General features: G+C 47.5%; 7 protein-coding genes across 13 annotated transcripts in view; 5 read left to right on the forward strand and 2 right to left on the reverse strand.

Annotated features, from left to right (window-relative positions):
* Positions 1-1,161: 1,161 nt before the first annotated feature.
* Ramp2 (receptor activity modifying protein 2) lies at positions 1,162-3,010 on the forward strand. The gene is made up of 4 exons (XM_005070264.4): positions 1,162-1,376; positions 1,841-1,906; positions 2,347-2,452; positions 2,588-3,010. Exons 1-4 carry the CDS (start codon positions 1,262-1,264, stop codon positions 2,841-2,843), a joined length of 543 nt encoding a protein of 180 aa, XP_005070321.1. The 5' UTR covers positions 1,162-1,261; the 3' UTR covers positions 2,844-3,010.
* Positions 3,011-7,587: 4,577 nt separating this feature from the next.
* Vps25 (vacuolar protein sorting 25 homolog) lies at positions 7,588-12,739 on the forward strand. Its single transcript, XM_005070145.4, has 6 exons — positions 7,588-7,747; positions 7,950-8,095; positions 8,850-8,903; positions 9,265-9,353; positions 10,125-10,200; positions 12,103-12,739. Exons 1-6 carry the CDS (start codon positions 7,638-7,640, stop codon positions 12,213-12,215), a joined length of 588 nt encoding a protein of 195 aa, XP_005070202.2. The 5' UTR covers positions 7,588-7,637; the 3' UTR covers positions 12,216-12,739.
* Positions 12,740-13,757: 1,018 nt separating this feature from the next.
* Wnk4 (WNK lysine deficient protein kinase 4) lies at positions 13,758-30,180 on the forward strand. The gene is given in 20 exon segments (XM_005070144.4): positions 13,758-14,469; positions 15,861-16,033; positions 16,861-17,081; positions 17,343-17,500; positions 17,930-18,018; positions 18,099-18,315; positions 20,764-21,028; positions 21,252-21,373; positions 21,614-21,672; positions 21,771-21,885; positions 22,153-22,269; positions 27,124-27,261; positions 27,775-27,817; positions 27,916-27,992; positions 27,994-28,500; positions 28,587-28,647; positions 28,745-29,144; positions 29,235-29,434; positions 29,594-29,691; positions 29,799-30,180. Coding segments are annotated over 20 exon segments (3,669 nt in total). The 5' UTR covers positions 13,758-13,863; the 3' UTR covers positions 29,802-30,180.
* Positions 30,181-30,719: 539 nt separating this feature from the next.
* LOC101828795 (cytochrome c oxidase assembly factor 3 homolog, mitochondrial) lies at positions 30,720-31,719 on the reverse strand. Its single transcript, XM_005070143.4, has 2 exons — positions 31,467-31,719; positions 30,720-31,204 (listed from the first exon to the last, which is right to left on the reverse strand). The coding sequence occupies exons 1-2, from the start codon at positions 31,678-31,680 to the stop codon at positions 31,092-31,094; spliced, it is 327 nt and encodes a 108-aa protein (XP_005070200.1). The 5' UTR covers positions 31,681-31,719; the 3' UTR covers positions 30,720-31,091.
* A 55-nt stretch (positions 31,720-31,774) lies between these two features.
* Positions 31,775-42,185, forward strand: Cntd1 (cyclin N-terminal domain containing 1). 4 transcript variants are annotated; one of them, XM_040749744.1, is made up of 7 exons: positions 31,775-32,233; positions 36,228-36,303; positions 36,545-36,716; positions 37,591-37,753; positions 38,474-38,618; positions 39,218-39,314; positions 42,101-42,185. In XM_040749744.1, exons 1-7 carry the CDS (start codon positions 32,065-32,067, stop codon positions 42,146-42,148), a joined length of 870 nt encoding a protein of 289 aa, XP_040605678.1. In that variant the 5' UTR covers positions 31,775-32,064; the 3' UTR covers positions 42,149-42,185. The 4 variants fall into 4 exon arrangements, with proteins under 4 accessions (XP_040605678.1, XP_040605679.1, XP_005070199.1 ...); XM_040749745.1 differs by having other exon boundaries at positions 42,070-42,158; XM_005070142.4 differs by lacking the exon at positions 42,101-42,185 and adding an exon at positions 39,806-41,077 and having other exon boundaries at positions 31,782-32,233.
* Becn1 (beclin 1) lies at positions 40,622-53,198 on the reverse strand. 3 transcript variants are annotated; one of them, XM_005070141.4, is made up of 12 exons: positions 53,038-53,198; positions 52,637-52,765; positions 51,413-51,480; positions 48,050-48,108; positions 47,340-47,430; positions 47,108-47,244; positions 46,792-46,986; positions 46,028-46,174; positions 43,599-43,748; positions 42,802-42,862; positions 42,157-42,299; positions 40,622-41,340 (listed from the first exon to the last, which is right to left on the reverse strand). In XM_005070141.4, the coding sequence occupies exons 2-12, from the start codon at positions 52,761-52,763 to the stop codon at positions 41,172-41,174; spliced, it is 1,347 nt and encodes a 448-aa protein (XP_005070198.1). In that variant the 5' UTR covers positions 52,764-52,765; positions 53,038-53,198; the 3' UTR covers positions 40,622-41,171. The 3 variants fall into 3 exon arrangements, with proteins under 3 accessions (XP_005070198.1, XP_040605676.1, XP_040605677.1); XM_040749742.1 differs by lacking the exons at positions 51,413-51,480; positions 52,637-52,765; positions 53,038-53,198 and having other exon boundaries at positions 47,966-48,077; XM_040749743.1 differs by lacking the exons at positions 47,108-47,244; positions 47,340-47,430; positions 48,050-48,108; ... (1 more) ...; positions 52,637-52,765; positions 53,038-53,198 and having other exon boundaries at positions 46,788-46,876.
* Positions 53,199-65,298: 12,100 nt separating this feature from the next.
* Psme3 (proteasome activator subunit 3) overlaps positions 65,299-67,528 on the forward strand; it is a 6,953-nt gene continuing 4,723 nt past the window's right edge. Inside the window, exons 1-4 of one of the 2 annotated variants that reach the window (XM_005070139.4) lie at positions 65,299-65,676; positions 66,380-66,412; positions 66,533-66,595; positions 66,796-66,900. In XM_005070139.4, coding sequence (XP_005070196.1) covers positions 65,635-65,676; positions 66,380-66,412; positions 66,533-66,595; positions 66,796-66,900 — 243 coding nt within the window. In that variant the 5' untranslated portion in view covers positions 65,299-65,634. Of the gene's footprint in view, positions 65,677-66,210; positions 66,301-66,379; positions 66,413-66,532; positions 66,596-66,795; positions 66,901-67,528 lie in introns of those variants that run through there. The other variant, XM_040749747.1, reaches the window with a different exon arrangement.

A 67,528-nucleotide genomic window follows, 5' to 3' on the forward strand; every position in this document is an offset into this window, starting at 1 on the left:
AGTAATCAGGAAAGTTTTGTGCTGACAACTGTGTGCCTGGAGTTGAACACCATAGCCAAACCAGCTCCTGGGCAGCTTCAGGCTAATGAATCCCTGGCCTGGCCCAATATACAGCAACAGTTGAGCTATGATAGCAGGCAGGGCCAGTGGGGGCCGAAGCTGAGCTTTGCAGCTTCCCAATAATGTGACCTTAGTCAAGTCACTCAGAAAGGGAAAAAAGAAAACCAGTTTCTGTGGAGGAAATGTGATTTCTTTCCACAGATGAAGTTAAGTCCTCACGGAAGATTAGGAGGAGAGTAAGGACCTAATATTGCATGAGAACCCCTGATGACAAATGTGGACTTCAAGGTGTACATCCGAGGAGGGGGAAGCAGAATTAGGATCAGAACTTCTCAGTCTCTCTTTGAGCTTTAGCTGCCTTCTCCCCTGTAAAACTGGTGCTGATGATAATATGCATACCTTGGGGCTGAGTTCCACCTGCAGCCTCAGCAACAACTCACCTCAAACAGTAAGAGGCACGGTGGAAGTTCTAGTCCCTCCCTTCTTTGTAGCATCCTGGGTGGCCATTTTCCTGGAAATGTAGTTATGTTACTTTTTGCACTGCCTATCAGGTTTGTGGATGAAGGACCCAGAATTTGCCTTGAAGGGAGGTTATTTAGACTTTACTGCCTCTCCACCCTGCTTCCCTGGCCTCCATTTCTCACTACAGCCCCACTTCTCTTCCCCAGGACTTGGCAGACGAGGTGACATCAGTGGGTGTTTCCTGGGAAAAGAAACTCGTAGCGGGGCTGGCGCAGCTCCTGGCGCCGCTTTCCCCAAACCCCCTGCCTCAGACACCAAAGCGTCGGGAGACCTTTGGAGCTCTCAGCCGCTTCCCTCCTCCCCAGATCTGGTCCAGCAGCTGGTCCCCACCCCTCGCCGTGATTAGGAGGGGGCCACTGGAATTCCTCAGCTGATGCAGGGAGACCGGAGTTAGTATGGGGCGGGACGCGGATCCCGGTTCTGGGGTTACAGGGGGAGCTGTCCAGCCCCGCAGACCCAGCTGGAAGAGAGAGAGTGGGCCAAGGCGCGCCAGGCGGAGCGAGGCGCGGGCGGGTGCGGCAGTGACTCTCCCTGCAGCCCGCCCCCCACGTGGCTGCCGCTTTCCCAGCCCCTCCGAGGAAGCGGCGCAGCTTCCTGCGGCTCGGGCCGGGAATATAGGCGCCCCCGCCCGGGCCAGCTCAACTCTGCCGCCCCTCCTCGCCTTCTCGCCCAAGGCGTGATGGCCCGGTTCCTGGTGGAGCGCGCCCCGAGTGGATCGAGGCTCGCTATGACCCGCGCCGGCCGGCCGGCAGTGCTCCGCCTCCCTCCGCTGCTGCTGCTGCTGCTGCTGGGCGGTGAGCGCAGCGTCGGGGGCCCCGGTGGGAGACGAGGGAGGTCCGGGAGGGGAACCGGCCCGGGCTACCGAGGCCAGCACGGGACCACCATGCGAGTACCAACCGACGTGCCGAGAGCTCTGATCTGCAGATGGGCCCTGAGCACATCTCCCGGTGGTACAGCACGGCGCTTTCCACTTAAGAAAAGCTGGAGTGCCTGCCAGAACCTGGAGGAGAGGTCTTGGGAGGTCCAGGACTGACAAGAAGGGAGGGGGTTTTGGGCCCGGGTGTAAGTGGGGCGCAGCTTGTACCAGCCGCTCCCTTCCCGCACTAGGACAATCCAGTAGGGAGGGGGAGATGATTTTTCTTTATGTTCCAAAGTAGTGCTGACTTTTCCAGGGTATTGGTCTCTACCCCTAAACAGGCACTACTTTTCAGACCTCTCCCCATATCATCTCGCCCTTCTCTCTCACGTCTTTATACAGCTGTCTCAACCTTTCCGGAGTCCCTGAATCAATCTCTTCCCACTGAGGACAGCTTGCTGTCAAGAGGTGGGTGTCCGAGTCTGTGGGGAGAACGACTTAGTGGAAGGATAAAGCTAGGACAGGGGAGGGCAACCTTTCACAAGGCAAGCCTGGGGCCTGCTGAGCCCCCACTAACCTCCCTGGTATCTCTTAGGGTTCCTGTGATCCTTCCCCCTGCTATCCCACAAGCTTTAAGGTGTCCTGCCCCAATTGAGTAAAAAGACCCAGACAAGGTGTGTGTGTGTGAACGTGCTTGTGAGGCCGGGAGGAAATACTGTGCACATGGAAGCCATTACAGGGTTCTAGAGCCCGGACCTCCCCTCAGTCACAAGTGTCCTGCTGGGAAATTTTTGGAGGGATTCCCTTGTCTAATGACAAAGGGCTCTCTCTACTTTGGAAATACCTGGGTCAGAAGACTTGGAGGGAAGACCAGGGGTGTGGTCATTGTGAAGCATCTGTCCCTACAGAGACTGTGGAGGAGAGCTATGAGATTAATGCCCTATTTTGCTGGTTTTACTACAAGAATCAAATGAACTCTGTCAAGGACTGGTGCAACTGGACTTTGATTAGCAGGTAGGGGCAGTGTTGAAGGGTTGCTCAGGCCAGGAGCTGGGCCACTTCCTTGTGGGCGGACCTTGAGTGAATGTGGGACACCCCTCTCCCTGTGCCCAACCCTTCCCTCACTCAAAATCCCCTACTGCCCCCCAGGCATTACAGCGACCTGCAGTATTGCCTGGAGTACAATGCTGACAGTTTTGGCCTGGGTTTCCCAAATCCTTTTGCGGAAAGGATCATCCTTGAGACTCACCTGATACACTTTACCAACTGCTCCCTGGTGCAGCCCACCTTCTCCGATCCCCCGGAGGACGTGTTGTTAGCCATGATCATCGCACCCATCTGCCTCATTCCTTTCCTGGTGACTCTGGTGGTATGGAGGAGTAAAGACAACGATGCCCAGGCCTAGGGGGTCTGTTCCTCAGCAGCCATTCTTCTGCTGGAGCCGGGAATCTCTGCCTCCCCTTCTTACCCCTTTTCTCATACTCATCTTTCCCACAGACCTTTGGATTGGTGGAAATGGAAGCCACGTGAAGTAGTCTTTAAAATAAAAAAAACCAGTGTTTTTGTACAATATTCCCTTCTCAGTGGGGTCTGTGTCAATGGTAGTTCTATGGGGCCTCATTACTGGGGACAGCTGAAGAATGTAGATGGCCCCTGCTGTTCTGGTCATTTCACCTGCCCTCTGCCTCCACAAGGTCATGTTCCTATATTCTTTCCTCCCAGGGAGGAGCCTTTCCTGCCCCTATCCAAACCCAGCTCCAGGAAACAAGCAGGAAGAGACTCCCTTCCGGTTTGGACAGCAGCTGGGGCCTTTAGCTGGGGAGGTGTGGGGAGGAGGGGCAAGAAATCTCTACCTCGACTCCTGGAAGGAAGAAAGGCTACCCAGGAGCCCAGTTTTGCCCTTTTATGTGCCTCAGTTTACTCTAGAGACAGAAAGAAGGAATGTTGATTAGCAACAGGAATTTATCCTTCAGGACCTCAGGATTGAGGCCCAAGGCAGTGGGGGCTTCCTCTATAAGACTCTAAGGTCCCCGTTCCTGGCCTTCATCCCACATCTTCTTAGATTCAGCATTGTCACACACTGCCCCCTGGTGTCCATTAAAGACCAACAACCAGACAGTGTATGAGATCTAGAGGAAGCTCCCGTCTCAGGAACACTGGACCCTGGGGTTCAGAAACATGTTATCTCCTTAACAGCCAAATTCTTAGCTGGGTCCTTCTCTAAGCTTCTTGAGAAATGTGGATGATACTCCACATTTGACACATCTGCTTCTCTGCAACTCACCTTTTCTGTGTTTCCCAGACAGTGAGGACCAGTTCTCACCAGGGGAACTCTCATCTCAGATCCTTCCTGAGCTACACCTGCCAGGTTCTCCCAAACACATGCAAAGCAACTTTATTTTCCATGGAAACATCTGATTATCCTTTGCAGCACCCTCAGTCTCTTTAGAGGCTTCTATTTTCCCTGTTGAAATATCTGCATTACTAAGTAGTACACGCCTATTTCCGGGCACATGCTTATCTGTTTTATAGGTACTTGCCTGTGTTTCTTGGAACATACCTGTATGTTGTTAAAGATATACTTCTCTTAGGCCACATCTGTCACCTAAGGATTTTTGTTTTGTTTTTCGAGACAGGGTTTCTCTGTGTAGCCCTGGCTGTCCTGGAACTTGTTCTGTAGACCAGGCTGGCCTTGAACTCAGAGATACACCTGAGTCTGCCTCCCAAGTGCTGGGATTAAAGGCATGTGCCACCACTGCCCAGCTGTTTTTTTCAAGAAAGGGATTCTTTAAGGCTGTCCTGGAACTGGCTTTGTAGACCAGGCTGGCCTCAAACTCACAGAGATCCACCTGTGTCTGCCTCCTGAGTGCTGGGATTGCACCACCACATCCAGACAAGAGCTAATAGTCCATTATTCTATGAATTCATTAATGAATTACCTCTTGATGAAGTTAGACTCCTTTTGATCTAAGCATCTCTCAATAACAAACACAGCTGGGGCACAAGCCTTCAACACACGAACCTTCAGGGAAACATTTCTTATCCCAACCATAACACAAACTCACAAACAAGGTGACTGCTGAGTTGGTACATGATAAGGCCTTAGGTAGAATGTATTCCTTAGCCGGGCATTGATGTACGCCATTAATCCCAGCACTCAGGAGGCAGAGGCAGGCGGATCTCTGTGAGTTCCAGGCCAGCCTGGTCTACAGAGCAAGTTCCAGGACAGCCTACAAAACAATACAGAGAAACCCTGTCTCGGGGGGGAAAAAAAGGAAAAAGAATGTATTCCTTAGAGCAGAGAGTGAAAATGAGCATGAATTAGGCAGTTATTGTAAGAATCAAGGAGTGAAGCCTGGCATTGTGGCCCACACCTTTGAACACACCACTCAGGAGGCAGAGACAGGTGAATCTCTGAGTTTGAGGCCACCGTGGACTATGTAGCAAGTTCCAGGCCAGTCAGACTTACATAGTGAGAACTTGTCTCAAAAACAAACAAGCAAACAAACAAAAAGGCATTCATGAGTGAGAAAATAAAGATTTGGGGCTGGAGAGATGGCTCAGTGGTTAAAAGCACTGACTGCTCTTCCAGAGGACCCAAGTTCACAAATATATGTAACTCCAAGATCTGATACCCTCACATAGACATACATACAGGCAAAACACCAATGCACATAAAATATAAAAAAATAAGTTAAAAAAAAGACTTAGCTAAAATGAAGAGTTGGAAGTAGAGACTAATTACAAAGCAGGAGCTATGATTAAAATAATGAAGAGAATCTATGGGATCAGGCATGAGGGGGTGAAAGAGGGGTATCAGAGGTGAGTCAGACTTTGACCTTCACGACTGACCTAAAGAAAAGGATTCAGGGGGCTGAAAAGATACATCAGAGGCTAAGAGTGCTCACTGCTCTTGCAGATGACCAGAGTTCGATTCCCAGCACCCATGTCAGGAAACTCACAAACACCTGTAACTCCAGCTCCCAGGGTTCCCTCTTTTTGTCTCCTGCATAAGTGCATACATACATTTAAATATCTTTATTTAAGATATTTAAGACATCTTAAATTTCTTCTTAAAAAAAAAAAAGAGAGGATATTGCCTTGCCAGGTGTGGCAGTGAACATCTCTAATCTCAGCAATCGGGAGGTGGAGGCAGGAGGATCAGAAGTAAAATGTCGTCTTTGGCTACATTCCAGGCCAGCTTGGGATGCATGAGACTCTGTGTCAAATTAAAAAGACAGAAAGAAAGAAAGAAAGAAAGAAAGAAAGAAAGAAAGAAAGAAATGTGTAACATGAGGTAACAATGGGACAAGTTACGATATCCCATAGAGAATCAACAATGGGGAAGGGAGAGGGGAGAAACATCATTTGGGGATTATTTCCACCCTCAACCACAATATGTGTCTATAGGAAGTATAAAAGTTTATTGAGAAAAATGTTTAAAAGTATATTGAAAAGAAGATAGTTGAGGTTTGGCTTTAGGGAAATGACCACCTTTAAGTAATGAGAGACAGCCCGGTGGTGGCAGCACACTCCTTTAATCCCAGCAGTTGAGAGGAAGAGGCAGGTGGATCTCTGAGTTCACTGCCAGCATGGTCTACAAAGTGAATTCCAGGACAGTCAGCCCTATAAAAAGAAACCCTGTCTCAAAAAACAAAAAAATAACACATGCAGAGAGAGTGCAAGAGCCAGGTGTGGTGGAACATACCTGAACATACCTGTAAACACAACTCTGGGAAAGCTGAGGCAGGGGGGTGGAGAGTTTAAGGCCAATCTGGCCACCTAGTAGGACCTCATGGAAAAACAAATTAGACTATAGATATGGCCCACATATATAATCTCAGTACTCCGTAGGATTATAGCTTGAGCGCTCGGATTAAAGGGTGCTCAGCTAACATTACCCCACACACACACACACACACAGGGTTTCTCTGTGTCCTGAGACAGGGACAGCTCTGACTGTCCTAGAACTTGCTCTGTAGACCAGGCTAGCCTGGAACTCACAGAAATCTGCCTGCTTCTGCCTTCGAATGCTGGGATTCAAGACTTCTGCCACCAACACCAGCTAACATTACTTTTAAACAGAAATAAACTGAGCTATGGAGAAAGGGAGAGAGGTAAGAAGATAGAGGTGTACTGTAGGAATTCAGAAGAGAGGCAAGAGCATGGTAAAGTGTTGGTCTTAGAAAGGAAGAATGATACTTTTGAGTCCAAAAGGAAGAGAAAGGAAAAGTGGAGAGGAACTTTCGAAGCATGAATTAAACACTGTGACAAAGAAAGAGTAAGGGATTCTAATAATCACTCTGCAGGGAGCAGAAGGATAGACACAGGTGGACTAGCTTGATGAATGAGGATGACAAGGAATCAATGAAAATAGCCTAGCTTCCCCTCATTCTTTAAATGTGCCTTTCTGAGCAGTCAAACGTCAGCCTTCCTTTCAATACACCTTTGGTTTGGCACTCTCATCCCTCAGACGCGTTCATATTGCATTTCAGATCAGAAGACTCCCAACTTTCTATCTCTAGATTCAACAAGGCTCCCGAGAGCCCAGTAGTAAGATTACTAAGGGAGCCTGGGACTCAGTAAATACCTTCTGGTCATTTTTCTCCTTCAGCAATTTTCCATAGCTCAGGAGTGGGGATAGTTTGGGGAGAATGGAACAAGAATTCTGGTTTGGGAACTTACCAGTAGTTTAGGCAGGCAAAAGGACAGACCTGAGTAGTGTACGTTGGGTTATGAGTCAGATAAAGCCAACAGGGATTCCAAGTCGGGACTCTAGAAAGGCAAGAAGTGAGAACTAAACGTTGGTTTTGAATCCCCGAAGAGAGCAAAGTCGTTTATAGTTTTGTAACCCACAGAATATGCCCCCAAGGTTCTACAGGAAACGAAGGAGTGAAGTCAGCCTGAGTGGGAATACAAGAGACTGTGGAGCTTCGAGCTTAAATGGGATGGTAATTGATACGAATGTAAAGAAGCCTCCAGATGTGGGTTCTACTTGGCGTTCTGCTAACTGCGCAGTTCGCAGAAGTTACTTCTTTTTCCTGGACTTAAACCAAAAGACTTCCAGGGACCCTCTGTTCTGCATGATGAAATTTCTCAGAGCAGAGTCAGATGGGCTGGTGGCAAGGACCGCTCCCAACCCGCTGCGGGCCTGGGGCTCTAGAGTCCGGAACCTTTCTGCTGTGCTGTCTGCCCGGACATGCTGAGGCGGAAACAGGAAGCCCCTTGTCGGTTCCGGGTTTTCTGTGCTACTACGATGGCGATGAGTTTCGAGTGGCCGTGGCAGTACCGCTTTCCGCCCTTCTTTACGTGAGGCTCCGACCCCGAGAAACCCCGTGTACCTCCCTCCCCTCCCCGGGGTCCGGGGCTCAGCCATGATGATTCACCTGGGGTTCCGGGGAAGACAGCCGCCGGCCGCCTTCCGTCCAGCCAGCCCCTCACTTCCCCCTAATGGTGCTGCTTTTGCCTTCTCACGCTCTAATTTCTGCATGGCACTCCCTTCGCCCGGCAGGTTACAGCCGAACGTGGACACTCGGCAGAAGCAGCTGGCCGCCTGGTGCTCTCTGGTTCTGTCCTTCTGCCGCCTGCACAAACAGTCCAGCATGACGGTGATGGAAGCCCAGGAGAGCCCGCTCTTCAACAACGCCAAGCTACAGCGTATCCTCCCTCAGGCTCTCCCATAGCCCACGCGCGCGCTCCCACACTTCTCTGCATGTCCAGACTGCGTCTTCCCGCCTCCTTTTACCCACAGTAGGCAGGTTTCTACTCAGACTGGACTTGGGAAAAGGCTAAGATACATGGCAGACAGTCATTTTACACGCCCCCTCCCAGGCAGTGCCGGCCCCCTTACCCTAGCATTAATAAGTGCCGGTGGTCTTACAATCTGGGCTTTTAAGTCAAGTCCCAAGCTTTACAACCTGGACCCTTTTAAACTATTTGAATCTCCTCTCTGTGAGGCTCAAACCCCTAAACCACCTTTAATAATTTTCTATACTTAAAACAATCTCTCCCAGGAAGTGAGGGTCATTTATTTTTGCTGGCTGATTCATAGGTAAAATATGTGGAGAAAAGGACAGAGAATGAGGGCAATGGCAACACCCTTTATTTTCTAAAACTCTTGCCTTTTGGGGGGGGGAACTGAATTTCTATAACCCAGCCCATCCTTAGTTGGTGATTCTCCTGTGTCCATCTCTTAAGAGCTGGTATTACAGGCCTGTGCCACCACACTCTGATAGTTCTTAGAAGTTTCTTTTTACCTTCCTTTCCAGAATATTCAGAATATACATCTTCAAAAATTGCTTATATGTGTGGCAGGGAAAGGGACTAGATGACACTCATCATGGGCCTCTGCTGTGAAAAATTTTTATTTAATGGAATTCACACATAGGCCATCCCCTTAACCTTAAACCAGGAAAACTTCCTGTGGAGTCGATCCAGATTGTATTAGAAGAGCTAAGGAAGAAAGGTGGGTTCAGTTCCTCAGATGCTACTTCTTCTTCTTACTCAGGTTTTCCTGAGGGCAGAGCAGGATGTCTCTTTTCCTTTTAATGCCTTTTTCTTCCTCTCCTTCAGCCTGAAACCCCAAGTATTCTGAAATGGCCCACTTCTTTTCCCCCATTAGTATACAAAATTACAATCTCTCTGCTATCTAAACCCTAAGAGAGATGGATTAAGGAGAATAGGATGCTTTATACATCAGAATAGTAAAACAAATATTGACTCTCTTACTCTGAAAGCAAGTCTCTTCCACTCTGCCCCGTATTGGTGCTTGCCTCTCTGTCCCTTTTTTTAGAGCATGATGCTTTCATTAAGTATCTGTTTTACAGGGAACCTCGAGTGGTTGGATAAGAATAAGTCTAGCTTCCTGATCATGTGGCGGAGGCCAGAAGAATGGGGGAAACTCATTTATCAATGGGTGAGGCCACCCTGCTAAGCACTAAGCAATGACCCATGGCAAAGAAGAATTGTTGCCTGTGCCCTGCCGATAGCTGGCATTTTTAGATCCAAACTTGGCAGAGTGGGGAGTGGGCAAAAAACGGAAGCACGGACCTTCCTGGCAACCATTCTTCATTGACTCAATGTCTCTCCTGCACAGAATCTCCCTTTCTTTGCCTGTAGGAGGCCAGAGGCTACGTGAGGCCATGTTTGGAGAATGTAGTACTGGGAACCATGATTGCTATTGTTGGCTGGAGCCTCTGGCCACGGGAGATAAATGGGGAAAGGAAGGGAGGGAAAAAACCCTGGGTTCCCTCTCCCACTGAGCCTGCATGGCGTTGTTCACATGAATGAGACCTTCTGAACCAGTGTGGGTGTGAGGACAGAGGACTCTGTTCCTCAAATTCCTGGTTACCACTAGCCCCAAACATTCCCAAGGGAGAAGGGGGGCGGGGAAAGCGTCAACAACCTAAATATAACAAACACACACCACCCATCCTTGAACAGAAAACAACCAGGGTGAGAGGTCACTTTTGAGACACGTGGACGGCTGTGGCTTGGTGGTTCCAAATGTGTGTACACACATACAAATATAGCACCTGTAGGGTTTATGAGTTTAGGACACTGCAGAGGGTGACAGCCCTGATTTGGGAACACATACCATTCTTGGAGAAAAAGGTAGAGGTGAAGTTTACCTTCTCCCAGGACATTGGTCTGGTCCTTACTCAGCCCTCCTTGTTTGTGCCCGAAGGTTTCCAGGAGCGGCCAGAACAACTCTGTGTTCACCCTGTATGAACTGACGAGTGGGGAAGACACGGAGGATGAAGGTAATTCCTTTTTCTTCTCCCAGTTCTCCAATCAGAATCCTCTTGTCTCCAGTATTGATTTAATACATCTTTGGACTACTTCTGTGTCTCTGAATTCCATAATGCAAAGTTCTGAGGGGTTTTTGTTTTGTTTTAAAGATTTATTTTTAGCTGGGTGGTGATGGCTCATGCCTTTAACCCCAGCACTTGGGAAGCAGAGGCAGGTGTATATCTCTGAGTTCTAGGACAACCTGGTCTATAAAGTGAGTTCCAGGAAAGGCTCCAAAGCTACAAAGAAATCCTGTCTTGAAAAACAAAAACAGTTACTACAGAAAAAAAAAGCAAAGAAAAAAGATTTATTTTTATGTTATGCACGTGAGTGTTTGCCTGAATGTATATATATATATGTACCACACATACATGGCTGGTGCCCATGGAGGTAAGAAGAATACATTGTATGGATCCCCTAGAACTGTTGTGAGTTGTCATGTAGGTGCTGGGAACCAAACCCATTACCTCCACAAGAGCAGTAAGTATTCATAACCACTAAGCCATTTCTCCAACACAGTTCAAAACATTTATTTATTTATTTTGGAGACAGGGTTTCTCTGTATTGTTTTGGAGGTTGTCCTGGAACTTGCTCTGTAGACCAGGCTGGCCTTGAACTCACAGAGATCCGCCTGCTTATGCCTCTCAAGTGCTGGGGTTAAAGGCATGCGCCACCAACACACGGCAGTTCAAAACTTCTTAACTCTCATATAAACATTCTATACCACTTGGACTCACAAAACAAAGTAACTCTTTGTTGGTGTGGATGTTTGTGTATTTTGAAAAGATTTTTCAGGGTTATGTTAAGAATGGTTGCTGTAGAAGCCAGTTGAGGAACCAGTGTGGGGGATTAAACTTGGAATCTCATTCCTTGCTGACTCAAGCTCTCTTTCACCCTTTCTTCTTATAGAAGAAGGCTCAAGATTTGTGGGTGTCAGCTGAAGGGATTGTGCCAACACCCCCAGCCCCACCCCCTGCCCATTTAAAAACGTTGGGTTTGTGCCAGACAAGGATTTGTATGGCCTTTGATTTTTACATAGGGTAAACACTTTTTTTTTCCTGTGACTCTATTCTGATCCCCAGGATCACCAAAAGTTTTGGTCTTTGCCAGGGTAAGGGGGTGGGGGTTCTGCCAGGCTATGACTGCTCCCTCAGACTTGACACCACTTGGCCGTCTCCCCCTTCCCTGCAGGCCTCTGCTTGCTGTTCCCACCATCACCCCATGAGTTCAGCACTGCAGCCTGGCCCAGCCCACCACTCAGCCTGTACAAAGCTGGAGGCTTCCCCAGAATGCTCACTCCTTGACTTGAGCTGGGCTCCCTCAGTGGGTGAGGTGAGCAAGCCTGTCAGGGCTTGTCTGCTGCCTCTTGAGTCTCTACAGTATCTTCCCATATTTCTGGAAACTCCACTGTCCCTTGGCTCACGTTCAACTGGAAAGGGCAGATGTTGGCTATGAACTTTAGTAGTCTCCTGGCTAGAGGGTGCCAACTGTACTTTCATGTATTAAGGCAGATCCTCCTGGTTTGTACAGACGTTTGGATGGGTTCACTGTCCAGTACAGGGGCCCTGGCCTAGGTCAGACTATCAGGGTTACTTTGTGGTCCTTAAGGCAAAGATGTCCATGTTAAGTTAGATATTTGATGACAGCAACGGGAAAGGGGGCTGTGGTATAGAACTGAGAAGGATGAAATAAGCCTCTCCGTTTCATGCTGACCCAGGCTGCTTTCCACTCCCACGGAGTGCCCAGGAAGTGAGTGACAGCTGCAGCAGTCCTCATGGCATACAAATAGAATATTCTGGCTTCGGAAGTTCTCAGCTTTTGGCTCAATGACGGAAAGAGCTGAGTGTCCTGACTGACCATCTCTTCCTATCTAGAGTTCCATGGGCTGGATGAGGCGACCCTACTACGTGCTCTGCAGGCCCTACAGCAGGAGCACAAGGCTGAGATTATCACTGTCGGTGATGGCCGAGGAGTCAAGTTCTTCTAGCAGAGACCTGTCTCCCTCTGCTTCTTACCTCCCACCTTTCCAGGGCTTTCAGAAGGAGACAGACCAAGTGTTCCACAGACTGGATCAGTCACTCACCAGACTCAAAGGGCTCAAGTCCTGAAAGCTTGGACTTAGGGATGTTTCCCACTTAATCCATTCTACCTGTCCCTGGGATCCTGTGAGTCCATGGTGCCAGGAAGAAAGGATGCGTTTCTTGCCCTACCTCCTTCCCCATCCCAGACTGTCCCTGGGCCAGGGTCTATAAACCTGACACTTCACATGTGTTCTCACACCTAAGTACACACCCACATGCGCCTGCACAAGCTTCTGTCTCCTCCCCCCCTCCCACTCCGTTAGCTGCTGCCGCCTCCCCTCTCAGGCTGGTGCTGCATCCCTCCTAGGGGATGGGGAAACCCTGGCTGCAGGCAGCCTTCCAGGCAGTATGGCGATAGGAAGCCCCAGAAGGGGCCTGGCCGTGAAAAGCAGGCCCACTCTGACTTAGGATATTAAAATCTCTACTCCCACTGTGAGCCTGTTACTAGTGCTGGAATAGGGCTGTGGAAGGCGGGGCAGCGTTCCACCTGACTGAGTCCCAGCCAAGGAAAGAGAAGAGTTGGTTGGCCTTTGAACAAGAGAAGGGCCTCTGGGCCTGGGGGTCTCCAGTGGGCCTGTAGTTTCCCTTGTGCTGGCTGGGTCGTGTGGAGGAGTGCTGTTGGAACCCAGCTTGGGGACAGACTGCGATTGCTCTTTAAACTGGAGCCACTTAATTGCTCCCCCATGGAAGTCCTGAACTATTCTGAAGCCCCTCCCTCCACCCATCTGGGTGGGGTAGTTGTGGCCAAGGGGAGCTGGGGGGGTAAACCGGATGTGGACTTTGGTTTATTGAAGACTTTGGCAAACAGAAGGGGAGGAAGGAGAGCCCACAGCGAAAACAGCCCTTCTGGCCAGGGCAAGACTCAGGCCACGATGGGGTGGGGCTGACGGGTGACCAGCTCTCGTGGCAGTGGGGGGTTGTCCTGGAATGCACACACCCATCCTTGTACAGACCAGGGGTCTAGCTGAGTCAGGGAAATCTTACCTTTCCAACACCGATGTTAGGCATGGGGCTACTCCTGATTAGGACCGGGTAGTGCTGCCTTATCGGGGATGTGCAGGCTGGTGGTGCCCCTCCCCAGCCACCCTCCTCCCCACTGAGCCATGGGAGCCATGGTCACTTTTCATCCCGTTCCAGTGTCCTCCAACTCCCCCACCCCAAACATGTTTGCGCTCTCCTAGTGCGGGAGCACACCAGCCGCTACCTCCCACTCACGCTGCTCTTGCCCGGGAGAAGGCTTGAAGGCGGGGACTCTGGAGAGCAGGGCAACCGGTCGGGGGCTAAGCGGCAGGCAGCTGAGGTGAGGGCAGCACCTCAGGTCCACGCGGTGCAACAGGCCAGGCTAACAGGGGGATGGTTCTGGGGGGGTGAGGATCGGACTCGGCTGGGGGCGGGTCGTGGGGCGGAGCTGGGGGCGGGTCGCCAGAACGGCCAGCCAGGGGCTGGGGCCCCTGCAGCTCAGCCGGAGCGTTGCGCACCCAGCCGGTCTGCTTGCTGTCAGGCCGCCGCCTTCAGTCGCCTGGCTTTCCGCCCTGCGGCGACCGGCCCTTACCCATGCTAGCACCTCGTACTACGGAGACCGGTGTCCCCATGTCCCAAACTGAGGCAGACTTGGCCCTGCGGCCACCGCCATCTCTCACCTCCTCGGGGCCGACCCGCTTGGGGCCACCTCCTCGCCGTGTGCGCCGCTTCTCTGGGAAGGCTGAGCCCCGGCCACGCTCTTCGCGACCGAGCCGCCGCAGCTCAGTCGATTTGGGACTGCTGAGCTCCTGGTCTCAACCAACCTCACTCCTTCCGGAACCCCCCGATCCTCCGGACTCCGCTGACCCCACGAGGAGCCCACCTCCCAGCTCCAAAGAAACCCCCGAGGGCACATGGACCGGGGCAGCCCCGGTGAAGGCTGCAGACTCGGCAAGTCCTGAGCTTACGAGACCTTCAGGAGGTCCCGGATCCCGGGAGCCACCGAAGCTTGATGCTGCAGCCCGGGAGCGGAGGCGGGAGCAGGAAGAGAAGGAGGACACAGAGACCCAGGCTGTGGCAACTTCTCCGGACGGCCGATACCTCAAGTTTGACATTGAGATTGGAAGAGGCTCCTTCAAGACCGTGTATCGAGGGCTAGACACCGACACCACGGTAGAGGTGGCCTGGTGTGAGCTACAGGTGTGGCTGGGCGCCCCCTTGTAGTACCTCGGGATGGGTACTAGTACCCCTAGTAGGTTGGGAAAACGGGAGGATAACATCAAGGGAAGGATTTTTTTTCCACGTCAGATGTCCAGGCACCCTTGCTTTCCTTGCCGGCATGATCTCATTGATTCTGGGTGCGTTCAGGAGAAACTGAGGCAGATGATTTATGGTAACTCCCAATGAGCCAATGCGCATGGATAGCTTCACTTTCAAGCCTCCATATAAATTTGAGGGTTGGGAAATTGAGTGGGTTGGGGGTAGCCCCTCCAGTCTCCTGCCCTGGGCACCATTGCCCCTTCCTCTCATTTCCCTCTAAGTCCTGAGACTTTCGGCTTTGAATCTGGTCCTCTTGCTTCTTCCTCCTTCTTTACAAACTTAGAGACTGGGATGTGGGAGACCCAGAGCTGAGGCCAAGGCCTTATCCACCTCCAAAAAGATTTATGTTAGTTGTGGCATTAGGGGGCTCCCCAGGTCCCTTCTGAAGCAGCTAGCCTTACAGACGTATCAACAGCTTCAAAGAGCAGGGACAGGAAGCTCTAGTTCAAGCAGCCCCCTGCATACCTGGGTTCTCCTCTTCCATTGCCAAAGGAGCTAAGCTATTGCTAGTCTTGGACTTCAGAAAGCTACAGATTGGCATTTTCTTCCTCGCGTTGCTCCCGCTCTTAAGTGTGAGTGGTCCCGGAAACTAAGATCCAGATTAGGGGGGTAAAACCAGAAGGAAGGGTCCTTCCACTTTGGCCCTGGCACAGGAGGACTCTCCCCTAGTGCCTACTAGTGCCTCGCCCCAGGCTCCAAACCAGGCCAGGAGAATCAGCCAGACTCAGGGGAGGGGGAGGGAGAGGGAGAAAGGAGGGGCGGGGCAGCCCCAGCCATGGGGGGCGGTCTCCTGGCCCCGATCCTGGACCTTTTCTTTCTTAGTATCTTCCTCTACCTCGGTCTAGATCCTGCAGTTCGTAGTTTTTAGGGCCAACCTCTTGCCGGCCCCAATTCCCGGCCCGTGGTCCGTTTGCTGCCTGCCGGCTGCCAGCCCTAGGGCACAGCCCCCCCCCCCCCCACTTCCACGGTCTGCTCTAGAGGCCACAAAGGCGCTATTGAGTGCACAGCTCCCAGACCTGGCTGCATAAAGACGCTTGTGTCCAGCGGGGTCCGGAGTGCTGCCCCAGGCCCAGGATGGGCGTGTTCTTGGAGCAATAAGAAGGGACCAACCAAAACTTGGGGGTCTGTAGCCCTTCTGGCTAACAATCTCATCACCACACCCCGGCCATATGCTCCTGTCTTCCTTTCCCCCCAGCTCTACCCCAGAGGTCCCGTGCTCTTCTTCCTGGGGGGTCTGGGTCTGACGTGACCCCCGTCGTCCCATCCCACAGACTCGGAAACTGTCTCGAGCAGAACGGCAGCGATTCTCCGAGGAAGTTGAAATGCTCAAGGGGCTGCAGCACCCCAACATCGTCCGCTTCTATGACTCGTGGAAGTCGGTGCTGAGGGGCCAGGTTTGCATCGTGCTGGTCACTGAACTCATGACCTCGGGCACGCTCAAGACGTGAGCTCTGGCCTGGGTGGGAGGGGAAGGATGGGCTGTCATTCCGGGAACTTCGAATCACTTCAGACTTCCACAGCTAAAGCCAGGCTATCTCCCTGACCTGTGTGAATGACAATGTCCATCCAGCACACCAGTCAAACATTTCCTTGTCTTTGTTGTGCCCTCACTCTCAACAGCGGAGTCTCTGAAGCCTTTAACATCTTCCTGCTCACCTTCCCCCTACCTTGCTGCCACACCACTGATGCCCCCCCCCAGTCTGCCTTTCCCAGTCTGCCCACCCCTCAGATTATCCCATCTTCTGCCACCTAAAGGAAATCTGACCCCTTGACTCTCTCCTTAAACCTCTTCAGGATTCCCACTGCCCCGGGGGTAAAGTCTGTAAGATACACACTCTCCTCTCTGGCTTAAATTACAGACAAACCCAGTTCTCAGTGACTCCTCCCACCCTACCCTGCCACTCCTGTGGTCCTTCACTCTGGAAAATCTCCATCCCTTCACGTCTTCACCCTTGAACTTATCCTCCCCATTCAAGACAAAAGTTAGTTCCTCAGTGAAGTCCTCCCCCACGCATGGGACAGTTAGTCATTCCTTCCGGCGCTCCCACAGCACCTTTGGCGGCGGCCCTATCTAGAATTTAACACTAGAATCATTTTGTAACCTATTTACTGTACTCATTGACTCGATTTCTTTTTGGCCCAGACCGACCTTCATTAAAAGAATGCCGGCAGGGGACACAGAGGTGGTGGCGAGGGTGGGATGAGAGGGAATTTTCCAGTCTTGGAATAGTTATCCCCACCGCGCGACCATGGTTATGCGCCCTCTCCCAGGTACCTGAGGCGGTTCCGCGAAATGAAACCCCGAGTCCTTCAGCGCTGGAGTCGCCAAATCTTGCGGGGACTTCATTTCCTACATTCCCGAGTGCCCCCCATCCTACACCGAGATCTCAAGTGTGACAACGTCTTCATTACCGGCCCTTCAGGCTCTGTCAAAATCGGAGATCTCGGACTGGCCACACTCAAGCGCGCCTCCTTTGCCAAGAGCGTCATTGGTGCGTCTCTCCAGCGGGGCCCTTGCCATTGCTCCCTCCCTTAAGTCGGTAAAGGGAGTGGGACCCCCTAGGCTCCAGCAGGGCTTTGGAGAGCTACTGAAGTAGGGCGACCCCATTCTTCCTGCCCCCAACACACACTTTGGGCAAGAGTTGGTCACCGAAACTCCAGGGGTTGCCCTGGGGCTACTTAGCCTATGATACACCCAAGTGGAGGGAGGAGATCAAGAGGAAGAAGTCTGATTCTTTCTGTGGGTCCAATAGGGACCCCGGAATTCATGGCCCCCGAGATGTATGAGGAAAAGTACGATGAGGCGGTGGACGTGTACGCCTTTGGCATGTGCATGCTGGAGATGGCTACATCTGAGTATCCCTACTCTGAGTGTCAGAATGCAGCACAAATCTACCGCAAGGTCACTTCGGTGAGAAGGGTGGGGTTCGGGAAAGAAGGGATCCCCAGAGCCCGCCCACTCCCCTGCCAGTTCCCTTTATCTGAATAAAAAACCAGGCCCGACAGAAAGATGCCCCAGTGAAGCGGAAGTAATATTGTATGTGCATAAGCCCCTCACACAAGCTAGTAAGAGTATGTGTAATCCTAAGAGTTTACAGACAATGGCACATCTAGTCTCAGTAGATCTTTCTAGTTTGCTCTGCGCTTTACAAACGAGAAAACAACCAGCTGGAAAGTCTTGGGCAAGGTCACACCAACAATGTATGGAGGGAATGGGATTTGAAATCGAGTCTTTCAGTACCAGCACCTTCCCCAAACCCGAGCCTTGGAGACCGCCTGCTTGCATTGCAGACTTCCTGAGAGCTGGCTCCAGGCAGGCCTCATGCAATTCTTTTCGCAGGGCACAAAGCCCAACAGCTTCTACAAAGTGAAGATGCCTGAGGTGAAGGAGATTATTGAAGGCTGCATCCGCACGGATAAGAACGAGAGGTGGGGGTCCCGGGGCTTAGAGGGCCTGGAGACGAAGCATGGGTGGCGGCGGGCTCGGCTCACTGCCCCACGGTCCCCAGGTTCACCATTCAGGATCTCCTGGCCCACGCGTTCTTCCGCGAGGAACGAGGTGTGCACGTGGAGCTGGCGGAAGAGGACGACGGCGAGAAGCCGGGTCTCAAGCTCTGGCTGCGCATGGAGGACGCGCGGCGCGGGGGGCGCCCACGGGACAACCAAGCCATCGAGTTCCTCTTCCAGCTCGGCCAGGATGCTGCTGAGGAGGTGGCCCAGGAGATGGTGAGCAGAAGATAGATCCTGCTTTGGTTGAGCGCCTAAGGGGCTCATCCAAGCTGCCATCAGTCAATCAGTCAATAGGAGGGCCAGGGTGGGGCACTAGAATGGCGAGAGGAGGTCCCCACCCAGAGCCGCATCTCCTATAGGGGTCTTGCTTCCTCTCTCTCCCTAATTCACCTGCACATACTGGGGTTCTTTTTTACAACAAACCCTGGATCCCTAACCTTCCTTTGCTTCTTGCAGACTCATTAATCATGGAATGCCCTTCTGGGTAGTTTATCTATTTATTTTCCCCTCTCCACTTTCTTTGTGCCCCCCCCCCCATGCTCAGCACCATCAGTTCCAGGAAGGTCACTCCTCTGGAGTTAAAGTTGAATGCTTCTTTCCAAATCAGTGGGGCCTCTACAGAGCCTCAAACCATGAACTCTGTTTTATATCTGAATGCATTTCCCATCTCGCTCCTCTGCTAGACTAGAAACTATCCGGGACCAGACAATGCTTTATTGGGTTTTTTTTTTTTTCCACTCCCTTCCACTCCCTTACCGTTCTCCAGGTGGTCGGTACTCCTTAATATCACATGCTACTTAAAGAAAACATTCTCACGTGAGGCTGTTTGGAAGGCAATTTTATCCAACTTATCAATGAAGGAATGCAAGCTCAGAGAGATTGTCTTGTGTAGAGTCCCAAGTAAACAAAAGACAAAGCAGAACTTAATCTCAAACCATTGAGATTTGGCCAGGTGGCCCTGCCACACTTTTTACTCAGCCAGCAAAGACCATAGCTAATTGATTGACGAGGAGAGAGGAGATGATGAGCAGACATTGGTGGACGAGAAAGCAGTGGGGATAGATGATACCAGGGAAGAACCTTAAGGGCTTGTTGAGGAGAGCCTGAATGGGAGGAGGGGTGAGGGTATGGAATTATAGAGAAGCTTGTTGAGGAGAGCCTGAATGGGAAGAGGGGTGAGGGTATGGAATTATAGAGAAGCTTGTTGAGGAGAGCCTGAATGGGAAGAGGGGTGAGGGTATGGAATTATAGAGAAGCTTGTTGAGGAGAGCCTGAATGGGAAGAGGGGTGAGGGTATGGAATTATAGAGAAGCTTGTTGAGGAGAGCCTGAATGGGAAGAGGGGTGAGGGTATGGAATTATAGAGAAGCTTGTTGAGGAGAGCCTGAATGGGAGGAGGGGTGAGGGTATGGAATTCTCAATAGAGAAGTGGCAGTTACAAGGTCAAGGGTCATCTGTGATGGGTGAAGAACCTGAGACTGTCCTGACTTAGTGGGGCACATTACTAATCCCAGCACTCAGGAGACAGAGGTAGGTGAATCGCTGTGAGTCCAGCCTGGCTTATACTATGAGCTCCAGGGATACACAGTGAGACCCTATCTTAAAAAATAATAATAACAACAACTTGAGGTTGAAATGTGGCAGAAATGCAATCGCCAAAGCCCTGCCCAGCTTGACTCTAGATTAAATCTTTCAAAAAAGTTCCATTTTGCTTATTTTGTGTGTGACACAGCATGCAAGGAGAGGCCAGAGGACAACTTGTGGGAGTCAGTTCTCTCCTTCCATCATCAAGACCTGAATTCCAACCTCCAACATCCATGTCAAAGCATGCACAAGCATACGAGCATGCATACATGCATATACCCCCACAGAAAAGCACATACCACACACACACACACACACACACACACACACACACACACACATTCCTTGCAGGTAATAGATCAAGATTTGACCTTGAGGGCAGGCAAGGTGGTTCTGTGTATAAAGGTACCCACTGCCAAGCCTGAGATCCAACTCACTCAGACTGTCAGGTCTTCATGATTGTACTATCGTGTCCAAAACAACAACAGCAAAATTTATTCCACAGTGTTTTTGAGGGGACTTAATGGTGATGAGTTTTCAGTTAACAGGCGTAGTGGTTAGTCAATGAATGGCTCTGTCGTCATTCTTAGAGGCCTCAAAAAGGTATCCTAATAGATCCTCTCCCCACTCCTTCTCTCTCCCTGAATGTACAGATGTGTGCGCATATGTGTGAAGGCCAGAAGTAAATTTAAAGGTGTCCTGATGGATCCATTCCCTGTCTGTCTGTCTGTCTCTGCATGTATAGATGTGTTATGTGCATACCTGTGGAAGCCAGAAGTTAACTTTGGGTGTCATGCCTCAGGAACCAGCACCCTTGTTTTTTTAAGACAGGGTCTCTTGCTGGGACCTGGGGCCTGATAACTGCTAGCCTGGGTGGCCAGCAAGCTTCAGGGCTCTGCTTGTCTCTGCCTCCCCAGCACTGGATTGCAGCATGCATGCCTGACTCATTATGTGAGCACTGGGGATCAGACTTATGGCTCATGCTTGTACAGCAGGCATTTTGCTAACTTAGATAGCTCCCCAGTTCCTGGTGGGTCTTTGGGGGAATCTGAAACTGTCTCCTTTTCTATCCTGAGTCCAGGTTGCCTTGGGCTTAGTCTGTGAAGCTGACTACCAGCCAGTGGCCCGTGCAGTTCGGGAACGGGTTGCTGCCATCCAGCGGAAGCGGGAGAAGCTTCGAAAAGCTAGGGAGTTGAAGGTTCTCCCACCAGAGTCAGGACCTTCTCCAGCAACTGTGTCTGTGGCTCCTGGCGCCCCCAATACCTTCCCCCCAGAGCCCGAGGAACCAGAGGCTGACCAACACCAATCCTTCCTCTTCCGCCATGCAAGCTACTCATCTACCACCTGTAAGTTACCCTGACTTTGAGTTCTAGGTCCCAGAAGTCCAGCCCAGATGTACTGTCACTTACCCAGACTTCCAACTCTAGCTGTGAACCTTCTTTTAGGGACAGCCACTCCCACAGTTCCCTCCTGGCTCAAGGCTGCTCTTTGCACAGACAGGTCCCCTCCTCTACCACCACAGTCTATTATTATTGTTATTATTTTTTGATCCACTCCCTCCCCTACCAGCGGATTGCGAGACTGATGGCTACCTCAGCTCCTCCGGCTTCCTGGATGCCTCAGACCCTGCCTTTCAGCCCCCTGGGGGGGTGCCATCCAGCCCCGCTGAGTCCCATCTCTGCTTGCCCTCGGTGAGAGGGGGTCCCTCGGGAACCTTCCAGTCATTCAAAGCCCATGATCTATCCCTTTCTCTTGAATCCCAACCCCCTAGCCCGTTTTCTCGTTCCCGAAACACACCATTCTTGTCCTTATTTTCTCCAATTCTCTTTCCCTAGTACTCTCCCCGTATCCCTGACACCATTTCCCTGGGTCACCACAATTGTCATCAACAGTTATCATCTCCTGACTTCATGAATTGTATCCTCTTTCAGGGTTTTGCTTTGTCCATTCCACGGTGTGGCCCTGGCAGTGACTTTTCTCCAGGGGACAGGTATGTTCTGGTGTAAGTTGGGGTGCCAGGGTGAGACACAGAAAGTTCTGGATTCCCATTGTCCACTTAAACCCTTCTATCTTCTTTCCCCTGTCCAGCTATGCCTCCGATGCAGCATCAGGCCTCAGTGACATGGGAGAAGGGGGACAAATGAGGAAAACTCCAGTGAAGAATCTTCGACGGAGACCCCGATCCCGGCTTCGGGTCACTAGTGTAAGGAGAGCACAGAGGCTGGAGAATAACCTACAGGACCAGTGGGGGAACTGCCAGGGAGGTGGGGAGGTGGGTCAGAAAGGGGGAGTTGTAGTGTCTGACCGGTGCCCATGAGGGATCTAGTCTAGTTTCAGTGCCAGACTTTGGGGGTAGAATCTGTCCTCAGTGTCCCTTCTGGCTAATGTGCTTTGGCTAAAGTAGGGAGGAAACACATGATTAAAGCTGAAGCCATTGATTTCTTCCGTTCTGCTGACTTGGAATCTGAAGGTCTCAGACCAGAGCGACAGAGTTGTGGAGTGCCAGCTACAGACCCACAACAGCAAGATGGTGACCTTCCGATTTGATCTGGATGGGGACAGCCCAGAGGAGATTGCAGCTGCCATGGTGAGGGGGAGAGGGCAGATTTGGGTATAAGCATTTCCTTCCTGGTATCCACTGGTGCCGACATACCCTGTCCCCATGGCAAGGGTTTATAAACTCTGGTTGGCAGAGTGACACTGAAGATGCTTCAGACTTTGTGTGGGGGACATTTCTCTTTACCCAGTCAGGTTGGAGGTCAGTAAGGACTGGATGGACACGAGTGGTGTGTGCGCGTTCTTCCTGCTGGAGGTGTCCCACCGTGACTGCAGTAAAGGATGGACTGGAGCAGCAGAGGGAGGAGCGGAATTTACCCAAGCACTAGCCAATAAGTAGGAATGACAGGGAAGGGTGGAAAGGGCAGGCCCAGCCTGAGGCACAGCATGATCAACAGCATTAATGTGAGTGCTGGGAGGACTCAGTGACGAAACCACTGTCACGGGGGAAGAGGGAGATCCTGGGAAGTGGAATTCGGCACAGATCACAAGTGCTAAGGAAGGCCATCTGCGGCAGTGCATGCCCGTAATCTTGAGCACTTAGCAAGTGGAGGCAGGAAGATGAGGGCTTCAGGGTCATCCTTGGCTGCACAGCAGTTCAAGGCCAACCCAGGCTACGTGAAACCTTATAAAGCAAACAAAGCAAGTTAGGCAGAGAGAAACATGATGAGAATATTTTTGTTTGTTTAAGATTTATTTGTTTATGTATATGAGTGCTTTATTTGCATGTATGCCTGCATGAAGAAGAGGGCATCAGACAGAAGATCCCATTATAGATGGTTGTGAGCCACCATGTGGTTGCTGGGAATTGAACTCCGGACCTCTGGAAGAGCAGGCAGTGAGTGCTCTTCACCAAAGAGCCATCTCTCTAGCCCTGAGAATGGGTTTTAAGTAGACCATTCTGCTGTGGGATGTGGGAGGGTTTCACAAGTACGGAATCTGGTTGGGAGGTGGACACCAGAAGCCAAATGGGAATGAAGGAGAAATGGAATATGGAGAAGAAAGGGTGGATCAAAGGGTTGCTTCAGGAAAGTTGCTGTGTAACCCAGTAAGTTCTTGACGTAGTACAGTGTGGGTAGTGGATGCCCAATAAATATTTGCTGAGTTGATATGCTAGGGAGTTAGGGAGAAGGAATATCAAGGGCAACCTGTTTCAGGGGATCAAAGAGGAGTAGACTACTCAGTGAGAGAAGTTGGAAGTGAAAGCAGGGTTTCTTAAAGGTCATGAAGAGCTTGAGCAACAGCTGAGTCAAGGTCCTCCATGGCAACAGGATATGGCCAGACAGAGCTACAGAGAGATGGGTTTAGGAGCTGAGGGTGAAAATAGACCTGCAAGGTGAAGGACACGGAGGCTTTGAGAGTGCCTCTTAAAAACATCCTGTTCTAGAATGAGCAGTGGGGAGACTAGTTACTGAAGGGTAGCAAGTTGGAGCCAAAGAAGCAGAAGGAAGTTAGCGAAAACAGTGAGTTTCAAGCAGATGGCATAGGGGGAGTCCTGAAGCAAGACCACACTGGTTTCTTTTAAAAAGTCAGCACAATGGGGTGGCAGATGTCAGTGATGGTGCAGAAAACATCTGGTTTTAGGAATTCTTCACAAAGTACCTCCTCCTTGATGCCATTGACCTAGTATCCAGAACAAAGAAAGGTGTCACATGACACCTAAGGCTTGTCATCTTCTGTCAAGCCACGTGACCCTTCCAGAGTCTATCAAGCCACACTGGTTTCTGAAAAGTTCCTGGAAGAGGCTGGGTGCCTTCCTGACTCTGCTACTATCAACTCAGGGGTCTGTAGGTCTGAAAACTTTCCCCCATGGTTCCCATCCATACTCACTCAGAGTTCACACAATCCAAGCGACCCACCCCTGGATCTAAGATCCATTTTCTTTTCTCTCCTCACGATTTCGCATCTCTGCAGCAGAGTTTGAGACTTAGTGCCTTTCATCGTCATCAGCTGTTTGTGATTCTAAAGTTAGGAAGCATGGCCTTTAGAGGCATATTCCATCCAGCTGCACCAGAGTCCTGCCTTCAGGATGTGCTGTGCCTTTCGGTCTTAAGGCTGTTTTCTTGGCCTCAGCGGCTCCCCCCGTCACTTCTTCTTCTTCTTTTTTTTTTTTAAAGATTTATTTATTTATTACATATACACCAGATTGAATTGTAGATGGTTGTCAGCCACCATGTGGTTGCTGGGAATTGAACTCAAGACCTCTGGAAGAGCAGTCAGTGCTCTTAACCTCTGAGCCATCTCTCCAGCCCCCCCCCCCCCACTTCTTATGGGCAGGGTGCAACAGAAGAATGGCTAACCTAGCAGTGGTTCTCAGCCTTCCCTTAATACAGTTCCTCATGTTGTGGTGACCCCCAGCCATAAAATTGTTTCATTGCTACTTCATAACTGTCATTTTGCTGCTGTTATGAATCATAATGTAAAAAATATCTGCTATGTGACCCCAAAGGGTTGAGACCCACAGGTTAAGAACTACCTAGTCACTACGCTTTTATGTAACACCTGAGTTCAAGTTTCATGTGTTGAAATTTGGTGAGCTTGGCCTGGTTTCTCTTCTTTTCCCACCTCATCGTCTTCTTCCCTTCTTTCTTGTGGTGCAGGAGATCAAATCCAGGGTCTTGTGGCAAGTGCTGTGTCACTGAGCTACACCCCTAGCTTCTTGGGTGGGTTTCTTCAACCCCGAACCTCAACTGTTCATCAACTACTATCCGTCTTTCAAAGATGAAATCTAATATGGTGATGCATGGAGGTGGCCGTAGGCCTCAGTGCAGGGTTGCTTCTCTTACTCCACGTTTGTGAGGTTCAGCATCCCCGGTTCTCCCATCCCCAGAGGTGAATGACCTGTTCCTTCATTGGAGTAGCATTGGGGGATGATCAATTACAGATTTTTTTTTTTTTGTTTTTATGAGACAGGGTTTCTCTGTTTTGGAGGCTGTCTGTCCAGCCTGGCCTCGAACTCACAGAGATCCGCCTGCCTCTGCCTCCCGAGTGCTGGGATTAAAGGCGTGCGCCACCAACGCCCGGCTAGATTTTTGTATTACATTTATTTATTTGTATGTAGAGGTCAGAAGACAAGCTGTGAGAGTATGGTCATGTGACTCGGCTCATATAATCCAGTTTGATGACAAGCAACTTTACCCATCTTGATGTTCCAATTACAGATTATTATTTTTTAAGATTTATTTATTTATTACAAGTACATACCAGAAGAGGGCACCAGATTGAATTATAGATGGTTGTGAGCCACCATATAGTTGCTAGGAATTGAACTCAGGACCTCTGGTAGAACAGTCAGCGCTCTTAACCTCTGAGCCATCTCTCCAGCCCCCCAATTACAGATTATTAGCACTTTTAAAATTGTGGGTTTTTTTGTTGGTGGTGGTGGTGTTTTTTGGTGATTTTGAGACAGGGTCACGTTGTATAGTCCTGGCTGTCCTGGAACTCACTTTGTAGGCCAGTCTGGCCTCAGACTCACAGGGTTCAGCTTGACTCTGCCTCCCGAGTGCTGGGATTAAAGGTGTGTAACACCATGCCTGACTAAATTGTAGTTTAAGAAAGAAAAAAAAGTCCAAACACATTGTAAGTGGGGCATAGTGGCATAGTCCCAGCCCTCAGGAAGCTGAGATGGGAGGACTGCCACAAGTTTGAAGCCACTCTGGAAGGACAAAGTAGTGCCACACCCCATCACCCCCATCTCCAAACAACAAAACACCAAACAAACTAACCAAATGCAATGTAAGGCAAAGCCACAACATAAATTTCACTACTATAACCATTTTGAAGCATGTGCTCAGTAGGACAGTACCCACATTGTTGTGAACCAGATCTCTAGACCTTGCAAGTCTGAAATGCTTGCTGAAGATCCTCCCGCCTCCAGGGGGAAAAAGAGATTTTTACCCAAACTCACTACTGAAGTGCTCTACCCATCCCAGGATGACTTGCAACCTGCTCTGTACTGATGTGGGGTGGAAGAGTAAGATGCCGTTTCATGTTTCCCTGTAGTAAACAGTATTCAACACAATGCATGGTAGACAGCAGGTACTCAATGACGGTGCAGTGGAAAGTAACATTTACCATTGATGCCCTGTTTTGCTTAACCTTGCCATGCGTGACTGCGACCCCATGTGATGCACTTTATAATCTTTATATGAGTGCAGAAATTGTATGCAACTGTGCAAAGAACTCAGGCTCTGGCTTTCGGTGGACCTGGTTTCTAACAGTGTGGCTTTGGCCAACTGAACTTTTTAAAAAGTGTCTTTTTTGCCGGGCGTTGGTGGCGCACGCCTTTAATCCCAGCACTCGGGAGGCAGAGGCAGGCGGATCTCTGTGAGTTCGAGGCCAGCCTGGTCTACAAAGCGAGTTCCAGGACAGCTTCCAAGACAATACAGAGAAACCCTGTCTCGAAAAACCAAACAAACAAACAAACAAAAAATGTCTTTTTTATTTAGGATGCATTGGTATTTGCCCGCATGTATATCTGCGTGAGTGTGTCAGAACTTCTGGAACTGGAGTAACAGGTGCTAGGAATTGAACCCAGGTCCTCTGGAAGAGTAATTAGTGCTCTTAACCACTGAGCCTTCCTTCTGGGCCCAGGTCAGCTGAACTCAGTATGAGCCTTAGTTATCTACACTGCAAAGGGAAAATATTAATAGACCATAGCAGGTTGTTGGTGCTAAGTATGACATACGTGAAAACATTGGTGTCTACAGCACACACATCCTAGGCATGCTAACTCCTGGACTACAATTCTCCTTGACCACGAGTGCCTGGCACACAACACATACTTAGTAAATGATGCAGTGGTGTCAACAGTTGGGCTTAAACATTGGCAGCAGGGTAGCAATGGTGGGATAACAGCCTCCTCCCCTCCCATAACCCCTGCCAGGTGTATAACGAGTTCATTCTGCCCTCGGAGCGAGAAGGATTCCTGAGCAGGATCCGGGAGATTATCCAGCGAGTGGAGACCCTGCTGAAGAGAGATCCTGGTCCCCCTGAGGCTGCTGAAGATGCCCTGAGCCCTCAGGTCAGGTCTCTCAACACCCCCAGCAGAAAGAGTCTCTATCCTCAGCAGTCTGCTTGGATTAACTTCTCTTCACCTTGAGGACCTTACAACTGGCCCTTAGCTCTACTTGAGAGTATGATGAAAGCCACAGACTCTTGTTCTAGAAAACAGTGAATGAATCCTTTTGGCTTGTTATTTTGAAATAAGTGCAGACTCGCACAGAGAAATTGCAAGAACTGTAGAGCACGTTCCTAGACACCCTTTGCCCAGATTTGCTGGTTGTTAGTGCTTTTGGATGAGCTTTCCCATTCCTCTGTATTATATGTTATGTTCCTTTGAGCCACTTGAGAATAGGTTGGCAGATCTCATGCCTCTTTATCTCCAAATACTTCAGCACATATACTTTTGAATCCCAAGAAGCTCATGCCTGGATTCCTAGAGGCACCTGGGTCCTAGCTTAAGAATCCCAGCCTGCAACTTCCCACCTGAGGCTGGGCTTTCCCCAGTGCGACTAAAGGCCCGTTTCTCCCTCAGGAAGAGCCAGCAGCGCTGCCTGCCCTCCCAGGCCTATCCAGTGGTAGGTTCTGCATTCTGTTCCTGTTCGTCCCAACCCTGGGTTGATCTTGTGGAGGGCATAGCACATGGGGGTCTGGAATCTCAACCCTCCTTCCTCAGCAGAGCCCCAGAGAAGCATCACCCCGGAACAGAGGAGCTGGGCAGCCTTCTCCACCTCTCCATCTTCTCCTGGAACCCCCCCTGTCTCCTGGAACCCCATTTTCCCCTGGGGCCCCTCCTGTCTTCCCATGCTCCATCTTTCCTATCCCTTCATCTTCATGCCATCCCTGCCCGTTCTCCCAGATCTCTTCAAACTCCGGTCCCCAGCCCCCCAGCCCCCCAGCTCCACCCTTCTCCAGTGAGTCTCAGCTCCCCGTCCCATCCTCTCTTCTTCCTATGAGTTCTGTCCCCGCCACCAGCTCTCCCTGCCCGTTCTCTCCTAGTCCTTCCCACGCCACTCTTAACCCGGCTTCTTTTCCTGTCTGCGCCTCTCCTCCTCCCCTGCCCCCTACCTCAGCAGCCCCTCTCCTCTCTCTGGCTAGTGCCTTCTCTCTGGCTGTGATGACTGTGGCCCAGTCCCTGCTGTCCCCCTCCCCTGGGCTTCTTTCTCAGTCTCCTCCAGGTCCTCTGCCTAGCACGCCTCTTCCCCTTGCTTCTTGCGGCCAGGAGAGCCTTTCACCCCAAATGGCTGAGACAGAGTGTGAGGTGAGTAGGGCATGGATAGGGACGAGGGGGGGGGGGGGGGCTTCTGTTCTGGATCCTTTCCTTCCTCATGGTACCACACTTTGTAGGTTTCCCAAAATTCTGTTCAGCCGCTACTGGGTGACGCTAGACTGGCACCCATCTCTGAAGGTGAGGCCTCTAATCCCTGACCTTCCCCTGCCTGTTACCCCCAACACATTTCTTTATATTCTGCTAGATTTCTTCCATCCTCCTTATCCTCCTGTAGAGGGAAAGCCCCAGCTTGTTGGACGTTTCCAAGTGACTTCATCCAAGGAACCAGCAGAGCCACCCCTGCAACCAGCACCCCCAACTCTCTCCAGTTCCCTAAAGCTTCCAACCCCTGCCCTGACCTCAGAGAGCTCAGACACAGAGGACAGTGCTGCAGGGGGACCAGAGACCAGGGAGGCTCTGGCAGAGAGTGACCGAGCAACAGAGGGCCTAGGGGTTGCGACTGCAGAGGAGGGGAACGATGGAGCCCGCACTGGGGGAGGCTCCCCACTCTTGAGCCATCCCAGCCCAGTATGGATGAACTACTCCTACAGCAGCCTGTGTCTGAGCAGTGACGAGTCCCAGAGCAGTGGGGAGGATGAGGAGTTCTGGGCTGAGCTGCAGAATCTTCGGCAGAAGTGAGTCTGGGGAAGACAGCAGTGCCGGAGGTAGACCTGGGAGCTGAAAGCGTGTGACAGGCCTTTTTCCTGCCCTCGGGGCACCCTCAGGCACTTATCGGAAGTGGAGGCACTACAGACCCTTCAGAAGAAAGAAATCGAGGACTTGTACAGCCGGCTTGGGAAGCAGCCCCCGCCTGGTATCGTAGCTCCAGCTGCTATGCTGTCCTGCCGCCAGCGCCGCCTCTCCAAGGGCAGCTTCCCCACTTCCCGCCGCAACAGCCTGCAGCGCTCTGATCTCCCTGGCCCTGGTGAGATGGCAGCCACCCAGCTTTCATCTTCCCCTTGAGACTCCTTCCCTATTGGCAAGATCTTTCAGGCCCTGGTGGTCTACCCAGCCTGGGGGACCAGCCCCCTCCCGGCTGCCCCCTCCTTCACTTAGTGCTCTCCCTCCCTCATCCTGCTCCCAGGCATCATGCGAAGGAACTCTCTGAGTGGCAGCAGCACCGGCTCCCAGGAGCAGCGGGCAAGCAAGGGGGTGACATTCGCCGGGGATGTTGGCAGGATGGTGAGGGCGGGCCCAAGGGAGGGAGAGCCCAAGGGAATGGTGACTGGCAGCAGCTTTGCCTCCTTCCCCTTTGGACATATCTCCAGCATTTTTCTTTTCCCCTCCAGTGAATTCAGAACAGAAGTCCTATGTCTCCCCAACACCAGGGCCCACCATGGCACTTGGGCTCTCAGAACCTGATGCTTTTGTGACCAACTGAACTCAGCACAGAACACCCCAGCACTGAGGGGGTAGAAGGCCTGTGGGCATGGAGAGTGCAGTTGTGGTGTCCTGAAGAGTCAAACATGTGGGAGCTCTTTGCTGTGTGGAAATGTCATTTCTGTACCCTACCCCGCCTTCGTCCTTCGCTGCTCCCCAGGCAAGGGCCAACCACTAAGCAAATCCCACTCAAGGCCAGATGCTTCTAGCAGGCCAGCTTCCAGTTGGGAGTGTAGGAGGTGTGCTCACACCACTAAAGTTAACAGCAACCAATAAAAACACTGGAAAGGATTGTGGGTCTGTATCTGCCATGCCTTAGGAACTGAGGACAGACTTGTGGGGTGAGGAGGGTGAGGATCTAGAAGCCATTCTCCTCTCACGATGGGAGGCAGGATGGAAGCTGCCTGGTTTTCTGGCTTTTTGCCACCAGGTCATGAGGAAACTACATGGCCAATGATCTACCTGGCCACGCTATGATCCCCTCCGGACCTCACTCTAGGCCTGTACAGGCAGGTACCTGTGAGTGTTAAAATACTGGGAGGTGCTTGTCTTATTGTTCATCTACCCATCCAGGGATGGGAAAAGACTGTGACATCAGAGTCTGTTCTTGAAGGCAGAAAGCAAGAGTGACCTTCCTTCCCCTAAGACCTGGTTCAGTCTCAACAGTCCAGTAATCTCTCCCTTAAATCAGGTGGAAAGATCTCACGGAAAAAGTAATTCTAGTTAAACATTTACAGCTCCCTGGGGCAATGCCACCACCACAGCTACTGCCAGGGAGCTTTCCAGCGTGAAGTGCCATGTGTCCCTGGGCCCCCACACACTAGCTTGGCTTCAGGAGAGATGACTCATTTTATTACTCTTGACTTGACCATATCTTTCCCACTTTAGGTTCCAACTCTGCAGATACGCCACACCCTCCCCCTTAACAGTCAGTCGGGCCCCTGGGAGGTGAAGGGGTAAACCACAGAGTTTGGGGAAAGGCAAGGTCGCATACCTCTCGAACAAGGAAATAAGGCTGAGTAACTGTACAAACTGCATGTGAAATGCGCAATCCCCCTTTGGCAGTGGCCAAATGCAGAGTCTCTGGCCTCTTGGGCTCAATCATAGTCCGAAGTTAGTAAGCCAGCGATGTTGTGAGATCACCAGGCATCGCTTAACATGTAGAGGGGCTTCAGCAGTTTGAAGGTGATCCGCACGCACAGTTAGGGTCCAGACGCTCTCTCCCTCTCAAGAGCTCGGGCTCGGGCAGCCTTGGCCTCATCTTCCAGCTCATCGAGGAAACGCTCCTGAGCCACTGAATAGAAGGTGTAACCATCTGGCAGGGTGGGTTCAGGAAACCACAAAACACAAAGGCATTCCTTTCTTCTGCCACCCTTGTTATTACCCCAAAATTAATGATTCTGAAGTGTCACCCTTTTGCTCCTTTTGAACCCTTAACTCAATTGTTATTACTAAACCACTAAGAGCAGCGGAGATAGAGTAAGATTAGGTATTAACCCCATTTGCTCACACATTAAAGGCTACACGTCTCGTTCCTTTCTCCCTAACCCCATAAGTAGTATAGCCAGGACGGATACAAATAGCTAATACCAGGGCCCCAATGCCCAGGCCGGTCACGATGTTCCGGGTCCGCCGCTGTGGTAGTGTTTTCTGCCACTGGGAAAGCTGCACCTGCCGCATAAATTGCAGTTGCGCAGGGGTCAGTTTATCCCGCGACGGGTCGATGCGCTGAGCGAACGGGGCATTTCCATTCTTAGCATCCAGAGGGTCACCAGCTCCAGAGGACGCCATGTTGCTGCTCCGCCTTAAGCCACCCAGCCCGGAGCTCGTCGGGAATAGTAGTCTTTGATCGCCGCAAGGGACTCTGGGATTTGTAGTCCACGTGGAGTTTTCTGGGTAGAGACAGGGTCTCTCCGCCTTAGAGGAGGGGCAGGAAAGGCGAGAAGCGGTTCTGTTTTCTGATTGGCTGAATGCTTCGTGACAGTTGGGGCGCGAAAAGCTGTTGACAATTCGAGGCTGTGGTGGGAATTACGTTTTCCTCAGATTCGAGGCAAGGACAAACATATTGGAAGGAAAGGAAGAATCCAAGGCGTGCCAGAAGATTCTGGAAATAAGCTAAGGAAGCGAGTTTATGGATCCCGTGAACTGTCCCAGTGCTCTGAAAGACCTCTGAATATGGAAGGACCCTTGAAGCTAAGACTAGCTAACTCCAGTGACTTCCAGTTTGGAGCGGTTGCCACAGAGACCATCGAGAACGCTCTGCTTCACTTGGCCCAGCAGAATGAGCAAGCCGTGAAGGAGGCTGCGGGACGGATGGGCAGCTTCAGGGAGACCCGGATCGTGGGTGTGGATGCAGAGTGGGGAGTGGGGTTTATGGGGGTCTTGGGCGCACTGACCTTGGTTTTTCACTCAGATATATTTTGTTAGTGGTCTTTTTGTGCTTGGCCTTGGGGCTTGTAAGTGATGAATGAGGATTACCAGCACTCCCCCCCCCCACCTCACTCCCACCCTCCACCCGTGTGTGCTTTTTCTTGTTCTTTTTTTGAGACAAGGTCTTACTGTAGAGTCCTGGCCTGGAACTCCCTCTGTAGCCCAGGATGGCCTTGAACTCACAGAGATACGCCTGCCTCTGGCTCCCAAGTGGTGGGATTTAAAGCCATATGGCATCATGCGAAGTTTTACTCTTCTTTTTGTAATCATGCTTAGAGTGCTTTTTATTGACATTGCCTGGATAGAAAGATGAAACAGCAGCGTAGTCATTGCTCTCAAACTCTGTAGTCTTTGGGTGGGGACATTAAATATACAAAGCAGTAGGTACAAGTATGGTTAGATAAATTGACATAGAGAATACAAGCTGTTATGAGAATTCAAAGGAGAGATAGGCTGTGGTCCAGGGATTGTGACATTTGAAGAACACTTTGAATGAATGGTGACGTTCTGGTTGAAGATAAAGGGAATCACATCTCTACATGAATAAAGCTTTGGAAGGCAGGAGAGGAGAGAGTAGAGAGGGTACAGTTGTAGCCCAGTTGGCTAGAGCATGTGGAAAAGCAATAGAAATTAAGACCTGGAAAGTAGTTTGGAGGCATTCCAAGTAGAAATCTGAATGCCAAGGGGGAGGACTAGGTTTATACTAGGTTTATACTAGGTTTAGCAGGAAAACGAGAAGTTACTAAATTTTTCATTTATTTATTGTATATGTATGTGTGTTTTGTTGTCATGTATATATATGTACCATGTGTATGCTTGGTGCTAGAAGCCAGAAGAGGGTGTTGATCCTTTGAAACTGAAGTTATAGGCAGTGTGAGCCACCTAGGAATTGAACTCAGGTCCTCTGGAAGAACAGCCAGTGCTCTTAACCGCTGAGCCATCTTTCCAGCATGAAGACCCTGAAATTTAAATGCGGAAGCAGTGTAGCTGTAATTTTTGCCATGGTCAAAATGATTTTGTATGTATAAAGAATGGACTTGACTGGCGAGCTAGAGAAGCCGGTCTCGAGTCAGAGTGATAATAGGGGGGAACAAGAATGTATTTAAAACATCTCAGAGGAAAATCTAGAAAGTCAAATTTTCATTTAAGAAATAAGGAAGGTAAAGAGGACTGTCAAAGGGTTGAGCCTCAGAGACTGGGAGCATAGTGGTGCCACTAAGAGAAACACTCACTCACTCACTCACACACACACTCACACACACACACACACACACACACACACACACACACACAGAGAGAGAGAGAGAGAGAGATCAGGAAATGTGACCTTTGTTTTAGGGGGAAATTGTTTTGATTTGGATCTACAAGAACATATAGAGGAAGGTTAATAGTAGACTGTTTAAGAAGGTCAGAACTAGAAGTAGAGGTTTTTAAAGTATTTTCATGATACTCCTAGAGGGAGAGAAGAGAAGCAGGTCAAGGACAATTCCTTGGGAAACCTTTTGTGCTCAGGGAATTGGAATAGGGAAGAGTCAACAATACAGTGCGCTGTACATAGTGGCTCATGCAGTAATCCTAGGACTCAGGAAGCCAAGGCAGGAGAGTTGCAAATTCCAGGCCAAAGTCAACTACATAGTGAGTCCCAGGTTAGCCTTAGCCTAAGATACACCAGTACTCTATCTCAGAAACCAAACTAAGAGTCTGGAAAGATGGTTCAGCAGTTAAGAGCACTTGCTACTTTTTCAGAGGACCCAGTTTCCGTTTCCAGCATCCACATGGGCAGTCCCACAACCACCTGTAACTCCAGTTCCAGGGGACCCAACCTGTTTTTTTGATCTCTGCAGACACTTGGATGAGCATAATGCACATACATACTCAGTCCCACATACATACACATAAAATAAGGGACTGGAGAGAAGGCTCAGTAGTTGAGAGCTTACACTGCTCTTCTAGGGCACCCAAATTCAGTCCCCTGCAACCCACATGAGGCAGCTTACAACTGCTTCTAACTCCAGCTCCAGGGGATTCAACAACTTCTAGCCACCAAAAGCACTGGACACACATACACACTTTTAAAAAATCTTTTAAAAAGTAAAATAATAATAAAGTAAAACAACAACAACAAACCCACCAACCAACGGGAGACAGGCACAGAAACAAACATTGCTGAAGCCAACAGGAGGTTTGGGAAGGGGAGTGGTCATCAGTCTAAGGTTTTTCTAGTGTATCAACAGAAATGAAGGTCAGACGAGGACTGGGTTATTTTACAGTTTGGAAAATCTGCTGACTTTTCATAATCGTTTTAGCAAACTGAGAAAAATGGAAGGCAAATTGCAGAAACATGAGGGAGCAAATGAAGCAGAAGTAGCAGGGGTGCAAGTCAAGCAGTAAGGAAATTCAGCAGTGGTGAGATGGCGAGGCAGAGCTGTATCTCAGAGCCTGGGAGATCTTGTATGGAGTAGTCCATTTGAGCATGTCTGTTAAGTAGAGGAGGTGCAGACAAGGTGTGATCATAGTTCACTCTGCCTAACCCAGCTCAGTTTCCTCCAGAAACTAAAATAAAAAAAATAAAAACAACTCCCTAAGTAAGTCCTGACAAATCCAAAACAAAACCAACAATCTGGGAACAAGCATCCCCTGAACTAGGAAATAAAGCCTACGGTCCAGAAAATAGAAGGACAAAGATCTGGCCGGTAACATACAGTTGTGCGCAGTTCTCTTCCACGATGGAGATTGTTAGCAGGGCTGTGGTCTTTGTAACAAAGCTTTGTGTATAAATCTTTTTGTAATTTGTGTTAGATATATTGCTAAACTGTCATGTGATAGTTTGGGTGTTTTTTTATAGGTTAAAAAATTTTTTTTGAGACTGGGTCCCATGTAGCCCAGTCTGGTCTTCAATTTACTATGTAAGTGAAGATGCCCTTGAACTCGTGATCCTCCTGCTGAAATTACAGACATCTGCGATTATGCCTGATAAATTGTTTTTCTTCTAAGAAAGTCAGATTTTTCTTGGAAAACTTATGACAATTTGATTGTGTGTATACAGCCTGAAGTATAGGATCCCAACTCTAATTCCTTGCTGATCAAGAGAAAAGGTCTTGGGTCTGCAGTTTTCTTTACAGAGAACTGACATTTGCTCTCGTTCCACCATCTAATGATATTGCAAGCTAAATAGAATTTTATCTGAGGCTGTTCTTTCAAAGGGAAACAGAAGCAGCATAAAATCTTGCCAAAGTATCTTACCCTCCCACCCTCTGAGTGATCCTTTCCTTCTAAATTGGGCTGTGTTCTCTGAGTTAGGGGATGTTTCTCCAAAACAAGTCACTCCACAGTAACAACAGACATTTACACCACAAACTGGTGGTGGAGAGGCGGTGACCAGCTGCAAGGTGAATTGTGTTTGTAAAGCGATGGGAGTTCTGCAGAGGGTGGTTACTAAACAAACAGTGTCATAAAGACTAGCGACGCTCCAGGAGGGACCTGTCTGCTCCTGCCAACATTCCACGGAAACAGAATATAAGGGGCTGGGGCTTCTACCCATCAAAGAATCTTCCATGAAGCGAGGGGTTCCCAGCATGAAGTAGAGACCAACTAGGCCATCTGGTATATGCTGGTGTGTAACTGACCAAACCTTTTATCATCTTGAGACTCACAGGAAGGCTCTAGGGTCATGGAGGGAGCTTGTTGAACCCTTGACTTTGGCACTGAGTCGGCCTCTTTTCCATGCCTCTGATCTGCCTGTTGGCAGCAAAGGGAACTGAGCTCAGCTTTGGTTGTTCCAGTGTCATCTTTCTCACCTCCTGACCCTCTTCTCTCAGTTCTGTCATGGCTTTTACACAATGCCAAGAGTTCACAGAGTGGCTTGGGTTGCATCTTGTGAATTAAGCTCTTCTTTCCTGTTTTGGCAGAGTTTGTGTTTCTCCTGTCTGAACAATGGTGTCTGGAGAAATCTGTGAGCTACCAGGCCGTAGAAATCCTAGAAAGGTAAAGCTTGTGCATAAGGCCTTTGTATTAGTGCCCCTCAGAATGGCCGCAGTGTGCCTAGATCTTTACACAGCACTAGTCGCCCCTTACCTAGATGCTGGCTTTGCGTCCTTCTTTTACTTGCAAATGTAGATCTCCCAGCCAGCATCTGTTACCCAACAGGATCAATGGAGCATGTCTACAGCACAAAGTCCCTTGGTTGGGTGTGATTGCAACTCTCCATCCTTTTCTTCCCATACAGGTTTATGGTGAAACAGGCAGAGAACATCTGTCAGCAAGCCACAATCCAGCAGAGAAATACTAAGACAGAATTGCAGAACTGGAGGGCTCTGAAAGAGCAGCTTTTCAACAAGTTTATCCTCCGTTTGGTGTCATGTGTTCAGCTGGCCAGCAAATTGTCTTTCCACTACAAAGTAAGGAGCTGGGTTGCTCGTGGGCACCTGAGTGTTAGAAAGAAAGCAGCTCCTTGCAGGTGGCTGTGAGAAACCCACTCCTAAGCGAGGTGATACTACTCATGTGGGAAATCCAGAGTGTAATTATGCTTCCTAAGCATACCTCCTGAGCACACACAGTCACACAGAGGCAGTTATTAAACAGCCTCAAGTTATGTTCCCAAAGTATAATTGCTGGACAGATGCCATCATTCATGCAGGTCACCTTTCCTCCCCTTGGACTTCCGGACAGTTTACATAAGGTACCTGATTACCCACATGCCTATCAGCATTAAAGACAAATGATTACACCTAAAAAGGATAAATGTTTCCACATTACTATCCAGTGCCTGTACAATAAAATACTACTCGTTCAGCAAATATTTAATGGCGTTCTTCTATGGCTAGATGTTTCAGTAGACACCATGGCTACCACAGTAAAAAATATTGTGCTCTCAAGGAATCCTTTACCCAGTGGGAAAAGGCATAGGTATAAACAAGGTGAAAAGGTGATGTGTTAGTGTAAACCAAGGGCTAAAAAGGAATCTCATCAGTTTGGGGAGTCAAGGAAGTTTATTTAGAGAAAATGAATTACTGAAATTGGTAGTGGCTACAAAGAAAATTGAAACAAAATTACAGAGGGCAGGGAGAAAGAGACAGCTATAAGGGAAGGGAAATCCGGCATGTGTAGTGACTTGGAGAAGGGAGAACCTGGGTTTAACTGCAAATAACTGTGCTTGCATAACCTAGTGGGATTACCAAGAGAGAAGCCTGGTGTGGGCTTGAAGTGCTTCATGGACGCTGCTGCTGGGCATATGACCCACATCCTAACATCTTTTCTCTACTTTTTCCCCAGATAGTCAGCAACATTACAGTCCTGAACTTCCTCCAGGCTCTCGGTTATATATGCACCAAAGAAGAACTGTTAGAGTCAGAGCTGGATGTGCTGAAGTCCCTGAACTTCCAGATAAATCTGCCCACTCCTCTGGCATATGTGGAGATGCTCCTTGAAGTTCTAGGTACTTTGTCAAATGCCTCATAGAAAACGAAACACAACAAAATTAAATGCACCCAGGGATGTGGGACAGGAGACACAACCTGCCATGAGGAGCAGTAGGAAGGCTGCATGTTTCTGGAGGACTGAAGATGTTCCTCCCAGCACTCATCAGGGAAGGGAGCTCAGAGGTTTCAGCACCTGGCTTCTATTTGGATTCACTAGGCACTTCTTTTCCTTTTTTTTTGACACAGGGTTTCTTTGTGTAACAGCCCGGCTGTCTTGGAACTCTCTTTGTAGACTAGACTGGCCTCCCAAGTGCTGGGATTAAAGGCATGCACCACCATGCGGGGCTCATTAGGCACTTTCTTATTGCAGGATCCAAGAGCTGGGTTTATGGAGAAGCATAAGACAGAACAACTATACTGTAATTGTATATATGTATTACAGATGGAGATCTGCCCTTCAAAATTAACCTGGCCAGACACATAACTTTAATACCAACAGTTGGGAGGCAGAGGCAGGCAGATCTAAGTTTGAGGCCAGCCTGTCTACACAAAGTTCCAAGCCTGCCAGTGCTACACAGGGAAGACTATCTCAAATAAAAGAAAACTGACCTTCTGCTACCATACCTTTCATAGTAGCGTGTATTATGAAGCACATTAGCAACATAACAGCTTTATGTTCTAAGATTATGACTAGGAGACACAACTCATGCTGTCTTTCATGCCCATATTCCATGTAGGGTACAATGGCTGTTTGGTCCCAGCCACACAACTACATGCAACTTGTCTGACCCTCCTCGACTTGGTCTATCTCCTGCATGAACCCATCTATGAGAGCCTGTTGAGGGCTTCAATTGAGAATTCTACACCCAGTCAGCTGCAAGGGTAAGAGACTTCTAGGGTAGGCTCCTTCTGGGGTTACTAGTAGGGGACAGACCATATGAATGAGGCGTTTGAGATTTGGAGCTTGGTTGTAGAGTACTTGCCTAGTAAATTCAGTACCCAGCACTGAGAAACAGCACAGGTTAATTGCTTCTTATCGACTTCCATTATGTGGCTCACATGCTCACATGAATCCAGTCAGGGAAACTCTAAAGGTTTTTACTATTAAGAGTAAATTACTTCAAACAATTAACATTCTTCTCTACTTCTTCCTTTGCAATTAGTTAAAATTTGAGAGTGCTGGATTGCTTTTATAGTCACTTGGGGGGGGGGGGAAGTCTGTCACATGGCTTTAGCTTGCACAAAGGTATTTGATTACTGTAAAGTCAGACTGGCCAAAGCCTCACAGTTACATTTGTTAGGAAGGTGCATGTTTTAGCTGGGGAACAATGGGACAGATCAGCTATTACCTGACCACCTTGTTCTGTGTCTAAAGTTCAAGACAATCAACATTAATAACTCATAGTTGAAGTTCTATTGCCCTAGAGTTTAGAATCACATTTCATACTAGTTCCAAAATTAATATGGTTTTAATTATTCAGGGAAAAGTTTATCTCTGTGAAGGAAGACTTCATGCTGTTGGCAGTTGGAATCATTGCAGCAAGTGCTTTCATCCAAAACCATGAATGCTGGAGCCAGGTACGCACCACTGAGCAGGGCCAGCATGATCAGAGTTTGTTTAATAGAAAGCATTCCCTGTCAGTTAAAGGAACACAGAGGACAGTCTGCAGAAGAGGAGTGCCAGGACCCAGGAACTGGATGAACAGTCAAGAAGGGAGGGTTGGACAACTAGAGTAGGAAGGGTTTCCATTCTCTTTTATGAAACTGGAAAGAGGCCCAAGTTCAGTGTGTTCATCTCCCTTTATAATTATGACCCACTGCTCTATCATTAACAGAGTGAAACACCTAGCTAGAGAAAGAGTCCATGTTAACACTACCAGGGCATGACACTTGGTCATCAAAAACATAACAATCTGGGTTTAATTTTCCTTTTGTGTTCAGAAAAATGAAAAGCTTGCTAGGCTCGGGAGAATATCTCAAGCAAGTATTTATGTTTGCGTGTGCATGCATGTTTGTGCACTAAAATGTGTGAGACTGTTTAGTAATAGGAATCTGTCTTCTTTCTGAAGGTTGTTGGGCATCTGCAGAGCATCACCGGCATTGCCTCGGAGAGCATTGCTCAGTTCTCTTACGCAATCCTGACTCACAGTGTGGGAACAAACACTCCTGGGCAACAGCAGCCTACTCCCCACAAGGCAGCCAGAGCTCTGAGAACTACTGCTTCCTCTAACACATGAGGCTGGCTAAGCCCCAGACACACAGCCTTTGTCACTGTAGTCTCCTTCTCTTTGTTTACTTTCATACTCAGGGTACAAAAGTTCCAGGTTTCCTTTGAACAGTATTTTGTATTACAATTTCAGGCACTTTTTTCTACATCAGAGATAGTTATGGTGAACAAATATGTCAACTTGTGTCATGGCAGGCTAAAAACATCAAAGAATTGGAGAGAGTTAGATTTTGTTTCATTTGTTCATTTTTGTTTGACCTTTACTTTTTCCTAATTTAATCAGATTAAAAGGGAACATCAGATATACAGACTTCTGAATGACCTTGACTGAGTGCCTTGGAAGTAGCCTTTCTCCACTTGCTCCACTACAGCTGTTTGTTTTTTTGTTTTTTGTTTTCTCGAGACAAGATCTCACTATTTGTCCTTGTCTGACTTGTAACTCACTATACACACCAGGCTGAGCTGGAATTCAGAGATCCACTTGCCTCTGCCTCCTGAGTTCTGGGATTAAGTATCATGCCTGGCTTACTGTTCTACTTTGTTTTTTAAACTAAAACACGTTTCAACAGAATTTCTACAAAACTGACTGGAACTCAATTCTCCCAGAATACAAAATACTCAATTCTAAAGAAAAACTTACCATCACACCTCCTGGTAATTAACAGACCATAGCAAATCCTTTATTACAAATAATTAAATCTCTCCATGTCTCAAACAGTATCAAACACCATTTTGTAATTCTAACAGATAACAGTAGGCATTCAATACTGAACTGCGTGAGGAAAGAGAGACTCCCAGCTTCTGACCTGGTGTCCTTCCCCACATCACCCCACTGTGTGCACTAACATCATCTCAGAACTCATCTGTTCTTTATTTTAAGTGCAGGAAGTTGAGAGAGATAAAATCCAGTGAAAACACATTAATGTCAATTCAACTAACTTAAAAAAACAAAGCAAATTTAAATTAGTTGTTTTCAGGGGAAAGAGGGAAAGGAAAGCATGGGGTTGAGTCAAAACAGGGCTGTTTGCTGTACACTGTGTTTTGCAGCTCTGGAAACGATCTGTCATACGATATTTTAAAATAAAGTGGCTTTTGTCTCTTTTGGTATTGTAAACATGTGGTTTAATATTACCCAGATTTAATTTAAAGCATCTTTCCAAACCAAACCAAACGTAAAACCTTAAAGGTGATTTCCCTTAAGGAGTAAGTCACTTGTTATAGAACTGTGAAGACACCCAAGCAAGACCCCACTTAAGGTTCGTCAGCATGAACTTGAGAGCTTTCGTCCATTGCTCCTCAGAGTTAAACTGGGTTTTGATGGAATAGGAGCCGCCACTGCCACCAGTGTCCTCAATCTTGCCTTTCTCCACATCCATCCTGCAGATGAACAAAGCAGAGCTCACTGTAAGAGATCCAAGTGAAGTCAGTTCAGGCGAATGGGCAGGGACTTGATCATGAGACCACTTACGTCATTTTACCTAACAGAGAATGCCTGGCAAAGAACTACTGCTAGTGTGGATTTTTGGATTTGCCTGAAACCCTAAAATCAAAGGCTGTCACAAGAGCTTCATTGTCATTGCAGAGTACAAGGGCAGGACACACCCCCAAACAGATGAGAAGTCTGGAGCAGGGGAGGACTGAAGGCTACAGTTCCCTTCACTGTTTGCCTAGGCAACCCTCAACTGAGGAAGCAGAAAGGGAGGTAAAGAGATAAAAATGGTTTTAGGCTTTGAGAAACCTCAATTTTACTCCTTTCCTCACTACAAAGCACAGACTGACCTTTAAAGTCATACATTCTGCCTGCCTCAGCCTCCTGAGTGCCAGAATTAGACGTGTGCCCATCTCACTGGTCTCTCAAACTCAGTGTCTTGAACTGGTTTCTATGCTGGGCTGCTACACTAAGAGAAGCATTCTTATATATCTCTAAAGGTTGCAGGAAAAGCCTTTCTGAAATGAGGCTGCAAATTTGAGCTCTGTGCCAAGAAAATCCCCACTATCACCTCAGACAATATTCTTTACTCCAGGAACCAGGTAGCCACACTTCTGCTTGCAATGTCAGTCAGGTCATGTGATTGTGTACTGTTTCCTGTCTTGCCATTTTTACAGTCTGCTTCCATTCACTGGTCCTTCAATTCAGTTTAGTCCCTGCTACAAGTTCACTGAGCCCCCAGAGGATACAGAATGAACTCTCACCTGTATGGAAGACAAAATCGAGTCTCGCCTTTCTCCACTTCTTCTTTGAACTGCTGCACACAGTCCAGAAAAGCTACCATTGCGTGGTCGAACTTGTTGTCCCAGAAAAACCGCAATCCCCCAGAACAGTATAATGGCAACTCCTGCCCAAGAAGAAAGAACTGGCTATGGGCATGTTCCCGGTCATTCCCTGCCCTCCAATCACCCGAGCTTTGTCTGCGCTCACCAGAGCGTGCACTATAGATGACTATGTCTTCTATAACCTTCAGCGACTCCAACAGCCCTGGGCAAGCACTAACTCACAGGAGCTTCCCTACCAATGGAAACTTACTGAACTTCAGTATACTCCCACTCTCAAGTGAAAGCTCTCCTCTAATCTGCGCAGACCCCTTCTACACAGGCTATAAAAACCTGAATTTTCTCTACAAACCCCAAAGAGCTAAGTCTGAACAAGATGTTGGCTCCTTATGAGATATTCTGAGAAAGAACTGAAAAATGTCAGCTGGTATAGAAACTAAACCTTATTTATTTAAGCGCAAGGTTTCATGTACTTTAGACAAATGCTCTATCTCCAAGCTACATCCCTAGCCTCCAAATGAACCCATTTTGTTAGGATAAACAAGAAATCTGTAACTCCCAGAATACCTTAGATTTGTCTGTCAGAGACTCCAGATATGAATGATTTCCATAGGGAACAAGTCGGTACCTAAAGTGGAGATACAGAGATATGGCTACAGGACTCCTCCTACAGTGATGATTGCAAAGCTGCAATCTGGTAATCTTCAACCTGCATCTTACCCAAGGACTTACGTATTATTCCTACCTACTTCCAACTCCCCACAGTTGGGAGTCCATGTCTAAAGACTTTACTAAAAAGATTTCATCTAATGTGTTTGTCAACTAATGTGTGTTTGCTTTTTTTAAAATGACAGGGTCTCCCTATGTAGGCCAGGTTGACCTTGAACTTTTGATCCTCCTGCTTCAACTTTCCCAGTACTAGGATTACAAGTGTTCAACACTCTGCCTGGTAATTTGGTTTAGAAAGTGTGAATAACTTGAGGCCTATGGGTTGCCCTTGTTCAGGATAGCTATGAATGAAGCTCAACATATTTGTAGACCACAATATCATATTGTAGTATCAAAAGGTTGGACACCCTGGTGGGTTTTTAAAGGCAAGCACTGAAACTTTGTTAGGGAAAAATTAGGTTCCGGAGACTTTTGGGGCTGCTGCTGGAGTCATGCAGTTTGATGACTGTTCCATGACATCACAGGCAGAAGCCCTGCGATGAAGGGAGAACAGTGCACAGGCCCGTCACCCACAGGAAACTCTGCTGCTGGCAGCTAGGGTTCCTGCCACGGTGGAGCAGTACCATGCAGTAAAGACAGATTACATCAAACACACCCCTCACCCAAGGTGCTATGAAAGAGCTGCATTTTCTCACCTCTGAAATTTCAGACCCATCTTATTAGCTAGGGCATGGAGCAGCAACACTGTCTGGCCCCAAGCAGCATTGATTTCGTTCCATTCCACAGGAACACTGGGCAAGCGACCTAATCTGAAGTTATTGATTGTGCCAAATTGTCCACTGTGCCTACAGAGAAGGGCAGAAAGGGGGTCAGGGGAAAAATAGAGATCATAAAACTTTTGAGATTTTCCACTGTCCTCCAAAACCTAGCATAAATCCCTTTCCTATCTTCAGATGCATGTATCTAACTTCCCTGGGCTGCCCCAAACCTAGGGCATCACCTCTCCCCATGCTTTTCAATGTCCAAGCAGAACTGAGAATCACTGAATAGTCTAATGCCCCTCCACTAACAAAACAAACAAATAAACAAAACCAAGTATCAAAGTGAAAAAAACTCATCAGGCTCCAATGAGTCTGCCTCCCACCTCTCTCTATTTTAGATTTACCTACTTCTACTTTATGTGTATGAATGTTTTGCCTGCATGTATGAATTTGCACCAGTGCATGCCTGTTGGCTTCCCTGGAATTGGGACTACAGATGGTTGTCAACCACCATGTGGGTGCTAGAAACTGAACAAGTTCTCTGCAAGAGCAACAAGTGCTCTTAACCACTGCCAAGCCATCTCTTTAGCCCTGCCTACTTGTCTTAAATGACTATTTTCCTCCATCTCAAGGCTTAGAGTCCCAGCAACACACCTCCTTCACAAATAATTTCTCACCCTGTAAGTAAAGCTACCATCCACAGATGCAAATGTACTTATGTCACTTCCCTCTGCCTTTGGAATCAATTCCAAATGACTTTTTTTTTCTTGGTTTTTCGAGACAGGGTTTCTCTGTATTGTCTTGGAGGCTGTCTGGAACTCGCTTTGTAGACCAGGCTGGCCTCGAGCTCACAGACATCTACCTGCCTCTGCCTCCCAAGTGCTGAGATTAAAGGTGTGCGCCACCAACGCCCGGCTCCAAATGACTTAATAATGGTAACTCTCCAGTTTCCTGTCTGGTCACTTGCCCCTTTACACTCAGCCTTCAGTCATAATGAGACGCCTTCAGTCCTTTCCATTTGCCGCTCCCTTGCTCCGGTTCCTGTGCACACGATGTTCTCTTTGCCAGAACAACTCCTCCTCTGTAGACATCCGCTTTGCCCCTCAGACACATCAGCTCCTCCAGGTGAAATTTTCCATGCAGCTCCCCCAAACTGGCAAGGTTCCCTTTCATGTTCTCACAGCACTCCAGGCCCATTATCACACTGGTCTATTATTTATGCATTCCTTCTAGATAATAAATAACTGGTATACTGTGTATTGTTTGCTGTGACCCTCCTGGTGCTTAGCACAGCAGACACTCAATTGTTACTAATACAGTAATAAATACAGGAATGAGCCTGATAAATAAATCAGCACCAGCACTGGAGAGATGGCTCAGAGATTAAGAGCATTGACTGCTCTTCCAGAGGTTCTGAGTTCAATTCTCGGCAACCACATGGTGGCTCACAGCCATCTATAATGAGATCTGGAGCCTCCTTCTGGCCTGCAGGCATACATGCAGGCAGAACACTGTACACATAATAAATAAAATCTTTAGCTGGGTGTTGGTGGTGCACGCCTTTAATCCCAGCACTTGGGAGGCAGAGATAGGTGGATCTCTGAGTTTGAGGCCAGCCTGGTCTACAGAGTGAGTTCCAGGACAGCCTCCAAAGCAATACGGAGAAACCTTGTCTCAAAAACTCCCCCCAAAAAAAGAAAAGAAAGAAAGAAAAAATCAGCACCAGGGCTATAGGTGGCTCATCGCTCATCAGTTAGGACCATTGGCTGCTCTTCCATAGAACCCACATTTGATTCCCAACACCCACACTGCAGCTCATAACTTTCTGTTACCCCAATCTCAGAGGGTCTGACAACCTCATCTGGCTTTTGTGGGCACTTGGCACACATGTGGTACAATGATCTGTATGAGGGCAAGACCTATACACGTGAACATAATAGAAAATGACATGTTTGAAGACAAGACCTACACACATGAACATAATAGAAAATATAAAAGCAGCACCAGACAACAGGGTTTGGTGGGCAGGTATCACTAAACTCCCGTTGGTTTTCATTTGTTTTGTTTTTTCTAAGACGCAGTTTCTCTGTGTAGCCCTAGCTGTCCTGAAACTTGCTCTGTAGACCAGGCTGGCCTCGAACTCTCTGCCTCCCGGGTGCTGGGGTTAAAGTTGTGAACCACCACTGCCAAGCTGACCACTCTAGAACCTTACTTGTGCATATTCACATGCGCTCACAAATACACCCCACATTATACCTGTCCTATTACAAGGAATGGCATAAACCTGGCTTAGGTGAAGATGACCTATAGTGCCTCTTCTATGGGGAGGTGCTTCCCCAATGTGCCTTCCCAGCCCTCGTTACCAGATGTGGAAGGTTGCATTAAAGACGTTGGTTTTCTTGAGCTTGTCCAGCTGCATCTGGGCATATCGCATCTGGTTTTCTACGCTCTTCAGCTCATCATCCAGCTCCAGTTGCTGTCTTTTAAACTCACTGTACTCCCGCTGGTACCTGTGAGCAGCCAAGAGGACCATAAGAGGGAGACTGACCATAGAGGCTGCGGTCTCTTTCTCATCATTCTCCTGAAGGGCTTATGCTAGTGGTATAGTTGAAGCTAGTTACAAAACTCTACATTTGGCATTGATCCTCTCAGAGGAATGTTTTGCCAAAAGGTATAAAAATGTCTTGAACTGCCCGGCAGCAGTAAACCCACCTTTAATCCCAGCACTCAAGGGGCAGAGGCAGGTGGATCTCTGTGAGTTTGAGGCCAGCCTGGCCTACAGAGGGAGTTCCAGGACAGCCTCCAAAGCCACAGAGAAACCCTGTCTCGAAAAACAAAAAAAACCCCAGAAGGTGCTTTAACCCACTGAACCACTTAGCTCACCCAAAGTGATATTTTCAGGGCCCTGGCACCATTTCCCTACTTAACTAATAACATCCTTTCTTCACTTATCACCTCAAGTCTTTGTCCATGGCCCTCCTGACACTCTCCTGGAAACAAGCCCAGAAACAACATGCAGAGTTTGGAGCAGAGTCGGTGCTGACTGATGCTGACTTAAGCTCAGCTGGAAACCGCTCCCTCTCCTGGTGCTAAGGCAGGAAGGCAGAGGAGCAGGGCAAGCACTCACTGAGCTTCCTCCTGATCCAGTCTCTCCGCCTCAGCCTGGACCTTCTCCAGGTTTTCTGCCACCACTTTGCGGTTTTTTTCCACATCTTCTAGCTCCTGGACCAGCCTCTCCTCCTCTAAGGCCAGCTCTGTCAGCTCCCTCTGTAGCTGCTCGCTGTCATCCTCATTCATTTGCTCTAGGATCTCCAAACAGCGTCTGCCAAGGACACACGCACACAGTCTGTTGACTAGAGAGCACCTGTCGTTCCACAAGCCTGAGGGGAGCAGGCTCCTGAGTCCTAAGGGCCAAGCAGTCTCCCAGGCCCTGGGGTACTTACTTGTAATTCTGACATTCATTTTCAGTGACATTGAGCTGAGTGTCCAGTTGGTCTAAGAGAGTATCTGTGCATTCCTCACACAGTGGGTGATCGACATCTGTCTGACCCGACATGATGTCAAAAAGGTCTCCAGTGACCTGGAAGCATGGGACATTGAGGATAGGGTCTCTCCTGGGCTATCTGCCCTGTAACAACTACCCAAAATTCTTACAGTGAAATGAGGCCAACTTGCCTTGAGTCTTCGGCTAAGATTCTCCATGGTGCCACCATCAGATGCCTCCCCGATCAGAGTGAAGCTATTAGCACTTTCTGTAGACATCATCCTGCAGACAGCCCCCCGCCCATGGGCCACATGAGGGAGCAGAGAGGCCTCCTCCCCCTACTGCACTGCCAGAGCACTGGCTGAAGGGCCTCAAGGTTCATCCCCACTCCTAGCCTCCTGGACCGCCCAAGGGTACCTATCTCCCAAGGGAAGGCCATGCTGGTCTTTCACTGGACATGAGGTTAGTCTGGAGGGACTAAGGAGGGAGGGGACATCAAAAATTGAAATGTATGCTTACAGCAAAAAGGAAGGAGAATCAAGAAAGACCATGTTTTTAATATTACACTTCTTGATAGCAACTTTTACCTGCTGTATTGATGAGACCTATGAACCTAAACATCTAAGAAGTACTACTAAAAAACTTCTCAAGAACCCATCTCAACATCCCTCACTTCTTCAACACCAGAGGTACTAACCCTTCTCGCTGTGGAATGGCTAACAGAGGGGGGAAAACACGCTGAAAGGAGGGTCATGCACAAGGGAATGTACTTTTCCTACAAGAGCCAAAAGGCTAGATGATAATTCATCTACATCACCTGGTCCCAAGTCTTAATTCCTAGGTTTAATTAAAATTCCCTTGGCCGTTGGCAAGAAACAGGGGACTGAGGAATAGTAAGCACCTGGCTGGGGGGATGAATCTTCGAGAGACACCATCCTGGCGAGTTTCAATAAATGGCTCCTGAGAAAGAAGTGAGAGAGCATTAGAATTCTGGCAACTCAGAGTGGAATCTATTTCCCCCAAAGCTTGAGAACTATCTGACCTTAGCCTACATTGATAACCACAAAACTTGACAAACCAGAGCAACTTAAGAAGTGGGTAGTGCCTGGGCTGGGAGATGGCTAAGTAAATACCATTCTTTCTATTCAAGGAAGAGGGCCCAAGTTCAGATCCTCACATTTGAACAAACAAATAAATGGGGCATGATGGCACATGCCTTTGATCCTAACTTTCTGGGAGGCAGAGACAGGCAGGCCTCTGGGAGTTTAAGTCCAGCCTTGTCTATACAGCACAAAAGCCAGGGTGATACAGAGACCCAGTCTCTGAAACAAACAAGACCAAACCAAAGCAACAAAAAAGCCCCCCCCCCCAAATAAAACAAAGCAAAAACCAAAAAGAAAAACCAAGGGTGAGCAGGGTGGTGTACACCTGTAATTGCAGAACTGGGAGATCTTCCTACCCTCCCAGGCTTAAGCAGCCAGCCAGCCTGGAAGCTCCAGGATCAGGTTCAGGTTAAAGACAGTTTTAAAAAATAAGGTGGAGACCCAGAAAACTTTTCTGGGGGTTTTTTGTTTTTGTTTTTGTTCTTCTGTTTTTGGGTGGGGAGTTTGGTTTTTCCAGACAGGGTTTCTCTATAGTTTTGGAGCCTATCCCTGAACTCGCTCTGTAAATCAGGCTGGCCTCAAACTCAGAGAGACCCATCTGTCTCTGCCTCCCAAGTACTAGGATGAAAAGCACCGCTGGGCTCAATCACAGTTTTTGTAAATGGTGAACTAAGAAAGGGTCCACAGCACAGACAACTTTTTTTAAAATTTATTTATTACATATATAGTGTTCTGCCTACAAGCCAGAAGAGGGTACCAGATTTAATTGCAGATGGTTGTGAGCCACCATGTGGTTGCTGGGAATTGAACTCAGGACCTCTGGAAGAGCAGCCAGTGCTCTTAACCTCTGAGGCATCTCTCCAGCCCCCCAGCACAGACAACTTCCAAGCATAATCTGATGCTTGCATTCTTTGGTGGGGAACAGCATTTCCTAAGGATACTATACTTTATCTGTGGTGCAATTTGCATTTTCTTAACACCAGTTAGAGAAGCAAACACCCTAAAGCACAGTACAAGGAAAAAGGCAGAACAGACTGCAATGAAGCTTGCAGAGCACAAAGTACACCACTTATGGGGGTTTTCTTGTATTTTTTCTTTCTCCTTAGAAAGAAAATTATTTATTTAGTGCACTTTAAGGAAAGCAATGGCCTGCCAGGAACAGAAGGGCATGCCTATTGTCAGCATTGCTGTAACGTTTCTTCTATGTTCAACATTTTACAATATCGCTGGCTTCAGCTGCTGGCCTCTTTTGCTTCTTTGCAGGTTGCCCCTGGCCCTGCATCCTAGAAAGCCCGCAGAGCATGTGGCCAGAATTAACAGCTCCCAATCCACTTAAGGTTTGCTTTCCCAATGACATAAATACTCCCTTGGATAAATGGATAAATACTCCCTGTTATTCTGGAAGATGTATCTCAGGGGTGAAGCCAGCGCCCTCTACCAGGTGCTGCTCCCAGAATGGAGCTCCAGGTGCCCACTGGTGTCTGACCACGTCTCTTTCCTAGGCTTCTTTCCCTTTCTCATCTCCCTTCTCTGCTTCCTACCAGAGTCCCCTAGAATCCTCTCCCAAATAAATACCTTCTACTCAAACAGCAAAAGGAAAACAACTTGCAACCCCTATCTTTAGTCACGAAAACCGTCTCTATCATTACTATTATTACTGTCATTATTCTGTCATCATCACTGTGCAGTGCTGGAGACTGAACCCAGGGCTTTACCCATGCAAAGCAAGGGCTCGGTTTTACCACGGAACTACACCCCAGCTTGGTCACTGGCAGCATTAAAATGTGAAAAGGGCAGATATTACAAAACTGCTGATCTGTTACATCTATGGCACATATACAACCCACTGTCCAAACAAGATATGCTTATGAATGGAGAGGAATGGAGACAAGAACTGTAGAGAATACAAGATAGGAACCAAGAATGCCCTGGAACGACCTGAATACACAGGCCATCTCATTTCCGACCATAGGTATTTACTTTCCAAAATTACATCCACTGCTTATGTGTAGCTTCATGAACATGCCACAGTGCAAAAGACAACTTATAGGAGCCAGCTGTCTTTCCCCTGTGTGGCTTCCAGGGTTTGAAGTTAGATGGTTAGGCTCTGAGTCCAGGCTGCCTGAAAATTTACCACCATCATTCTGATTCAACCTTCCAAGTACTTGCAATTGCAGGCATAAGTCACTATGCTGGTCTATAGTTACATTTTTTGGCTATTTTAAGAATATTTATTTATTTACTGGTGTGTGTGTGCGTGCACAAGTGCATGCCCAAACTCAGGTGGCCAGAATGAGTGGTGGCAAGCACCTTACCCACTGAACCATCCTGCTGGTCTTAGAATTCCTTTTCCCCCTCAAGACAGGGTTTCTTTGTGTAGTCCTGGCTGTCCTGGAACTCACTCTGGAGACCATGCTGAACTCACAGAGACCCGCCTGCCTCTGCCTCCCGAGTGCTGGGATTAAAGGCGTGCGCCACCACTGCCTGGCTATACTTCTACTTTTTATCCCTTGGGGTACACTTTGGTACCTCCGGTGATCCACAGTGGGACTGACCATGAGCAGCTTTCTTTCTTCTTCTGCGGTGCTGGGAATTGAATCTAGGAACTCACACCTGCTGGGCAAGCACATCCCACAGCCGTAACCTCAGTCCCCAACTTTGGTTCTTTCTTTTTGTTGTTTGTTTTTAGAGGTAGGGTCTTGTGTACACTAGGCTGACATCAAACCTGCTATAAACACAAAAATGACCTTGAAATTCTTATCCTTCTGCCTTCAGGCCCAGTTTAATGTGATGCTAGGGATCAAAACCAGGACTTTATGCGTGGCAGGCAAGGTCTGTGCTAACTGAACTATATTCTAGTCCCTAGCTTTGTTTTCTTTTCCATATATGTATCTCAGGCTGGTCTGAGAATCACAGTACAGCCCAGGCTGGCTTCAAATTTGTGACCCTCAGGGCCTCAGCCTCCCAAGTGCTAGGATTACAGGTGGGCAACACTGTCTGGCTGGAATATCTCTTATTAACCTGTTACTCTTTATTATTAACCACCAAAGTCTGGGGGCACCAAATATTCTGCAGAAACCCCAGTCTGTACTCTGGTGTTTCCATGTCAGCCTCCCATTTAGCGCATTGTGAGGAGGATGGGGAGAGGATGCTTCTTTTACCTCTCCCGAGTGAGCCTCTTCCTCCTGGGTCTCTCCTGGTTTCGCCTGGGCTGTGGTAAGTAATGGAGCTAAGGGCAAGGAAAATCCTGAGTCAGAACAGTCTTATCAATGCAAGAGAGCTTTCCACAGCACAGGAAAGAACCCAAAATAGCCTCAGGACCAGCCCCAACCCTACCACAGTCTCTCTCTAGACAGGGTCTCACTGTGTAACTCAGGAGGCAGAGGCAGGACAGTATGAGTTTGAAGCCAGCCAATGGCTACACAGTGAGACTGTCTAAAAATAACAAATAAAAATATTTTTTTAAAGAAAATAGGGGATGGACAGATCATTTAGCAGTTTAGAGCATGTGTTGCTCTTGCAGAGGACCTGGGTTCAATTCCCAGCACCCACAGGTTGCTCACAACCACCCATATAACTGCAGTTCAGGGGATCCAATACCCTCTTCTGGCCTCTTCAGTCATCAGGTACTCACGGGATGGAGAGAGATACATGTAAGCAAAACACCGTACACATAAATAATAGCAATAATGAAGGAAAATAAAAGTGTAGAGAGATGCTAATACCAGGTTGGTGAGCTTGTTTAAACTCCCTATTCACCTCTCTCCCCTTTTGTTTTGTTTTTCGAGACAGTATTTCTCTGTGTAACAGTCCTGGCTGTCCCGGCACTCACTCCGTAAACCAGGCTGGCCTCGAACTCACAGAGATTTGCCTGCCTCTGCCTCCCCAGTGCTGGGATTAGAGTGCCACCGACAGGCCTGCTCTCACTTCTTAGGGCTTTTGAGACTCTTCTACAGGTAGGTGTGCCTCAGGAAAGTTCAAGTCACACGACCTCTCTAAACCTCAGTTCTTCACCTGTAAAAAGATGCAACCACGGCACTTCTCTGTTCTTTTTATTTTTGGAAACAGGGTTTCATTTTGTAGCCCAAGTCGGCCTGGAACTTTGATCACGGCAATTGTGGATGTGAGCCTCCAAGCCTGGTTTCTATGGACTGTTACAGGGACTAAATGAAATAATAAATGGAATGAATGTACCTGGTACACTGTAAGTCCTCAAGAAATTCTGTTTGTTATATGTGGCTATTCCTCTACTCTGTAGACAATGTCAGAACTTTAGATCCCTGATGAGGAAACCAAAAACCAGAGACAGCCACCACAAGACCAATGTCTCTAAAGTTGCCCATTTCCTACTGTCTTGACCACCTCTTCTCACGAGTCCTGCTGACCTGTAAGTTCCTGGATGGTGACCCGGTCCAGGATCTTGAAGCTCGTGTCCAGTTTCAGAGGCTGGCTGCAGCGCTGGCACACGAAGCTCACCTGCATGGTGCTGCCGGACGCCTTGGACCCCTCCATGCCTGCGGCAGCAGAGAAAGATCGTGTTAAGAAGAATCGGCGCCCCTGAACCTCGGGCCCGAGGCCACCGCTGCCCTGGCGGTGGAGATGAAAAGGAAAATCGCGGTCCGCGCCTTTCCCTCTGGGAGTGGTGTGACACCAAGAGGACCTGCTTCCGGGCAGAGCCAGGCTAAGGCAGTTGGGACTCCCGGGCGAGGGAAGGGGCCATTAAAGTGGCTGTCAGGGTTCCTAGGCTTCTTTCTAAGGTCTCATTTCAGGCCCCGAAGCTCTTCACCTCATGGACCCCAGAGTCTGACGCCCAGGCTCGCTCTACCGCGGAGGCACAGTGGCCTCGAGTCCGCCCTGGAGTGAGACCTCCAGAGTTCCCATCTCCCGGTCTTCAGCTACTTCCCGGTCGGCTAGCTGAAGACTTCCGCCAGGGACCAGACGTGACGTTTTGACGGCTGCTGACGCAAGGACCTCTGGTCCACACTCCTGCTTACCCGGCTCGGGGCGCCCTCCAGAGGCTGAGCGGGAAAGCGCAGCATGCGCCGGCAGGTGCGTTGAAGCCCATGGTCTGTTCTGATTTGGGGGGGGGGGGGGGGGGGCTAGGGATTAAGATCTGTTACTTCCAAGTGGAGCCACTTATATTATTCCTTCGGTGTCAGGTTTTTTGTTGTTGTTTTCGCGACAGGGTTTCTATGTATTGTTTTGGAGGCTGTCCTGGAACTCGCTCTGTAGACCAGGCTGGCCTCAAACTCACAGAGATCTGCCTGCCTCTGCCTCCTGAGTGCTGGGATTAAAGGAGTGAGCCACCAACGCCCAGCCGTCAGGTTTTATTTTATTTTTTTTTAAGATTTATTTATTTATTACATATACAGTGTATACATACCAGAAGAGGGCACCAGATTGAATTGTAGATGGTTGTGAACCACCATGTGGTTGCTGGGAATTGAACTCAGGACCTCTGGAAGAGCAGCCAGTGCTCTTAACCTCTGAGCCATCTCTCCAGCCCAAGTTTTATTTTTTATAGTTTTTTTTTTCGTTTTTTGAGACAGGGTTTGTCTGTGTAACAGCGCTGGCTGCCCTGGAGCTAACTCTGTAGACCAGGCTGACCTCTAATATCCGCCTGCCTCTGCCTCCAGAGTGCTGGTATTAAAGGCATGTGCCACCACCGTCCGACTTGCAAGTATTTTTAAAAATAATTATTAATTAGGAAATGTTCAGCACTTTCAAATTTGGGGACGGCTCATAAAATTTTAAAGATAAGCCGGGCGTTGGTGACGCATGCCTTTACTCCCAGCACTCGGGAGGCAGAGTCAGGTGGATCTCTGTGAGATCGAGACCAGTCTGATGATCTACAGAGCGAGGTCCAGGACAGAGTCCAAAACAATACAGAGAAACCCTGTCTCGAAAAACAAAACAAAACATTATAAAGCTAAATTATTTGGCAGTAACTGAGATGTGGCCCCTAAGCCCCGCCTATCCTCTAGAGAAACAGATATACTCACATTCAGCTTTGTGTTGGTGCAGGAATAGATGAGTCAATGAGCCAGAACAGAACTGCTCTAATACTTTACATTGTAGCGGGGGAGACTGGACAACAGACATGTAAACAAGATCACTTCAGTCAATGGTAGGTGTATCAGGTTGAAAGTTCTCTGCCCAGAACACACGGAATGTGATTTGGAAATCATATCTATGCAGTGGATTGAGTTTTAGTGAGTGCATCAGGTTGAGCCCTGTAGTGGTTGAATAAGAATGACCCCCAGAGATTCATATATTTGAATGCTTGGTCATTAGGGAGTGGCACTACTTGAGAAGGATTAGGAGGTGTGACTTTTATGGAGTAGGTGTGGCTTTGTTGGAGGAAGTGTGCCACTAGGGGTAGGCTTTGATGTTTCAAAAGCCCCAGTCAGTTCCAGTATCTCCCTCTTCCTGCTGCCTTCGGATCCAGATGTGGAACTCTCAGCTACATCTCCAGCACCATGTCTGCATGCACGCTGCCATACTCTCCACCATGATGACAGTGGACTAAACCTCTCCAGTTAAAAGATTTATGTTATATGAGTTACTGTGGTCATGGTGTCTCTTCACAGCAACAGGACACTGACTAACACAATCCCTAATCCAATATGGAAGTTCTTCAAAGCTAGGTAACCGTCTCAAATAGATGTTTCCCTTCAGCCTTCAGAGGGAGCACTGATTCTGCTGAAACCCTTGGTTTGAACTTATGGCCACCACAAGTATGAGACAGTAAGTTTCTCTCTAGTCTATCTGGCTGATGGTACTTGGTGCGGCAGTCCTAGCAAACGGATAGGCCAAGTATTGGGTATATAAAAGACCACGAGATGGGAATAAGTGAAGACAAGTGGGACAGTGACCACAGAGAAAGTCAGGAAGGCTCTGTTGTCTGGGAGACCATCTAACTAACATGAAGGGAAGAGACATGAAAAAGGGCAGCACATTTTGGCACATGTTTAGAATCCCTGAACCTGGGAGGCAGAGGCAGAAGGAGTGCTCTAAGTTTTAGGCCAACCTGGGCTACATAGCAAGCTCCTATATTTTTGGTTGTGAGCCTAGCCTTTAACGGCTGAGCCATCTCTCCAGCCATACATAGCAAGCTCTAGGTTACTACAGACTACTCAACAAGATCTGTCTCAGAAACAAACAAACAAAAAACCAAAATACTATTTACTTAAAGATGGACTACCAAGAGGGAGAGACTTGGGATGCAGAGGCAGGAGGCTCATGAATTCCAGCATAGCCTGCGCTATATCAAGACCCTATTCTGTGCTCACCAAATGTGCCTATCCATCCTACATTGAAGGGCACTTGGTAGCTTCTCGTTAGCGTAAGGACTCAGGCAGTGTGCTGGCTTGCCCGGTCACCTGGCAGAATGCACTCAGGCAGTACCCTGGCCACCCCAGGGTTTCATGGCTGCTACATGTAGTCTGCATGCAGGTGCAAAGGACCCTTTAAAAGAAAAATGCTCGCCCACGTCTGCTCTCTTTCCCGCTGTTCCTCTCTCTGTGTCTGTGTCTCTTTACCTCTTTTCTCTTTCCTTCCCTCCTCCCTTCCCTTTCTAATAAACGTCTCACTTATGCTCTGTCTGCCTGGTGTGTTTGTCCCTCGTCCACCGTGGAATCCACCAAGGTCCCCATTCGCTTTATTACAACAGTTAGGGCTGCTGGAAATAGTTTTGCTATGGCCATTCTTGTTTGTGTCTTTGGGTTAGTATATTTTGGGGGTATGTTCCTAGAACAGAGATTTCTGGGCCATAGATATGTATATTTAGTTTGAATAGATATAGTTATTTCCAAACATAGTTTGGGACTTGCTATGTAGCTCATGATAACCTTGAACTTACCATCCCCCAATCTCAGTCTCTCCCAAGTTTATGGCATAAATTACAGCTGTGGTTAGCATATTAAAAGATGTTTTTTTGCGCGCACGTGTGTGTGTGTGTGTGTGTGTGTGTTATTTTAGTTAGGGTTACTATTGCAGTGATGAAACACCATAACTTGGAGAGGAAATGCTATATTTCACTCACAGTTCCATGTAATATCATCAAAAACAGTGGGGGCGGGAACACAAACAGGGCAAGAACCTGGAGCTGATGCAGAGGGCATGGAGGATGCTGCTTACTGACTTGCTCTTCATGGCTCGCTCAGCCTGCTCTCTTATAGACCCCAGGGCTACCACCCCAAGAGTGGCCTCCCATGTTGCAGAATATTTGATCACAATGTGAACCTCAAAATTGCATTATTTACCGGAAAAACCTGTTTCTAGTTGTGGTGTGGCGGGACTCAGCCCTAGCATACATTTTTAATCCATGAGCTTTCTGCTTGAATCTTGTAAGCAGGATGAATATTACGTGGAGCAAGCAACAATTAATAATCTTGTGCTCACTTCTTGTTAAGAAAAAATCAAGCCAGGCATCAGTGGCTCATGTCTTTAATCCCAGCACTCGGGAGGCAGAGGCTGGCAGATCTCTGTGAGTTCAAGACTAGCCTGGTCTACCAGAGCTAGTTCCAGGACAGCCTCCAAAGCAGAGAAACCCTGTCTCAAAAAACAAAAAAAAAAAAAAACCAAACCAAACAAAACAAAACAAAAAAAAGAACCCTGTATAGTGCTAATTTAGATGGCTTGAAAATAGAAGCAGAAAATGAAAAGATAAATGTAACTGACATAATACCAATTATAATTACTACTAGTATGGTAATTAACATTTTATCCTTAATATTCATAGTGTTTTTGTGTCAAATATGAAAAGTGGTTTGATAATTGTGCCAAATATGAAAAGTAGATCGATAAGATGCAAGCTTTAGAAAGACTTACACATGAAAATAAGAAAACTACTTAGACACAGACAGAGGAATTTAGATAACCCTGCATGGTGAAGAGGGGCAGCCAAAGTCGTTAGAGAACCAACCTTAGTTTACCCAGTTACTACGCAAAAATAACTCCCAAAGTTATGAAGACGTTAATTGGAAATCTATAGAAACAATATATTTGAGGAGATTTAAGGAATTGGTCATTTCATACAGTATGCATTCACCCTATGTGGAGCAGTTAATAAATTCATGGACAACTCAGAACATTATCCCCCAATGGGTGGTGGTGCAGGACTTTAACTCCAACACTTGGGAGGCAGAAGCAGGTTGATCTCTGTGAGTTCCAAGACAGTCAGGGCTGTTACATGGAGGAACCATGTTTCAAAATAAATAAATAAGTAAACAAATAAATAAACAAAAATTATTCCCAAGACCAGAAAGATTTGGCAACAGTAATATTGGAACCTGATCCTCAGTTTGTAATGGCAAACATGGTGGAAAGAGGAACCAAGGGCCATGAAACAATGAAAGAGGTATTAATATTCCCCAAGATCAGATGCTAAGTGAAGGTCAGTATGCTTACTTACAAAGCTAGCTTGAACTGGATGATCACACCTTGGCGTTATGTCAGTTAGCAGCTTTCAATGCTTGGGACAAAGCTGAAGAATCAACAAAGAGGTCTGCATTACTTACTAAAATTATACAAGGCCCAAAAGAGGCCTTCACCATTTTTTTTACAAAGATTGACTTCAGCTGTAAGTAGAATAGTATCATATGCAGAAGTCAGACAAATATTAATCAAATCTTTTGTTTTTGAAAATGTTAATTCAGAATGCAAAAGAGTGATTAGACCTTTAAAGGCAAGATCAACACCAATAGATGAATGGATTAGAAATATGGCTGATATTGGACCTCATGTTTATGATGCTACCTGCTTGGTAGGAGAAGTAATTTCTAAAAGTTTTAAGAAGCCAAGCCAAGGAAATTATCAGGAAATATCCTACTTATTCTTTGTATAACCAAACTCCATTACTTGTAGGAAGTAACTCAAAAGATACCCAAAGAAATGAAATTTGGTAGCGGTGAAATTGGCTGTGGTGGAGCATGCCTTTAATCCCAGCACTTGGGAGGTAGATGCAGGTGGATCTCTGTGAGTTCGAGGTAAGGCTGGTCTACATAGCGAGTTCCAGGACAGCCTCTAATGCTACAGAGAAACTCTGTCTCAAAAAACAAACAAAAAAAAATTGGCAAATGGATGTGTTTTATTTTGCAGAGTTTGAAAAATTAAAGTATGTACACCATATATATCATAGGTGCATATTCAGGATTTCAATGGGCAACTGCTTTGAGTTTTGAAAAGGCTGATTCTGTAACTACACATTTATTAGAAGTTAGTAGCTACTAGGGAGATACCTGTATGAGTTAAGACTGACAATACTAACCCTGTCTCGTAAAACAAACAAACAAACAAACAAACAAAAGACTGATGATACTCCAGTATATGTCTGTAGTAAAATGAAACAGGTTTTAGCATGTTACAATATAAAGCATATTACATGTATACCACACAATCCTACAGGATAGGCAATTATAGAAAAATCTAACCACTCTTTAAAATATATGCTTAGTAAACAGAAAGATGTAATAAAGACCTCCAGAAATAGACTGCATAGTGCTTTATTAAGTTTAATCTTTTTAGAGATTTATTTATTTATTATGCATATAGTGTTCTGCCAGTGGGTATCCCTACATGCCAGATTTCATTATAGATGGTTTTGAGCCACAATGTGGATGTTGGGAATTTTACTCAGGACCTCTGGAAAAGCAGCCAGTGCTCTTAACCTCTGAGCCATCTCTCCAGCTCCTAACTTTAAATTTTTTTAATGTTAATGAGAAAGGAACAATGGCAGCCGGGCGGTGGTGGCGCATGCCTTTAATCCCAGCACTCAGGAGGCAGAGGCAGGCGGATCTCTGAGTTCGAGGCCAGGCTGGACCGACAGCTTCCAAAACAATACAGAGAAACCCTGTCTTGTAAAACCAAAAAAACAAAAAACAAACAAACAAACAAAAAAACAATGGCTAGAAAAACTGCTGAATTAAATCAACTTGTACATTTTAAAGATGTGTTGACCTCAGAATGGAAACTGGGATATATGTTATGCTGGGGAGGAAGTTTTGCCTTGTTTCCACAGGAGAAGAAAAGCTGTGGATATTATCAATATTGATAAAGATTACATTCAAAGAGGAGAGGCCTCCTGAATAAGGAGAGGTGATAGTTTTTGTTTTTTCAAGACAGGGTTTCTCTGTGTATCTTTGGAGCCTGCTCTGTAGACCAGGCTGGCCTCGAATTCACAGAGATCCACATGCCTCTGCCTCCAAAGTGTTGGAACAAAAGGCGTACTCCACCATCTCCCAGCTTGAGGTGATAGTTCATTAAACAGGTTGTCATCCAGTCCAAACTAATTTATAAAGACTAACAAATGCCTTTCATTTGATCAGGCATGAAAAAATAAAAGTAGAAATTATAATATTTTTCAAAGATAATTTACCAAAGCCACACTTGCCTTACTGGCAGGAAATGAAAAATGTGTTCTCTTAAACCACGTCTTAATTCCATGTTAGAGTGTAGACATCATTTAGGACGTCAGCTTTTGGGTTTTCTTCTTAAATAAAAAGGATATTTTTGTTGTTTGGCATAAAAAACGCAGTTAAGAGATATAAAATGGTGGAGCACGCCTTTAATCCCAGCACTCGGGAGGCAGAGGCAGGAGGATCTCTGTGAGTTCGAGGCCAGCCTGGTCTACAAGAGCTAGTGCCAGGACAGCCTCCAAAGCCACAGAGAAACCCTGTCTCGAAAAACCAAAAAAAAAAAAAAAAAGAGATATAAAATGTTTTAAGTAAAGTCAAAGGTTAACTACAGTTCGGCCTTGTTTTCTAAATCTCTAAAAGTTGGGGTGATTTGGAGCTAAGACAAAATATTTGAGCAGGGGGTTGGAGGTTGGGGTGTAGGAATGGCCAATCCTAAGGAGGAGCCACAAAATCAACACAGCACTATTAGATATAAGACAAACAACCAGAAAATCTCTATCTGCTCCAATTCATGGTGCTTTGTGCAATGTACAGCTATATGGTCACCAAAACGGAAAACCACTAACTGATAGATAACTGGCAGAGATATCTGGTCATGGGAGTCATTAATGGAAATGGCAAAACCTAGCAAAACTTAGCAAAGACATCAAATTTTATGTATTTCATACAGGTTCAGACAAAACGTCTGAAAATAATGTAGTCAACAAATTGACATCATGTTTAATTATGACTAGAATATTAAAAAATCACCAGGGAACAAATCTATAGCAAATCAGCAAGAATGATAGATTACACATTTGAAAAAAATGGAAAGTTTACCCCTAAAACTAAAAAATAAGGGGAAATGGAAAACCAGGACAACACTATGAGAATAACTATTATAGGGAATCCATAGCCAAGTGGTGGTTCACACCTTTAACCCCAGCACTTGGGAGGCATATACCTTTAATCCAAACAGTTGGAAGGAGAGGCAGGCTAATAAGAATTACAGTGATTTAAATTTAAAAGCCACTTCTAAAAGACAGACTGAAATTCAAAGTGAATGCCCTTTGTGATCTAAAAATAAATACACGTAAACCTTGAATTTATATATATATGTATATATATAAGAAAGGATATATTTATTCACACATACTAAGGTATATTTAGTTCCAAAATTTCAAAAGAATTTTTAAATTGAAAGATAATAATTTTTCTGTTGCCAAAAAAACATTTTGCCCTAGGAAAGATATAACCTACCAGAAAAGGAACCCTCCAAATTTAGGGTTGGAGCAGGTTTTTGCTTTTTATTTTTCAGGAGAATAAAAACATCCAGCTAAGGAAGCCAGAGGCCACTGGACAAGTAAAACTTCTGAAGAAAAATGATGGATTATCGAGAGACAATGTCCCAAGAAAAATAGTAAATTGTGCAAGTGGCCTGAAATGCCTGCTCAGAGCCCCAGGCTAGTGACTGCCAGGTTCTATGCAAACTGTGGACACCTTTGGTTTGACTGCTGTGTTCTACCTAGCCAGGATTGCCACCAAAATGACAAACACCACTCAAAGATCAGCTTTGAACTACAAATTTCTCAGGACATGCAAATTGCTGAGTTCATATGAGACTGATATGTACGTTTTACAGAACTTTGAACTCAGAAATAGTTACCCTAAAATTGTCAAATACAACCTAGCAGGACATTGTGGAAAGCTTGGCAGGAATAGCTCCATTATTGTAAATAGTTCTACTGTGTTAGAGTTAAAACCTTTCCTTTTATTTAGTCTATTTGATCGCACTGTGAACCCAAGATTGTTTCTAGTTGTGGTTGGCTTGGCTCTAGCACACGCCTTTAATCCAAGAGTTTTCTTAGTGAATATTGTAAACAGGATTAAATGAAGTCAATGATGGGTCAAGAGGCCAAGCAAGTAACCAGTTGATAGGAAGTTAATATAAGATTATTAAGAAAAAAAACCCATGGAGAGTAAGAGGGAGTCAGGAAGACGGATAGAGAGATGCACAGGAAGAAGGGAAGGACACTGAGTTTGGGGAGTTTTGTTTAAGGTGAAGGAGCAGGAGGCTTCTGGGACCTTGGTGGAGGAGGAAGATAAGCTATGTGTTTTCTCTCCCTCTCTAAGCTAGCAGGCTTTTGCCCTAGTGTCTGGCTCTATAGTCTTTGTTGGTAATATTGAAAGATTAAGATTTTGTTAAAAACAACACCCCCACATCAATTACTAATCAACAGAATGCCCAACATGCATGCCTACAGCCCGATCTTACAAAGGAATTTTCTCAATTGACGCTCCCTCCTCTCTGATTACTTTCGGTTGTGTCTAGTTGACCCAAACTATCCAGCACAAGTATGCTGGTACATGTTTATAACCCCAGCACTGGGGAAGTAGAGACCAGAGGATCAGAAGCTCAAGACCATCCTCAGCTACATAGTAAATTTGAGGCCAGTGTGAGTTGCATATGAGGCCCTGCCTCAAAACAACAATAATGAAAACATAATTTTGTATACTCAGTGGAGAATAGAAAACTGGGAATGTGACAAGAATGGAAATGTCCCAGGAAGAATGAGAGTGGCTCAGGGAAGAAAGACAGAAAGGCATTACATAGGTTTACAAACCCTGATAGGACCCACTGACAGACTGAATGCAGGAAGATGAGGAATCAAGGAGTTAGGTGGCTATTAGGTTTTTGGTTTGAGCCCATGAATTCCTGGGTTTAATGGATCTTCCTGTTTTATCTCCCCAGGTAGCTGCCCATCGCTGCTTTCCTGATGAGGGATCTCAGCTCAGAGATGCAGCCACAGGCCCATTCAACTTGGGAGTTAAACCGAACTCAGCTCTCAGTGGAAGACTCAGAACAAGGAGTGCTCACATCAGAGAGAGGAAGGCTGGGGTGGGGGGGGCTGGTAGAGATGGCCAATCTTAAGTTAACTGCATTTATTTTTGTTCTTCAGTGCCTATATTTTAGGCTATATTTTCAGTTGTCTGCATTAATTAGTACATGCCCCCACCACTAGACTAATTATTTCATTACTTAAAAAATTAACAATCACTACAATTTTGTAACACTTGCAATCTTCTAGTTTGCTCTGAAACACAAACATTAACTTCATTAAAGGCCATTCATGTCTTCAAAAATTAAGATCATCAAATGAGTGATCTTTCCCTTACTAGGCCACTCTAAGGTAGGATCTCTGGTTTTGATCTTGGGATATTTCAGAATTGTCAGGAAAACTCACATTTAATTAATTTAAAATAATTATATTTCATACAGTAGTTGTTATATGGGATGAGCAAAGAGAACCACACCAGGTATTGTTAAAGCCCAATTACTTGCAACCAGGTGTGGCAGTGCCTATCTGTAATGCCCAACACTTAGGAGGCAGAGGCAAGAGGATGGGGAGTTCAAGGCTTGCATAGTCTACATGGTAAGTTGGAGGTCACCCTGAGGTAACCCACAAGCCCCTGCCCCAGAGAGTTGGGGGAGAAAGGTAGGCAAGAAGAACAAAGAAAGGGAGAACTGTGAAAGCGTTTCCCTGAGACCTGATAGAAGATGGACTACAGTGTACCAAAGGAAGAATGCGTTTTCACGGGAGGAGAGATGCTTCCTCCCGTGAGGGAAAATGAAGAGAGGCAGAGAGGATTGGTAAGTTGGTAATTTGGTGGTAAGGTAGACAGAAAGGATCAGTAGGTTGGCAATTTGGTGGAAAGGTGATGTCTTAGTTTGTGTTCTATTACTGAAGTCAAAAACATGAATAAAAACAATGAGGGCAGGAAAGGGTTTATTTCATCTTTCAATCCAACATGAAAGTAAGTTAGGCAGGAGCTTGGAGGTGGGAACTATAGCAGAAACCATAGAGGAATGTGGCTTCTGGATTGTTCCTCCTGGCTTCCTCATTTTGTTTTCTTATAAACCCCAGGACTGCCTGCTCATAGGTGGCATTGCCCACAGCAGGCTGGGCCTTTCCATGTCAATCATTATAAAAAAAAACTACCCGTAGCCAGGTGGTGGTGGCACCTGCCTTTAATCTCAGCACTCAGGAGGCAGTGGGGAGGCCTATCTGTGAATTCGAGGCCAGCTTGGTCTACAGAGTGAGTTCCAGGACAACCAGGAATGTTACACAGAGAAACCCTGTGTGTGTGTGTGTGGGGTGATCTAATGGAGACATTTCCTCAATGGAAGTTCCCTCTTTCCAGATGGCCTTGACTTGTGTCAAGACAACAAAAACAATGAAAAAAATCTAACCAGGCCAGGCAATAAGGAATGTGTCATCTGCTTCTGTCTTTTCAATGACAAATGACCCAACACCATAAAATGGAGGCGAATGGAAAGGAATAGTGGAGGTGGTTTTAGGAGTCATTGGAGATGAGAAAATTTGTCTTGCACTTGAATACGTGGGAGGGGTTATCTAAAATAGATTCCTGCTGTTGTCTACTTACCATTTCTCTGTCCTCATTATCAAAATTTGCTGTTGTATTGCAGAAACCTTTCGGTTTTCCAGAGGTGTTTTGTTCCATGGAGAAGCCAATGGCTACATGTTGCTATTTAGTATTACAATGCGTCATAGCTTCTGTGGTTGTTTGTTACATTGTGTGTGTGTGTGTGTGTGTGTGTGTGTGTGTGTGTGTGTGTGTGCTGCGCGTGTGCACGCGTTTCCTCACATGTGCACAGAGGTCAGCAGACAATTTGTAGTTGGTTCTCACAGCATGTGTGTCTAATAGACTGAATTTATATCGTTAGCGCCTTAATACCTGCTGTGTTATTCACTTTCTATTCAGTTGGTTGAACCCAGTTAATTAGAAATCCAGACACAAGGGGCTGATTCATTGTAATATAAATTAGATTAAACGTGACTAAAGCTATTTTTTTAAAAAGACTAACCTAGCCGGGCATTGGTGGCGCACGCCTTTAATCCCAGCACTTGGGAGGCAGAGGCAGGCGGATCTTTGTGAGTTCGAGACCAGCCTGGTCTATAAGAGCTAGTTCCAGGACAGCCTCCAAAGCCACAGAGAAACCCTGTCTCGAAAAACCAAAAAAAAAAAAAAAAAAAAAAGACTAACCTACACACATGAAACACACATTTGTAGTCTCTGTGAAACACTGTTCTGGGATCTAGCACAGAACCCTGCTCCACTTTGTTGCATTGAATAGCCCATACCTAAGATAATAAATTGGTGAACGAAGAGATGATGCCTCAGACTTGTTTGGAAAAATGGTAACAGTTTTATCCTAGAACTGGGAAGGTTTGATTCTAGTGAAGTCACGGGAAACAATGTGTTGCCTTAGATAAACCACAATCATCTTCTGGGCGTGAATTTGTTCCTCGGGTATTTGATATCTGAGGTGTTTATTACTGTACCAGGAAAGAACGGTGCAATGGAACTCGTCTTCTGTTTGGTACTAGCCGGAGGGAAAAAGGGATGGGAGGCGGGAGTCAGCCCGGAACGCTCAACTAGGGAACGGGGCCGCGGGCTTCTTCAGTCGACGTCACTAGGGCGCGACGGCTACTCTTCTAAGAAGCAGCGGCACACGAGGGCCCGCGGTGAAGTCGAGTTCCGGAACACATCACTCTTGAGTCTCCGGGAAGTCTGGGCCTCAGCATCCTTGACCCAAGTTTACCACCACAGGGCACAAGGACCAGAGCTCTAAGATCCTCACCAGGAACCTGTAGAGCCCAGCATCAAAGCGGCTGCGCGGGGCACGTGCTAATCCGCGCCGGAGTCCCGGCGATTGGCTGTGACGTAACTTCCGGCGTGAGCGGCGAAAGCCGGGAGGGCGAGCGAGAGAGCTAGCAGGCAGCAGGCGGCAGGCGGGCGGGTGGCCGGCCGGCACGGAGGGAGGGAACGAGCAAGCGGTGAGCAAGCCAGAGAGGGCGGCCGGGTCCCGAGGGCAGTGGAGATTCCTCAGGCCCCTCCGGCGCCCTCCCCGGAGTCCACAGCACCTCCAGCACCCAGCGGAGCGGACACGGCCCTGCCCGGCCATGGCCTCGTTGCTGAAGGTGGATCAGGAAGTGAAGCTCAAGGTAGCGGCACAGCTCTGGGCCTCCTCATCCCTCCATTCGAACTCCCAGCAGTCGGACCTTCTCCCCGCTCCCCGTGTGGTCTTTGTCTCCCTGGGGACACCAGCTCTGAGCTTCCGCTCGGCTCAACCCAGCCCCCCCATGCCTGGAGACGGCATTGGAAAAGACGATATAGGGTGGCTTTCTGCCCTGCTTCTGGTGATGGAGCGCACCAGGTTCTCCTCTTCGGACACGTGTTAAACTCAGTGCTTTAGGCTAGTGACAGGTGGAAGTCCCCCGGCCCAGCCACATCCCCGCCCCCGCCCCCAGACACTGCCACCCTGCCTTTGGAGGCTGGCTTACTGCGTCTGAAAGGCCTGCTCTAGGTGGGAGTTGGCACGTTTGTGAGCTCACTTCTTCAAGTTTGACTTCTGTCTGCTTGTCAAATTCAGAGGGTTTCAGACAACCGGAGGGAGGGAGGGAACAAAGGGAGGGGAGGGGGGGTCGAAGGGGATAAGAGGAAGGGGGAGACTGACAGGTGCTGGCCTCCAGCCCCCACATTCCTTTCCTGAGATGGAGAAATGGATCCTCAAAAAAATTAAGTATTTGCAGTCTGGGGGCCTCTCACCTTCTCATTATAATTCCAAGGTGAGGGTGAGGCAGCTGGATTTGGGGTTCCCCGCCCCTGTGTCACCAGGTACTGAATTACTCTCTTTGTTAATTTTAGGTTGATTCTTTCAGGGAGCGGATCACAAGTGAGGTGAGTGTTGTAAAGGAGAAAAAAAAAAGGTGTTGAATGATAGCTGGGGGGGGTTTCCCAAAAATCCGTAGGGAGTGACTACCCCACGTTTATTAGTTCTTGTGTATTTTCTCTGTCTAGGCAGAAGACTTGGTGGCAAATTTTTTCCCAAAGAAGTTATTAGAACTTGATAGTTTTTTGAAGGTGAGAGGCGTTTTTTTTTTTTTTTTTAATTACTTTTGTCTTGGAGTCAAATGGGGCAGATTGTGTGATGATTTTATTCTCTTGTGTACTTTAAGGCACTTGTTTCTTTTCTTTCACAAGAAATACTTCTCTCTCTGTTTTTTTGTTTGTTTTTTTAAACTTACACTAATACTGTTTTGGGATGAATGCCTCTCTTTCAGGAACCAATCCTAAATATCCATGACCTAACTCAGATCCACTCAGACATGAATCTCCCAGTCCCTGACCCCATTCTCCTCACCAATAGCCACGATGGACTGGATGGTGTGAGTGTCTTGCATTTATGTTTGTGTTTTTAGTATTGTATTTCTTGGTAAGCCTCGGGATGTACAGAGGACGTGGGCTTTGCTTGTGGGATCTGGGGTTCTGTTTTAGGTCTGGTGACTCCAGAATACTACTTTTTGGACCTTTAGTTTCATTTTTAGCAAGGTGAGTAGGTTAGTGCTGCTCCCAGTGCTAGCCTGAGTTTAATTAGGTCTAAACTAGCTATATTTTTGTTGTTGGTGGTGGTGTTTTGTTTTGTCTTCTTAGCTGTCTGGCTTTCCCCGGGTTCTGAATAAGACTTTTTATTCAGTGTATTGTGTCTTACAGTGGGAAGAGAAGCTATTCTTGCCGCATAGCTGCAGTCCCTGTCTTTACTGTCTCTTTAGCACCTGAACCTTGCTTTGTTTTTGAGAAAGGGTTCTCACTATGTAGCCCTGGCAAACCTGGAACTCCCTATGTAGACTAGACCAGGTTAGCCTCAAACTCATGAGATCAGCCTGCCTCTGCTGTCTAAATGTTGGTATGAAAGGTGTATGCCACAATGCCAGATACCTATACTGTGTTATTTCCATGTCTACATTGTGCTATAACACCAGTGATACTACAGCTTTGTCTAAATTCCTGTGGGTT

Source organism: Mesocricetus auratus, unplaced genomic scaffold, assembly GCF_017639785.1.
Source record: "Mesocricetus auratus isolate SY011 unplaced genomic scaffold, BCM_Maur_2.0 Super-Scaffold_100007, whole genome shotgun sequence".
Classification (NCBI taxonomy): domain Eukaryota; kingdom Metazoa; phylum Chordata; class Mammalia; order Rodentia; family Cricetidae; genus Mesocricetus; species Mesocricetus auratus.

Bases quoted from the DNA above. Each gene is read 5' to 3' on its own strand.
- Ramp2 (XM_005070264.4), top strand. From the start codon at position 1,262: ATGGCCCGGTTCCTGGTGGAGCGCGCCCCGAGTGGATCGAGGCTCGCT. The intron at 1,907-2,346 runs GTGGGTGTCCGA...CTGTCCCTACAG, and splicing joins GGACAGCTTGCTGTCAAGAG to AGACTGTGGAGGAGAGCTAT. The intron at 2,453-2,587 runs GTAGGGGCAGTG...ACTGCCCCCCAG, and splicing joins AACTGGACTTTGATTAGCAG to GCATTACAGCGACCTGCAGT.
- Vps25 (XM_005070145.4), top strand. From the start codon at position 7,638: ATGCTGAGGCGGAAACAGGAAGCCCCTTGTCGGTTCCGGGTTTTCTGT. The intron at 8,096-8,849 runs GTATCCTCCCTC...ACCTTAAACCAG, and splicing joins CAACAACGCCAAGCTACAGC to GAAAACTTCCTGTGGAGTCG. The intron at 8,904-9,264 runs GTGGGTTCAGTT...TCTGTTTTACAG, and splicing joins AGAAGAGCTAAGGAAGAAAG to GGAACCTCGAGTGGTTGGAT.
- LOC101828795 (XM_005070143.4), bottom strand. From the start codon at position 31,680: ATGGCGTCCTCTGGAGCTGGTGACCCTCTGGATGCTAAGAATGGAAAT. The intron at 31,205-31,466 runs GTATCCGTCCTG...CCACCCTGCCAG, and splicing joins GGCCCTGGTATTAGCTATTT to ATGGTTACACCTTCTATTCA.
- Cntd1 (XM_005070142.4), top strand. From the start codon at position 32,065: ATGGAAGGACCCTTGAAGCTAAGACTAGCTAACTCCAGTGACTTCCAG. The intron at 36,304-36,544 runs GTAAAGCTTGTG...CTTCCCATACAG, and splicing joins GCCGTAGAAATCCTAGAAAG to GTTTATGGTGAAACAGGCAG. The intron at 36,717-37,590 runs GTAAGGAGCTGG...CTTTTTCCCCAG, and splicing joins AATTGTCTTTCCACTACAAA to ATAGTCAGCAACATTACAGT.
- Becn1 (XM_005070141.4), bottom strand. From the start codon at position 52,763: ATGGAGGGGTCCAAGGCGTCCGGCAGCACCATGCAGGTGAGCTTCGTG. The intron at 51,481-52,636 runs GTCAGCAGGACT...CCTTGCCCTTAG, and splicing joins CACCATCCAGGAACTTACAG to CTCCATTACTTACCACAGCC. The intron at 42,863-43,598 runs GTGAGAAAATGC...TCTCCACTTTAG, and splicing joins ATGGGTCTGAAATTTCAGAG to GTACCGACTTGTTCCCTATG.